Here is a 71,637-nt window from a genome sequence, read left to right as displayed (position 1 = left end):
CTTATGCCAGCAGAAAACCACAAAACATATGAGCTCTTTTACTTTATATTCTATCCAGATTCATCCTTGTAAGAAAATAAGCTCTTGTATCTGTCAACTTTAATAATGTGTAAACAATTTCTAGGAGATTTTTATTCTTTATACATTGTTACACGATCACAGACACAATACCATATCATCAATCAATTCAACATGCTTATCTAAACATACACATTCAAGCACAGACAATTGTTTCGATTCCAAGAAATCCACAGAACAATCAAGAAATTGTAAATTTCATCCGGTCACCATCTACTCTAACCTAACGCATGCCGGGAATGCTACTAGGGTTCTTGAGCACAATCAAAAACTTAACAATTATGCTATGAATCGAAAACAATTTTCATAGAAAAACCTGTTTTTGCTTTTCCCCAATTTACTGCAAAAAATCTCAGCGGAAGCGTGAATTTGATAACAAGATGCAGCAATCGACTCTACGGGCTTCTTGATTCACAGCAGTTGGGGTTTTGAATCCCTTCTCGAGATGAAAACATCTCGCGCTTTTCCGTATCCAGTCCCAAACCTTCATCTTGATCAAAAACTAACCGTTGTGATACAACGGTCACCTGTTCTTCATGTTTTGGTCGGGTTTGGGCTTGGATAGCTCACGTGCTATGACTGGGCCTAGATTAAGTAACTTACCTTGATCAGGTACCTGATCAGTTACTTGACCAGTAAAGAAAAAACCCTTTTTTTAGTTTTGCAAAACCCTAAAATGATTTTCATGCCAAGAAAAAACTGAATTCATATTTGTGAGCCTATGCTTTGATACCAATTGTAAAACTATATACATGCTCACAATCATATGCATACAAGCTCAACAACAATCACAAAAGGACTAAAGCTTACCTTCAGCAATCACAGGCATGGATTCCATCTTTGCAGCTGCACAACAACGATCACTTGAAGATGGCCTTCTGTTACTTACCAACTTGCTTCTGAATGGACAGAACAATATGCAAAAACATGGTGGTAACAGGGACCAAGTTCATCTTATTTATATAGGTGACTTAACCCTCAAGAAGCTTCCCATTAAAGCATTCCTTATCGGATTAGGTTTCCTAGTTAGATTCTTAATGTATCACATCATTGTAGTCTTTCTTGCAGACTAAGAATAGGATTACTTAACTTAATGAATTGATACTCTTTCATTAAGTTACAATATTGATTTACAGTTTGTGTCCATGTTGAACTAGTTTTGACATTAAGCTAATTATCAATTTACTATATGTTAATGTGTGACAAGTCCATGTTGATTCTAACAATTTCAAGCGGCTTAAATGGTACAGGTGCTGTAATTTGGAGAGGAGGTCGAGAGGGGATCAGAGTTCTTTGACCCAGAAACTGGACCCGACTACCAGGTTAGTGACCCGGTCGTATCTCCGTCGTCAAGTCACCTCCGGCCGGCGCACCAGTCGCATTCTCTCTTCTCGTTGTCACTGTCACGCCGGGGGTCTCCGTTTGTCCAATCGTCGATCGTGGACTGAGAATCGACGACCAAAAGCTCTGAGTTTCTCCTGCGGGTTTTCTGCAAATTTCGGCGACTCTGGGCACCAATTGAGCTGCATGTGGTATGAATCTTACTCCTCTTGTCACGCTCTATACGTTAGTCTAATTAGTTTTTCAAAACCGATTGATTTTTACCCATATGCATTTCTGGGTTGGTTTCGGGTTCGAATATGTTATCGACACCAGCGACTTTTCCTGTTCTTCTTGGTTCGCTTCTGGCTTGACTGCTTCCGTAGATGAGGGTTGACCACGATTGGGAACTGGATTTGGGAACTTGCTGGGTTGCTGACTTGCTGGCATCAAATCTTTAGTTCACCATCAGTCGGGTTTGAAAAAGAGTTCCAAGAGCTGCTGCGAGGTTGAAAATAGGAGCTTAAAGGTTTCAATCTGCAAATTATACTCCCTGAAGGTAAAGTTGAGATTTGGGACAGAGATGTTCTTGATTTATTTCTGCCTTGGAGTTATAATCTACTCGTTTATGTGTTAAGTGATACCAAATGATCGTCGTTGTGATAGCTTGAGATAAATGAGTACTCTACTAAACTAATATCGATATCCTCTATGCTGCTGTGGAAAGAAGCACAAATTGTTTTTCTTGGCTGGTTTTCCTTGCCGTTTTGCCATTTGTTAAGATTTTCACTTGAAGTGACCTGTTTACAAGGAGAGAACTTTTGAGCTAGTCAATCCAGAAAATTGAGTGGCTGACGCCCTTGCTAATCTTGGAGTGGAGATGAAATCAATTATTGGTGATCTACCATTCTGCAAATGCTAGCTCGTACATGAGCTGTTCATTGCTCTCTTATTAGGGACGGGCAGCGGGGGTTTACTAATCATGAACCAGTTAAATGCTAATCTTATTCATTCAAAATGGACATATGGGAAGATGAAAAGGCTAGGTTATAATGGCCTGCACCAAGATGCCAAACTTTGCAAGCTCAAGCTCTTTACCACAAGCTTTGCAAATTATTCAGGGTTAATTGTCTACAAGCTCTGATGGATCAAAGCTGTCTCCTGGGTGCAGTGGCTCAATGAACGCTCCAAGAGGTACTCTGGCAATGTGATAGCCCTCAACAGCACCCACAAGAACAATCTGTGTTGCCCAGTTGAAAATAATCGCAGTTCTACAGATAAATATAATGAAAGAGAGAACATTCCATTAGCATGATAATAGTCCGGATATCAGTTTGAGGACCATTTTTGATATCAATTGTTTTTATTATTATAAAGTGAGAGAAGAGACAAATATACTACTGAAAAATGGGGTAAAAAGACAATACCCGAGTTTAGATTGTCCCATTCTTTGATTATATATAAGTTTATAACCCTAAAAGAGGATATTGGATAGCGATTGTTTAAGATTCTTCTCTGTGACCTAGTCGAGTGCGACTAGGGTTTCTTCTCTCTGTGAGAAGTACTATCTACCATCCATCCTTCATGGATATTTTGAGTTGGAATTGCAGGGGGATCTGCAATACCACGACAACTAGGGCTTTGAGGGACTTGGTCGCTCAAAATCAGCCACAAATCGTTTTCCTCATGGAAACAAAGATCAGTCAGATGCAGGAGTTTAAGACACTACATAAGGAACTAAGGTTTGCTCATTCAAAAGAAGTTTTGAGTGAAGGACAATTCGGAGGGTTAGGGCTCTTCTGGACAGATGATGTGGAGATTCTGGTTCGAACATCGTCGGCTCACCATATTGATATGGAGGTACGATCTGGACCGGTGGAACCACGTTAGAGGCTAACGGGTTTCTATGGATATGCTCGTACCTGCGAGCGGGATTTATCATGGCAGTTGATCCGGGATTTATGTGATTTGGATTCTCTACCTTGGGTTATCATAGGAGATTTCAATGAGATTTTGAACAGCAGTGAGAAATTAAATGGTCCTGTACGTCCAAGCGTCAAATGAGAGGTTTTAGAGATGCTCTGGGGTATAGTGATCTGGTTGATTTAGGCTTTCAAGGTGCAAAGATGACATGGTGGAATTCGGAGACTCAACTGAGATTAGATAGAGTAGTTGGCACGGCTACCTGGACTGACATTTTCGGGTTTTCTAGGGTTAGGAATCTGCCTTCTAGTGACTCAGATCATTCTCCTATTCTATTGCAAGCAAGTAGCATGCCTTTACCTAAACGACCAAAAAGACATAGATTCAAGTTTGAGTCCTTTTGGTTACAACATGAAGAATGTGACCCATTGGTGTTGGCTAATTGGCAGGCTGAATTCATGGGAGCACCTATGTATACCCTAACCCGGAGGATAATAAGCACTAGACAGGCTTTGGAGACTTGGCAGCAAAATACTTTTCAACTTCGTCAACAATAGATGATGGAGGTGAGGAGTAGACTAGAGGTTTTGATGAATGAGACTCTAACAGTGGAGTCCTATGATGAGAAGCGTACCTTGATGGCCTCTTTATCGGATTTGCTATCTCAAGAGGAAGCCTTTTGGAAATAGCGTGCTAAGGTGACATGGTTACAAGAGGGGGATAGGAACTCCAGTTTCTTTCATAGAAAAGCTGCTAACCGAAAGAGGAAGAATAATCTGATTGGGCTCTTTGATTCTGCTGGAACTTGGAGAGATGATGATGACGACATGGAGAAGGTGGTGACTGATTATTTTTCAAAGATGTTTACTGCCACTGCTCTTGATGCAGAGGCAGTGGAGAGAACTTTGGCAGCAATTCAACCTAGTGTTACCAATGATATGAATCAAAAGTTGTGTGCACCGTACACTGAGGAGGAAGTGAGAGTGGCTTTGTTCCAAATGTATCCAACAAATCCCCTTGTCCTGATGGAATGCCTCCGTTATTCTTCCAACATTATTGGGAGTCTACTGGAAGAGATGTTACTGAGGCTGTTCAAAACTTCTTGCATACAGGAGCATTGTTGAAGCAAATTAATTTTACATATATATCTTTGATTCCTAAAGTGAAGCAGCCTAAGATAATGGGGGACTTGAGACCTATCGCACTATGCAATGTGATTTATAAGCTCTGCTCTAAGGTAATTGCAAATAGGTTGTAAGTTTTTTTACCTGAGATTATATCACCTTTCCAGAGTGCCTTTGTGCCTGGACGTTTGATCACAGACAACATATTAGTAGATAACAAAGTAGCTCATTTTGTTCATAGTAAGAGAGAAGGGCTGCAAGGTTATATGGCTTTGAAACTGGACCTTAGTAAGGCCTATGATCGTATGGAATGGGTCTTCTTATGTAAGGTAATGCTGAGATTTGGATTTGATCATAATTGGATCGAAATTGTCATGCAGTGAGTGAGTTCTGTCAGATATTCTTTTCTAGTCAGAGGTAAACCTAGAGGATTGGTGATTCATTCTAGAGGGTTGAGGCAAGGAGACCCCCTTTCACCCTACCTCTTCTTGATTGGAGCAGAAGGTTTTTATGCTTTATTGCAACACAAGCAACGTTTGAGACTACTGCCAGGGATTGCTATTTGTCGGAATGCTCCTTCTGTAAATCATCTTTTATTTGCAGATGATAGTATGTTGTATGCTCAAGCTAATCCAGAGGCTTGCTTTCAGATTCAAGATCTCATTGAGACATATGGTAGAGCTTCTGGCCAGGTAGTTAATTTCCATAAGAGTTCAGTGGTGTTTAGCAAAAATGTGGTGAAGGTAGACCAGGAATCTGTGGCTAATTTGCTAGGAGTGGAGATTGTGGAGTCCCATGAAAGGTATCCAGGATTGCCTACTTACGTAGGGCGAAAGAAAATGGCTACCTTTGAATTTATTTGGGATAGACTTGCTGAGAAATTAAAGCACTGGCAAAGGAAGTTATTAAGTGGAGCGGGGAAACATATTTTTATCCGTGTTGTTGCACAAGCATTGCCTAATCATGCTATGAGTTTTTTTCAGCTTACCAAGAATTTTTGTGAGGATTTGGAACAGATGTGTGCAAGGTTTTGGTGGGGAAGCACTACAGATAAGCGTAAGATCCACTGGAAAAAGTGGGACGACTTGTGTCATGCAAAGGAGGCAGGAGTTTGGGATTTCGAAGCTTGTCAGAGTATAACATGTCAATGCTTGCTAAACAAGCATGGAGGGTGGCTTCCAACCCGGATTCCTTGATTGCCAAATTGTATAAAGCTCAGTATTTTCCTGAAGGTAATTTTTGGAGTGCAAGTGAGCATGCAACCCCATCATAGTCTTGGCATAGCATTTTTGCTACAAGAGAGATGCTCCAAGCAGGTTCGATGTGGCAGATTGGGACTGGTACAAATGTGTCAGTGTGGAAGGATGATTGGATTCCTTCTTTGCCGGCTCTCAAACCACAAGAACCGATTGGACTGCAGAATGACTCGGCGTTGGTGAGCGATTTTATTGTGCTCCCTAACCTTTGGGATGAGCAAAAGGTACGTTCATCCTTTATTTCATCAGAGGCCGAGGCAATTTTATCCATCCCTTTGAGTAGTAGAAGACCTGATGACAGAATAACATGGCAATTCGAAAAGAAAGGTATGTTTACTGTGAAGTCTGCCTATCGTTTTGCTTTCTCGAAAACTGCATCTGTTTTGCCTCCATATGTTGTCTCTAATAGAGGAGTGTGCAAGAAGATTTGGAATGCTAAAATGCCGAATTCAGCTAAGGTTAATGCTTGGAAGATATGTCATAATATTCTTCCTACTTTTGATAGACTTGCTTCCAAGCAAGTTGTGTTGGATTCACAAACTTGTGTACTATGTACTGGAGAGGATGAAACTATCATTCATCTCTGCTGTAATTGTCCTTTTACAAGGGAGGTGATGGCTTCGCATTCTGCGATAAACAGTGGCTGCTTTGGAATGGAGACTGATCAGCTTGATGCCCTTAGTTGGCTTTGTTACTGTTCAGAGAAGCTTCCTAAAACTGCTTTCACTCAATTGTTGTTTTTTATTTGGGGTGTTTGGAAGGAGAGGAATGCTAGGGTTTGGGAGAACAAAGCTACTTCATCTAGTGATATTGCTCTTTTGTCAGCTGCAAGGTTGAGCAGTTTTATCTTCCTTAATTCGAAGCTACAATTGTCCCAGAATCTGGGGAGAGTTCTTACGTGGAAAGTTCCTCCACAAGGTTGGCTAAAGGTAAATTTCGATGGGGCTTATAATCGGGGCTCAGGTAAGGCTGCAATAGGCTTTGTTATTCGAGATGCTAGTGGTACTTTCTTGGGGGCAGTGGGAACAGCCATTGCCAATGTTCAATCTGCTGAACATGCAGAACTAATAGCCTGTAAGGAAGCAGTGAGTTATGTGTTGACTAAAGCTCTTCATCCGGCTTTGTTTGAAACTGATTGCTTGGGCTTGAAACAACAGCTTTGTCAGACTACCACTACAAATACCTCTGCTCTTGGGAGACTTTATGAAGATATAAGTGTGGATTTGGCCTTTCTGCCTAATTCCAAGGTGGTGAACGCTAGAAGAGAAGCAAATAAAGCTGCACATATGGTGGCAACTTATGCTTCATCTAATGATCAAAGGTTTATTTGGTCTGATTCTTTATGATGTAATAGAGGCTGATATGCCTGTACCCTAAGTTTTGTTTGATTACCGATAAAGATTAACCTCCTTCAACTCAAAAAAGTTTATAACCCTACATAAAAGATAATTGCCCAACTTACCAAATTGTGGATAAAAGTCGGGCACCAGCGGTAAATGAGGAGACCCCAAGTTTGCCATCGAATTCCTTCTGCCCAAATTGTGGAACTGGAATGGGTTTGTGAAAAGCAATCTCTCTTCAGTTGGTTCTTACCTTGTTTTTCCGGTTTCTACATCTATGCTCTCATGTTCACAATAAGATTTCGATTTATTGCAGAAAAGGAGAAAAATCAGAAGCAGATTCAGACTACTGAACTTAACTTTGGAGTCTTGGATGGTCATAAGCCAATGTTGACTGCTGCGAGTAGTATTGCCATTTCAAAGCAATTACAGTGTCAAGTATTGTTTCTTTGTGTTTCCATTGTTAGTTTTCCATGACTAGGATAAAAATAGATTGTGTTATCTGCTTCTGAATCTTTGCAAAACCGGTATTCTATGGCATTAAAAGGCTTAGGACAGCCATATGGCAATAAAACCTAAAACACCATTGATATTTTGATACCTCAAAACCAATCTTGTAAGGATTTGATTCTCATATTACACAGTCAAAATCACCAATGCCCTGTAATTGGAATCTAACAGTGAGCTCCCAAAACACACCTCAGACTTAATATGCCACAACTTTTGTCACTGAACCAATATTAGCTTCCCAATTCGTAGTATATTCCAAGCCAAAATTGCCTATGCAAAGCATTACTCATTCTGGTGAACCCATTTTCAAGCATACCAAGAAATGGCAAAATATTTTATAATTCTCATAATTCACAAAGCAATGAACCAACTAAATCTTATTTCTCATACTTTGAAATATTGTATTTGCATATCAGGAGTTCAAGACAGCAATCAAAAGCAAGTTTAATTGTATTCGTACATTAATTCAAACTTAAAATGTTTTTAAGCTATCAAATTTATAGAGAAATTTCATGGCCCTAACATCACATATTGACACATACAAAATCACTTAATTTCCATCTGCAATCAAATTGATGATCTCTGTAGATTCTGTCATTCTTGATGCACATGTAGTACTTAAATTGTCCTCGACATCATCTTCTGGTATTTGCTGTGGATATAAGAAAGGCTTTGGAGGTATTTGGAGGCTCTCAATTTCTCCTTCAAGCATTTCTACTACTTTGCTCATTGAAGGGCGTTCAATAGGCTTCATTTGTATGCACCACAATGCCACTATGATCATCTTCTTTATGATTTTCATTTCATCTTCAGTGGCATCTCCTATTTCGATCTCCTTCCCTTGATTCAATTGATCAGAAACCCATGTAGGAAAGTACATTTGGCTAAATTCGCTTGAATGATCTATGGCTGCATTCAAGTTCTTCCTTCTACCAGCCATTTCCAACATTAACATTCCAAAACTATACACATCCGCTTTGTATGATACACCTCCAATGTTTTTGTAGAATAACTCTGGAGCCATATATCCTATGGTTCCTCTTGCTGCAGTCAAAGATACAGTGCTGTTATCCAATGGGTATAGCCTTGCTAATCCAAAATCAGAAACCTTGGCAGTAAAATTCTCGTCAAGAAGAATGTTGTGAGGCTTGAGGTCAAAATGCAAAATTCGCATGCCGCATCCTTGATGGAGATATTGGATTCCACGAGCCACTCCAACTGCAATCTCAAATATTTTCTCACAGCTTAAGGAGATAGCACCTTGCTGAGAAAAAATGTGCTTGTCAAGAGAGCCATTTGACATGAAATCATAAACAAGTGCACGGTTTGAACGGTCAACACAAAAGCCGATAAGTCGCACCACGTTAACATGGTGAATCCTTCCTATAGTAGCAACCTCATTGATAAAATCTTGCCCATTAGTTTTGGACTTACTCAACATCTTGATGGCCACAAGGCGACCACTGCGGAGCTTTGCCTTGTACACGGTGCCAAAGCCTCCTTCACCCAATTTGTCCTTGAATCCGCTAGCCATCTTTTTGATTTCTGAGTAGGAGTACCTTATTGGCATGAGATTATTGTTACTCTGCAGAAAGTCTTCTATATTGTCATACATTGAGAAGTGCCTCTTTCGCCATTTGTATATTAGTAATGCAGTTAGAAATGGAAGGCCAAATGACAGTTTCACTGCTTGGAACACTCCTGTGTGGTTCAGAAAATGTAATCCATGAGAAGGATATTTAGTGATTGCTCCAACATTATTAACATCTTCCTTGGTAAATATTATTCCTCTCCAAATCCATTGTCATAGAATCATCAATTTTTATTAATTGGTTCACGAAAATTGAATATTTTATTTTTCATGTGTTTACTTTTTAGTGATCTACAAGAGTCTCTTACCACTGTAAACGGCCACACAGATCTTAAGCTGCTGGTAAACCCTATCGCGGTAGAAATGATTACCCAGATCAAATGAGTACTCTGCAATAGAGGTGAAAAAAATTCATCACACAATGACTAAGGTAGTTAGATAAAGATAAATTGAAATAAAGTTTGACAAAAGTTTATATTATAAGCCACTCTACTCACTGAATTTATGGATTAAGGATCTGATGATCTTCACCAACCAAGTGTCTGTACAGAAGAAAGCAATGACATTAGCTTACTTAATTTGTCAAAAATTATAGTTCAATACATTCATTTAATACAGCATTTTTTAAATTTTATTATGTCAGTTTAAGAGAAAAATCTAAACAGCTATTCATTAGGAAGTCTAAATCTGTGCATGTTACGATTCTCCAAATCATGCAGCGTTGTTTGCATTTATAGTTCTTCCTTAATTTGAGATTTTTTTTTCTCTTTCTTTTTTGCAAAGAAACTGAGAACTCATAACCTAATAAATGGGCCAACCAACAAACAAAAGGAAAGAAAGACCACAGGCCCAAACCAGGATTGTGGTCCAAACCAGGCATGCCCAAATAAACACAACCCAAGCCACACAGTAGCTAAGAGAAAACACCACAGACGACGGCGCCACCGCGATGAAGCTGCAGAAACTTGAATGAAACATTTCCATCCGGTAAACTTGAGGGGTGCCAGTCACTGTACCGACGAACACCCAAAGAGCTTAGTGCAAGAGATAAAAAATACGAAATCGCAGATCACCTCAGAACGGAGAATCTCTTCCACCGCCAACGAAGCTCTAAAACTAGAGGAAAAGAAAACGGAGATGATCCACAAAGGGATCCAAAGGACATTTACCGAAAAGGGCAGACAATCCGATGTTGCACTTGTGGGTATTGACTTAAAAGCAATGAACCAGAATTATCTATCCACCATTAATGTGTGAAGCATAAATGGTACCTTTGGCTTTGAGTACATCCAAGCATTGAGTTTGAGGATCTGTCTGATTTGTGAATTCATTCTTCAGCCGACATAGCTTGCCATTCTCTTCACAATGTTGACAAGGTGGTATGGACCAGTGGAGAGACATGTATGAGAAATTATCTCGGTATGCAAAAGCATCTTTGTAGTCATGCACCTTGGTACAAGACACTAGGGGTATGTTATCAATAGAACAACCTAGCCCAATAGCATAAGCATAGATATGGTTGCCTGGATTACCATGGCAAGGGCTCAATCTTGCCAGACAACGATTGTAGTTGTAGGGATATGGTGTAATATATTGATCTCTCACAGTTGATGGTGGGCAACTGAACAAGCTTGCGTTGCCTGCATATTTGAAGGTAGAAGAAGAACCGTGGTAGAAAATGTCTCTGTCCAAGCAATCAAGCTCAGGATTATATGCTTTAATTTCCTGTGATATGTAGTCAATCTCACTAACAAAGAGCTTAGATGATGATGGCATCTCAAGCAGTGTCTGATTGTCGTTGGTGCATGAAAGATCAAAGCCCTGGTAACCACAATGGACCGGTTGCGTACCTTTAAGTCGAAATGGGAACTGGATAGCTGGGCCATCGCTGCTACATCTTGTTTCTGTGCAATTTTCAAGACCTACTCCACCATGCACAACATCTACTTCTACAAATATCAGGAGCAACCAGAAGAAGAAACTCATAGTTAGAAGCATTTCCAAAGATGAAACTGATTACTAGCTAGCTTCCTTCTTTGTCTAAAACTCAATAGTACAGTTAGGACTTTTTTGGAAGATATGGGCCCTACTCACCTTCGCAGAAATGATGCATGCATACATATATCAAGTGGCTCAGCATTGACTTGACTAGCATATCCCCAACGAAGATTGCACACCAGTCATCACTAGATCATTTTCTTCTTCCAAATACCAACAGGTTCTTAATTAATAACATTCTCGTTCTTGTTCTCCTTCCCCTCCTTTATGATCATGTTTAGAACAGCAAGTCTCCTATTTGCTGTTCACACAGTTTCTCTTCTTTTTCTTCCGCTTTCAAGTCGTTCGCAAACTTCCGCGGCTACTTCCAAATGTACTCCTTCTTGTGGCAACATTAGCATAAGCTATCCATTTCGTTTACAAGGAGATCCTGGACACTGCGGCGACCAGAGGTATGAGTTATCTTGTGAGGCAGACGGTACCAGTCAATCTCATCATGCCGTATTACACTTGTTTTCAGGAAAATATTACGTACAGGCAATCAATTACAATAACTACACGATCCGACTCGTGGATGCTGGTGTTCACAGGACCAAGGACAACTACTTCTCCAACCCAGTTTACCCTTTAACTGCCTTCAACATTAGTTCTGATAATAACTACATATTATACTACTTACATGGAGATGAACGTTACCAGTATACAGCGGTGCCTTTAATTTTCCTGAGCTGCACAAATCAAATGAATTTTTCCGACCTCTTCATTGAAACAGCTCCATGCATCAAGAATACTGGCATCCACTCTTCCTCTGATTCATCCCTGTCCACAGTGTATTCTTATTTCATGCTTGGGCGCTTGGATGATGATGGCTACCCAGAAGATTTGAGTCCGGCTGAATGGGGGTTGTCCTGCAAAATAACACTCATGGCTCTTGTGTCCCCCCTCCCACTCCCACTGACAAGTACAGCAAGTCGTGTCAAGGCATATATAAACAACTAGCATATGGCTTTGAACTCTCCTGGGTCGGATTAGAGAAAGGTAAACAATTGCCAAACCTGAAATTTTGCAAGAAACTCGTTGGTGGGACAATTTTATTATACTGTTCAATCAAAGTTTACAGTTTAAATAAATGTTTATCAGAAAATTAATTACTGTTGTCCTGCGCACAATGAAGTTAATTAATTTGCCTTTTATAAATGAAATTATTTGCTATTACATATAGAAGTGAAGCGAAGATTAATTTTTTTTTTTTTTTCACCAATTACCCTCCATGTGTGGTTTTTTGACTTTTTGCTTGGGTACCTTCCGCCCGGGTTTATGGTTTAAGCCGGGTTTACCGGCTAGTGTATATGGGTCAATTAGTTTTAACAACCAAAGTCCTTATTCACTCTAAACAAATTTTACAGGCCTTGGAGCTCCAACAACTATAAAGATATTAGGTGAGAATCCAGAAGTTCTTTTTCCTCTTTTTTTCTCTCAATTGGTGTATTGTGTTTTTAGCTCGAATGTTTTTGTTCTTACACAGAAGGTGATATTTTGCAGGTTCTTGCACAGTTTTTATTATTCTTATGGTGACGGGGACAATAATCAACTGTGTCTATCGCTCTAAAAGAGAAGAAGAAAATCAGCTGAGAATTAAAAGATTTTTGGATGACTACAGAGCTCTTAAGCCAAGCAGATATTCTTATGCAGATATTAAGAGGATAACAGAGCAGTTCAAGGAAAAGCTAGGTCAAGGGGCCTATGGAACCGTGTTTAAAGGTAGAGTTTCCTCTAAATTACTTGTTGCTGTGAAAATCCTCAACAATTCAAAAGAGAATGGGGAAGATTTTATTAATGAAGTGGGCATAATGGGTCAAATCCACCATGTCAATGTGGTACGCTTGGTTGGTTACTGTGCTGATGGCTTTATACAAGGTCTTGTTTATGAATTCTTACCAAATGGTCCACTCCAGAATTTCTTATCATCAGCAGATAATGAGAATTCGTTCCTTGGTTGGGATAAGTTGCAAGATATTGCTTTAGGTATAGCCACAGGAATTGAATATCTTCACCAAGGTTGTGAACAACAAATCCTCCACTTTGACATCAAACCCCATAATGTGTTGCTAGACCATGATTTCACTCCAAAAGTTTCCGATTTTGGTTTAGCCAAGTTGTGCTCTAGGGATCAAAGTGCCGTATCCATGACTGCAGCGAGGGGAACCATGGGCTACATTGCACCAGAAGTCTTCTCTAGGAACTTTGGTAACGTGTCATATAAGGCAGATGTCTATAGTTTTGGAACATTGCTTCTTGAAATGGTGGGGGGCAGAAAGAATTTTAAAGTCATGGAGGACTCCACCAGCCAAGTCTACTTCCCAGAATGGATCTATGACCTCTTAGAACAAGGGAATGACCTTCGCATCCATATTGGGGACGAAGGAAATGTTGAAATTGCTAAGAAACTTGCAGTTGTGGGTCTATGGTGCATCCAATGGTATCCAATAGACCGTCCTTCCATGAAAACAGTTGTTCAAATGTTGAAAAGGGAAGGTGACAATTTGACCATGCCTCCGAATCCTTTTGCCTTTACTTCATCTTCGAGTTGAATGAGAATTCATGTGCCAGCAAGAGCAACCAGTCAAGCTTAGGTGTTAACAGAATAAGATTGTTATAGTGATGTATTATTAGCAGATCTACTAAGAAACTGCTGTCAATTGTTGAATAATTTCATGCATGGATTTCTAGTATTATATATTTTGTTAATTAGTTGCGGTCGAATATATAGTACGAGAAATTCTCTTAGTTGTACCAGAATATATCTCTTAGTTTGGTCTATTTGAGAGTATTGAAGTGCTTTTACTTGGTGTCACTTTGCTAAATGAAGTTTGACCAGAACATCTTTGCGGTGCTTCTCTCGGAAGTGCTTCTAATTGATTTGGTAATTCCAAAAAGCACTCTAATTTGTTCTTGCCAAATGGTCTACAAGTGTTTAATCATTATCGTTTCATCTTTTGGGCATTCCAAAGTCACTCTCAAACAGTTATACATATCTTGACATATATAGGACATAAGTGAATGCGATTAAAATGAACGTGGTAAGGGGTTCAGATGACTCTATGCCCAATAATGGATTGCCTAAACAAGAATATGTCAAACACGTACGGCTGCCAAAGTGCAAGGGACTCGTCTATTTCGACGTCAATATTAACTTCAAGATAAATCAAATTACTGGCATCAATAGAAGACCTGATATCTCCATCGTGATCACTCTAGCAATAGTCGAATAGAAAAGCAAGCCCTTCTCTTTTCCTTTTTATTCATGAATTGACATATTTCAGAAGAATTTACCAGACGAAGTGGCGTGGCTATAAGAGTTTCTTTGAAATAATATTGCACTTATTAGACTGAACACTCAAATTCACGTACAACTAAAAAGATAAAGAGTAGAAGAAGGAAACAAAGAAGAACCTACACTTTAATTTACACATAATGGGCATGCCTCACAGGGAAAATTTATGGAAGTTAGAAGCATCTTTCTATAGAGTGGCCAACGTTGGTTACGCAAGGTTAACTGGCAACAACATTTCTCTTTATGAAGAAATCTACACTACTTACTAAGCCTAAACCCCGACTAGAGAAAAATAATATCTTGAATTAGTGGAGGATATGAGTATGAATTAGGAGGCTCAGATGACTTGAGAGCATATCTTGTTAGAATCAACATGGACTTGTCACACATTAACATATAGTAAATTGATAATTAGCTTAATGTCAAAACTAGTTCAACATGGACACAAACTGTAAATCAATACTTGTAACTTAATGAAGCAGTGTATCAATTCATTAAGGATAGTAATCCATTGCTTAGTCTATAAGAAAGGCTACAAGATTGTGATACATTAGGAATCTAACAATGAAACCTAAACCGACAAGGAATGCTTTAATGGGAAGCTTCTTGAGGTTTAAGTCTCATATATATACAGATGAATTGGTCCCTGATTACTACCGATCTTTTTTGCATATTGTTCTGTCCATTGAGAAGCAAGTTGGTAAGTAACATAAAGCCATATTCAGTGTTCGTGTTTGCAGCTGCATAAGATGGAATCCATGCCAGTGATTGCTGAAGGTAAGCCTTGATCCCTTTTATGATTGATGTGCATATGTTGTGAGCATGTATATGGTTTTTACAATTGGTATCAAAGCATTTGCTCACAAATATGAATGAAGTTTTTGCTTGGCATCAAGATCGTTTTAGGGTTTTGCAAAACAAACACAAAAAAAAGGGGGGGGGGGGGGGGTTTGCTTTACGGATCAGGTAACTGGTCATGTACCTGATCAAGGTAAGTTACTTAAGTCGATTGTTGCATCTGGTTAATTATTAAATTCACGCTTCCATTGTGATTTTTAGCACCAAATTGGGGAAAAAGCAAAAACAGGTTTTTCTGTGAAATTGATTTCGATTCATAGCATGATAATTGAGTTTTTGATTGTACTCAAGAACACTAGTTGCATTCCCGGCATGCGTTAGGTTAGAGTAGATGGTGACCGGATGAAATTTACAATTTCTTGATTGTTTTGTGGGTTCTTGGAATCGAACCAATTTGGTTATGCTTTAATATGGATGTTGAATTGATTGATGATATGGTATTGTATTTGTGATTGTGTAAAATTGTATGAAGAACAAAAATCTCCCAGAAATTGTTTACACATTATTACAGTTGACAGATGCAAGAGCTTAATTTTCTTACAAGGATGAATCTGGGTAGAACATAAAGTTAAAAGCTCATGAGTTTTGTGGTTTTCTGTTGGCATATGTGATTATGATGCACAAAGCATTCTTCATTGATGTTGGCAGAAAACACTGATCAGGTAACTGACCATGTAACTGGTCAGGTAACTGACCAGTTAACTAACCATGTAACTGGTCAGGTAACTGACCAAGTCACTGGTCAGGTAACTGACCAAGTAACTGGTCATGTACCTGATCAAGGTAAGTTACTTAAGTCGATTGCTGCATCTAGTTAATTATTAAATTCACGCTTCCATTGTGATTTTTAGCAGCAAATTGGGGAAAAAGCAAAAACAGGTTTTTCTGTGAAATTGATTTCGATTCATAGCATGATAATTGAGTTTTTGATTGTATTCAAGAACACTAGTTGCATTCCCGGCGTGCGTTAGGTTAGAGTAGATGGTGACCGGATGAAATTTACAATTTCTTGATTGTTTTGTGGGTTCTTGGAATCGAACCAATTTGGTTATGCTTTAATATGCATGTTGAATTGATTGATGATATGGTATTGTATCTGTGATTGTGTAAAATTGTATGAAGAACAAAAATCTCCTAGAAATTGTTTACACATTATTACAGTTGACAGATGCAAGAGCTTAATTTTCTTACAAGGATGAATTTGGGTAGAACATAAAGTTAAAAGCTCATGAGTTTTGTGGTTTTTTGTTGGCATATGTGATTATGATGCACAAAGCATTCTTCATTGATGTTGGCAGAAAACACTAATCAGGTAACTGACCAGGTAACTGACCATGTAACTGGTCAGGTAACTGACCAGGTAACTGACCATGTAACTGGTCAGGTAACTGACCAGGTAACTAACCATGTAACTGGTCAGGCAACTGACCATGTCACTGGTCAGGTAACTGATCAAGTACCTGATCGAGTAACAAAACTGAAATTGTGTTTTGTGTTTTAAAACTATGCTTCAGTTTTATCTTCCAAAGAAGTGGTCAAGTATGGTTTTAGAATACAAAACAGCAATATGCATGCTTGATGAAAATAAATACGGATACTTAGAAATTTTTCTTCTGTCTAAAGATGTGGATAAATTTCTTTGGATAACTTGTTTTCATTGAACACGGTATATTGATAAAGAGCTCCAGGATGTTATGCTTCTGCTCAAAAGTGTTGCTTAACATTATTTTTGTTATGGACTGACATGAATGAAAGTATGGTTTGTTTAGGTTTTCTCTATGTTTTTGTTTAGGTTGCTTAAAGCTTAATAAAACACAGAAAACTTAAAGTTATTTTCTTTACAAATTGAGAACTCACATGAATTTTTTGTTTTGCTCCTTAGGTAACTCATACATGAACTTGAACAGTGTCTTGATGCTAACTAGAACCAACTATAGAGCTTGGCTAGATTCTGTAGAGAACTATATGGGAATGCATGAGAATATAGACTATTGCTTTACTGAGGATAAGCCTGAAGAGTTGAATGAAAAGAGCACCAAGAAAGAAACTGACCTTTACAAGAAGTGGCATAGATCCAATAGAATGGCTAAGAACCTCATTCGTACCTCTATGTCCAAGACTGTCAGAGGAAGTATAGAAGAGCCTGAGCTAGCATCAGATTTTCTAGAACTCATAGGTGCTAAGTTTAAAGAAAGTGAAAAGGCAGAAGCAGCTAGGCTAACCAAGGAGTTTCATGATTTGAAGTACATGGGTTCAGGGGGAGTTAGAGAGCATATTATGAAGATGATCAATATAAATGGAAGACTCAAGGAGCTCTTGATGGGGGTTAGGGATGAGCAGGTAGTGCATTATGCACTACATTCCTTGCCTAACAGTTTTAGTCATCTTAGGACCAGTTACAACTCTCAAAAGGGAAACTGGACTCTAGATGAACTTATATCCATCTGTGTGGATGAAGAATCTAGGATCAAGGAAGAAAAGGAACCTGCTACAACCATTAACCTCATTGAGAAGTCTAAAAGGAAAAAGCCCCAGGATAAGCTCAAGCCTATCAAAGCCATAACTAAGAGTTCAACAGCTGCAGTGGCCAAGGAAAACAGGCCATTTAGGTTCAAGTGCTACTTTTGCAAAAGAGTAGGACACATGAAAAATGACTTCACTGGCTAAAAAAATTGGTTAGCCAAAAAGGGTAAGATTTTTTCTAATACAATTTTTTCTTTAGAAATTAATCTTATAAATGTTGAACCACAGTCTTGGTGGATAGATTCAGGCTCACCTATTCATATTACTAATTCTTTGCAAGGATTCATAAGGAGGAGAATCCCAAAAAGTGATAAAGTGAACCTGTGTGTAGGCAATGGCATGAGAGTGGCAGTCAAGGCTATTGGAACCTTAAAGCTCGATTTAGGATTAGAAAAATTGTTAGTTTTGGACAATGTTTTTTATGTACCTTCCATGAGAAGGAATTTGGTTTCAGTTTCTCTTTTAGTAAAATCTAGTTGTAGACTTGTTATGGATAGTAATGGAATTCTTATTTCTAAAAATTCTGTTCAAATTGGTTCTGGTGTTATTATGAATGATTATTTACAGTTAAATTGTTCAATGGCTCAACAAGAAATTTTACTTGTTGAAAATAACACAAACAGTACTACTACTTTAATTAACAGGTGTTAAAAGAACCAAACTAAATGAAAAGTCTGCATTTTTATGGCTTAGAAGACTCTGCCATGTTTCAAAAGAGAGACTGAAAATTTTGGTGAAAAACAACATCCTAAATGAACTTGATTTTTCTGATCTAACAGACTGTGTTGAATGCTTTAAGGGAAAAATAACTAATACTAGAAAGAAGACTACATATAGAAGCCAAAATTTATTAGAACTCATACACACTGATATATGTGGACCATTTAGGTATCAAACTATCTATGGGAATGTGTATTTTATCACATTCATTGATGACTTTTCTAGATACAATTATATTTATCTACTTTCAGAAAAGGCATAAGCATTGAAAGCTTTTCAAATCTTTAAGTCTAAGGTAGAAAATCAACTAGAAAAGAAAACCAAAACAGTGAGGTCAGATAGAGGGGGAGAGTTCTATGAAAAGTACACTAAATCCGGCCAACAGAAGGGTCCATTTGCCTTGTTTTTGCAAGACAATGGAATTAAAGCTCAATACACAACACCCTATAATCCACAACAGAATGGTGTTGCAGAGAGAAAGAATAGGACTCTTTTGAACATGGTTAGATGCATGATGTGTACAAGTGGTTTGCCTAAATTTTTGTGGGGTGAGGCTTTAAAAACTGCAAACTATATTTGCAACAGGACACCTAGCAAAGCTATAGAAAATACTGCTTTTGAGCTTTGGTGTGGCAGGAAACCTAGTTTTCATCACTGCCATGTTTGGGGATGTCATGCAGAAGCTAGGATTTATAATCCAAGCTTGAATAAACTTGACCCCAAAACTGTTAGTTGCTATTTTATAGGTTATCCAGATAAATCTAAAGGCTATAAATTATATTATGCTCTTCATTCACCTAGAATTTTTGAAACACATCAAGTAAAGTTTCTAAGTGAAAAAGTTCACAATACAAACCTTGAGGATTTAACCTAAGATTTTGAGGAAATTGTGTCAGATGAGAATATAAGTGTAGCATTGCCTTTAGAAAAAGATGTAACTGATCATGTCACTGGTCACGTAACTGACCATGTCACTGACCAAGTAACTGTACCTGGTCGAGTAATTGACCATGTCACTGACCAAGTAACTGTACCTGGTCAAGTCACTGACTAGGTAACTGTATCTGGTCAAGTAACTGGCCACGTAACTGGTCAAGTAACTGAACCTCACAATCCTCCAGTGACTCAGCCTAGAAGATCACAGAGAGCAAGAAAACCAACTCATGGGGGGGGAAGAGAGTGACTACATTGTTTATCTGCAAGAAGCAGAAATTGAAATGGACTGTGCAGAGGACAATGATCCAGCTACATTTAATCAGGCCATTGAAAGTAGTGAATCTCATCAATGGTAGCAAGCAATGGAAGCAGAAATTAATTCCATGAATCAAAATGCAGTTTGGGAATTAGTTGAACCTGACCCCAACCAGAAGCCTATAGGTTGTAAATGGGTTTTCAAAACCAAAAGAGATGCAAATGGCAATGTTGAGAGACATAAAACAAGATTAGTTGCCAAGGGTTTTACACAGAAGGAGGGCATTGACTTTACTGAGACTTTTTCTCCAGTTTCTACAAAAGACTCGTTTAGGATAATCATGGCTTTAGTGGCTCATTTTGATATGGAGCTGCACCAGATGGATGTTAAAACAGCTTTCTTGAATGGTGAACTAGATGAAGTGATTTATATGAGGCAGCCAGAAGGGTTTGTACAAGCTGGAAGTGAAAACTTAGTGTGTAAGTTAAGAAAATCAATTTATGGCCTTAAACAAGCTTCTAGACAGTGGTACAAGAAATTTGATTCTGTGATTTCTACTTTTGGATTTACAGAAAATCTTGTTGATGAGTGTGTTTATTTGAAGACAGTTGGGAACAATTTTATTTTTCTGGTACTCTATGTGGATGATATACTTTTGGCTAGCAGTAACATTAAATTGCTTAAAGATACCAAGAGTTTTCTGTCAAGGAATTTTGACATGAAAGACTTAGGAGAAGCATCCTATGTACTAGGAATTGAGATTAAAAGAGATAGGGCACAGAGGCTACTTGGTTTGTCTCAGCAGAATTATGTTACCAAAATTTTAAAGAGATTTGGTAATGGAGAACTGTGCAGCTGGAGAAGTTCCCATGTCCAAAGGAGATAAGTTAACCAAGAAGCAAAGTCCCAGTAGTGATGTTGAAAAGGAAACTATGGAGTCAAAACCTTATGCCAGACTTGTAGGAAGTCTCATGTATGCACAAGTCTGCACTAGCCAGACTTGTCTTTTGCAGTAGGGATTTTGTCAAGATTTCAATCCAATCTAGGCCATGAGCATTGGGTTGCTGGGAAGAAAGTGTTGAGGTACCTGTAGAGAACCAAGGGTTATATGCTAGTGTATAGGCAAGTGGAGGATCTGCAACTCATTGGATTTTTAGATTCTGATTCTGCAGGGAATTATCCAGACTCAAAGAAGTCGACTTGTGGATATGTGTTCATGCTTGCAGGAGGTGCTATTACTTGGAAAACTATGAAGCAAACTCTTGTTTCAACTTCTACTACGCAAGCCGAATTTATTGCATTATATGAAACTGTGTGTGAAGGACTTTGGATTAGGAATTTTCTCATGCAGACCAAAGTATTGAGTCACATTGTGGCTAGCACACTTGTGATTTATTGTGACAATGACGCTGCAGTTTTCTTTAGCAAGAACAGTAAAAGGTCAAATAATTCCAAGCATATTGATCTAAAGTATTACAGTGTTAGAGAAAAAGTAAAGCATGGTGAAATAGTTGTTTTGCGTATTGACACAAATTCACAGATAGGAGATCCTTTCACCAAGGCATTGTCAGCGGCTGGATTCCAGAAGCATACAGTAAGCATTGGAATTTTAGCTAATTTAGATGCTTAGGTTCAATAGAGAGTCAGTCCAGTTAGAGCAATTTAAATTTCTAAGGTTTTTGAGTTCTTGTATTTTCAGTTGTGATCTTTTGACTTTATTTATCACTACTTATTTGTAATGGCAGTTTATTATTATCAATAAAAAATTTTGAGGTGTTTTCAGACTTTGGTTATTGCTGCAGCTTTTATTAAATGTTCTGAAAAATTGTCGATTTTGTACTTAATGTTATACTTGCTATCAGATCGCTTAAATCATGTATAGCATGATGTTAAGGTTCAAGCAATAATTTTAAGCCATCAGTCTTCAGTAAATTTGCTTGAGTTTCTAGTTTTAGAAACATAAAGAAGGACCTAATATATGTTTACTTGTTGATACACATTAACATATATTGTATCACTTCTATTTGACATATGTGGATTGCAGGAGCTTATGTTTGTGGTTTTGAAACTCTGCATTTTTGTTAAAATGTATACTGTTTCTTGCTCTGCATAAGTAACTGTGATCTGACCATGTTGGAATGGATTTTTAGTTTGATTTTGTTGTCTAGCACGCACTACAGTAAGTTGAGTAGTATCTGACATTTTCTGGTGCAAATTATCAAGCTTAATATGTGTCAGTCCAAGGGCGAGATTGTTAGAATCAACATGGACTTGTCACACATTAACATATAATAAATTGATAATTAGCTTAATGTCAAAACTACTTCAACATGGACACAAACTGTAAATCAATACTTTAACTTAATGAAGCAATGTATCAATTCATGAAGGACAGTAATCCATTGCTTAGTCTACAAGAAAGGCTACAAGATTGTAATACATTAGGAATCTAACAATGAAACCTAAACAGACAAGGAATGCTTTAATGGGAAGCTTCTTGAGGTTTAAGTCTCATATATATACAGATGAATTGGTCTTTGATTACTACTGACGTTTTTGCATATTGTTCTATCCATTGAGAAGCAAGTTGGTAAGTAACAGAAAGCCATATTTAGTGTTAGTGTTTGCAGCTGCATAAGATGGAATCCATGCCAGTGATTGCTAAAGGTAAGCCTTGATCCCTTTTATGATTGATGTGCATATGTTGTGAGCATGTATATGGTTTTTACATATCTCTCGTTAGTGGATGGAATGAATTATCTAAACACTAATCCGCACCTTTCAATCTGTCAAACGCGGCTGCCATAATGAAAGAGACTTGTCTATTTTGTTGTCAATTTTTATGTCTAATCAAACTAGTTAAAAGTTTATTGGCCTTTACTCCTTGACAGGGTCTATGATAGATAGTATCTTGATATCTCCCTCAATAATTGAAAAGAAAAGCAATGTCCTTCTTCTTTTTACTTTCATTTTTTCTATGATATTATTTAGGTCGGTAGGAAGGATGTGAAGAACTTAACACACGAAGGTGGCGCTACCATAAGAGTTTCTTTATAGCAAATTCATTAGCTGGGCACTGTACACTGTTCATCTTGGCCTCGAAATGGAGTGACGATTTTGCCCTTGCTGCTTGCCTCAACTACGGTTTTGCCATTGATTTACGGATAAGGCTAATGGAGGCTGAGAGAGAGAGAGAGAGAGAGAGAGAGAGAGAGAGAGAGAGAGAGAGATCAACTTTGAGACAGAAACTGTGAGAGCGACAGTGATCAAGAGAGAGAGAGAGAGAGAGAGAGAGAGAGATCAACTCTGAGACAGAAACTGTGAGAGCGACAGTGATCAAGAGAGAGAGAGAGAGAGACGGCAACTCTGAGAGCGAAAAAATAATAGAGGTCTAGGTTTGTTTTGGAAGAGATCCGGTTTCAGTATAGAGAGATTAAGAGACAGAAGCACTGAGAGCGAAGTAGAGGTCCATAGTAAGATTTGGATCAAGTGTTTTGTTTTGTATCCAGAGAGATTGGCGTAGAGGCTTCGCTGCAGAGGTAGAGAGATATTCATATAGAATCTTCGCATAATTGGTGGTTTAAGGTAATGGTTTAGTTCTATTAGTTTGAATTTTGAACGATAAAAGGATGAATTGATTTGGGTTTGTGTTGATGACATCCAATTCATCTTTTTTATGGGTTTGGTTTTGATTTTGTTTTCCGTTTCTATTGGTTTTGAACTGATTGGGGTTTTAATTTTTTAGGAGTTTTGTTTGTGTCGGAGTTTCAGATTTTAGTGACCGATTGGCCTGACTGATTTGAGTTTGATTTTTGGTTAGTTTTTGTAGTAAAGTTCTAGTTTCAATGAATTCTCATATTATGTACAGCTAAAAAGACATGCAGAGTAAGGAAGTAAGAAGGAACTACACTTTGTACATAATGGGAATCAATTGGAAACGCACGAATAACACACCCAGATTGTCAAAATTACAAAGGAACCTTAGCCATAAGTTAGCTTAGTGAAAAAATAAAACAGAAGTATATCACATCAACAACAACTACTAGTCATCCATGAATCGAACTCATGACACATTCCACTACAATGCGAGCTGCTTAATTACTTCAAAACCATTATGTGTCATCTGTCTTTCGCTTAATAAATCTGGTCTATCAATAATATTAAGTGGCATGCATGGTCCCATCGGCAACTAGTCGAATGAATGAACAATACTGAATAGAGTTTTGAGCACGACTACTACTATTGTCAATTGTCTACATAATTAAGTTACAAAAATTATTTTGGTAACTATCAAAAATGGAAGACTTTGACCTTTCTATGGCTATGTTTGGGGGGGGGCCCTTTTGCTCCCCTGCTTATAAGCACAAGAGCAATAACCATTTGGAAAAAGATGCCCCAGCTTCTATCTAAAAGGAGAAGCTCGCTCCCCCCAGCTTTTAGAAGCCAGAAGTTGGCCGAGCACTGTAGCGGTCTTTACTGTACATTAATGAATTTTTAAAATCCCAGTTTCTACCCTCCGTTGGTTGAACCAATTACACTCATCTGCCATGAAACCCTCGATCTCCCTCTAATCACAGAACGCTGTAATCGCCGCATCTCGATCTCCCTCTAACGCTGCCTCACTTGCATCTCATCAGGATTTCGGATGTGAAATTGAAGCCTCAATCAAGCAAGGCTACTTGGCAGTTTCGATATTCAGGTTAGTTGGGAGATCTAGAAGGAGGAGCAAGTCAGTCTCTCTCCCTCCGCTTCGTTCTTATCTTTAATCAATTGTTGTTGTATTTGTTTTGATTTTCGTAGTTATGGGAATGTTTAGCAAAATGGTTAAGTGAATTTGTATGGGCTGTGATGAACTGGTGAGCATTCAATTGGGTTTCATGAGGTTAATTGAATACACACAGGAAAAATAAGAGAATGTTTATGGCTGAAGGAGTAGTATCGTACTTGACGGATTTTCACAAGAATGGATTTTGGTTGGTTTCTAGCTTTGAACTTTTATCATACTTGGAAGTGTTTTTTTTTTTTTTTGGTTGGTTTCTAACTATTGTATATTTTCTGATTCCTGTTTGGTTCTTCTTCAAATATTGCACAATTCTACACCTTTGAAAATTAATCATAGAAGTTAAACACCTCAAGATACAGCTAGCATGTTATATATATCCTAATCTATTTTGTTTATTTGATTTTGTTTGGAGTATAATGGAAAAAGAATAATGGACCAATGATTGTTATTTCAGGAGCTCAATCCGGCCAATTTTAATAGAGCATCGAACCTTACAAAGGTCCGAGACAACATTTTCAAGAATACCGTAGGCAAGAACCAAGAAATGAAAAAGAGGTATTTAACCAAGCACACTCTTCTCTTAGAAGCGTTATAGAATGCACATTTGGAGTTTGGAAAAAAAAGTGGAAGATTTTAAGGGACATGCAAGGTTATTCATTTGACAAGCAAGTGAAGATTGTCATTGCCACCATGACACTTCATAATTATATACGGAGACATGCACATGGTGATAGACATTTTGTCTGCAGTGAAGAAAGAGAAGGTTATGGGTCAAGTGGTGGGATAGAAATGGATGATAATGTAGAAGAAGAATATCATGGTCATGGTGCACAAGAAATGGAAACAATAAGAAATAGCATTACTCAAAGTTTGATGAATGTGCGTAATAACGTGAACATTTGAATATGTTAGGATATTTGATGTGAGCCGGATTAATGTTACTAATATATTTGTATAAGTTATTTTTAAAATTGTCCAATATTAATCATATGGTCACAATGATTTAGAAAAATTGAAAGTTAACAAAAATTAATAAGGACATAATAAAGATTAAAAATAATAACAAGAGCATTTGAACAATATTGTATTACCAAACAATTAAGGCAAAATAATCACTCATGTCCAATTTGGTCATTCCACAAGCAAAATGCACAAGCCAGTTTGAGTTTACCGAACACTTTGCCACTGCTTTTGCCACTGACAACTCTTATAAAAAAGCCAGTTTACCAAACACTCAGCTACTTTGCTTTTCAGCCACTTATTCTCAGAAATAAGCAGAAGCTAACTTTTCTAAAAAGCCCAGCCATACCAAACATAGCCTATAACCACATGAAGTTAGTACCCAAGTGCGGGACTCAAAAATGGCTTTTCTTTTATCCCCAAAATGACTGGCTTTGATCAAAACCGAAAAATGACAGTTTCCATACATGTCTCAATTTTCTTCGGTAACTAGTTTAATGAATGAACAATACTAAATTGAGTGAACAAATAAACAATCGAACTATCAATGATATTAAGTAGCATGGTCCCATCGGCAACTAGTCAAATGAATGAACAATACTGAATAGAGTTTCGAACACGACTACTACTATTGCCAATTGTCTACATAATTCAGTTACAAAAATTATTTTGGCAACTATCAAAAATGGAAGACTTTGACCTTTCTATAACCACATGAAGGTAGTATCCAAGTGCGAGACTCAAAAAGGGAAATGATTTGGCTTTTTCTTTTATATGAGTGGATTTGATTAGAACCCAAAAATGATACTTTCCATACATTTCTCAATTTTCTTCAGTAACAAGTTGAATGAATGAACAATACTGAATAGAGTGAATAAATGAACAATGGAACTATCAATGATATTAAGTGGCATGGTTCCATAGGCAACTAGTCGAATGAATGAACAATTAGAAAAGGCAACCGCGGGATGCCGCGGGAATTGGATTTGTTAGTTGTTAATCATTTTTTATGTAGTGCTTAGTTGTTAAACAATTCTTTTTGTAATTCTGATAAAAAATGTAATAGATCATAGTTACATAAGTTTGAGAAGTATAATTTTAGATTGTAGCTTAAGCAGATTATGGCCGATTCATAAATAAAGTCTCTATAGTGCATATTTTAATAAGCTGCTTGAACAGATTACACATTTGCGAGAACTACAATTACAAAAATATGATTAATGAAACTCTTCCATTTTTAAGATTTAAAAAAAAAAAAAACCTACTTTAGGTATCATTTGTAGAAATTTACAAATACAAAATAGAATTGTTCTCCTATAAAAAAAAAAATATATATATATATATATATAAAAAACTGAAAAGATATGGCAAAATTGAAAAAAAAAAAAAGACAATTTGTAATTTTAGTTAAAAGTTGGGGGCAAAACCGTCATTCCACTGTTACATGAACAGTGGATCTGCTGGGAGGCAGAAGGGAGGAAGATAGAGGAAAAAAAGGACAATGGCAGAGTCGTAAGAAAAATTTAAATGAGGGCAAAATTGTCTTTTTTCATGAATGAACAGTGATTAATGACAGCTTTGTATTTTTCCATAAATGCAAGGGCAAAATCGACTGTTCACTGTGCTTAGCACAGTGTAACAGTGCATCGACGCTTTATATATGTATAATATTGAATAGAGTTTTTAACAGGACTTCTACTGTTGTCAATTGTCTACATAATTAAGTTACAAAAATTATTTTGGGAACTATAAAAATGGAAGACTTTGACTTTTCTATAACCACAAGAAGGTAGTATACAAGTGCGAGACTCAAAAAGGGAAATGATTTGGCCTTTTCTTTTATCCCCAAAATGAGTGGCTTTGATCAGAACCCAAAAATGACAGTTCCCATACATCTCTCAATTTTCTTCGGTAACTAGTCGAATGAACAATACTGAATAGAGTAAATGAATGAACAATCGAACTATCAATGATATTAAATGACATGGTCCCATTGGCAACTAGTCGAATGAACAATACTAAATGACATGGTCACATTGGCAACCAGTCGAATGAACAATATTGAATAGAGTAAATGAATGAACAATCAAACTATCAATGATATTAAATGACATGGTCCCATCGGCAACTAGTCAAATGAATGAATAATACTGAATGGAGTTTCAAACACGACCGCTACTATTGTGAATTGTCTACGCAATTAAGTAACAAAAATTATTTTGGCAACTATCAAAAATGAAAGACTTTGACCTTTCTATAACTACATGAAGGTAGTATCCAAGTGCGAGACTCAAAAAATGAAATGATTTGGTCTTTTCTTTTATCCCCAAAATGAGTGGCTATCATAACCTAAAAATGACAGTTTCCATATATTTCTCAATTTAATTTCTTCGGTAACTAGTCGAATGAGTGAACAATACTGAATAGAGTGAATGAATGAACAATCGAACTATCAATGATATTAAGCGGCATGGTCCTATCAGCAACTAGTCGAATGAATGAACAATACTGAATGGAGTTTCGAACACGACTACTACTATTGTCAATTAACTTACAAAAATTATTTTGGCAACTATCAAAAATGGAATATTTTGACCTTTCTATAACCACATGAAGGCAGTATCCGAGTGCGAGACTCCATAAAGGAAATGATTTGGCTTTGATTTGATCAGAACCCAAAAATGACAGTTTCCATACATTTCTCAGTTTTCTTCAGTGGGAATTGATAATGCACTTATAGTGGTTAGTCTATATATATTTTGTTATATTGAAGTAGAATTCAACATCTAATTTAGTCTAGTCTTTAATTAACTTAATTTTCAACACCCCCACCCCTCTCACTACTTAAACAAAACCCGGGATATCGCCTTTTTGACTTGGTTGAAGTGTTCTTTTTTTCTTTTTTTTTCGTTCAGTTCTACCCACCCATATCATATATAAGTGAAATAAGTCATGAGGTTCATGTCGTGTCAAGATATTAAACGTGTCGTAATAGACAAACTCAAACCCAAATGCAACTTGTTTAATAATGTGTCACAATGACTTGGCTAACTTATTTAATATATAGGTCATGTCAAGTTTAATTTGTTAAATTATTTTTACCATATAAACGGGTCACCTTTTAAAGGAGAGCTTTTACTTTAAAATGAGGACTTCTTGAAGACTTTTTAATCAATGTTTGTTAGACCTACTTTCCAATTATATTTTGGTAAATCAACCATTAGATATTTAGGTATATAATATGATCACTTCTAAAATTTTTGGGTTTTTGACCATTTACCATAATTCTAGGAATTTTTTCCTCCTTACACCTCCCACTTATTTTTTTGGGTTATTTATCAATAAGGTAAAAATACCAGTAAAAATATCATGCGCAAAGTTAATTATTATTATTTTTTTTGAACGAAAAGACTTTTATAAAAGCCCCTAATGGGGTTGATTACAATCAAATGCAAGCACATCCAGAATGCAATCTAGTGCACTGTCAAACCAATAAGAACTAGTACCAGCCTCATAAGCTACATTAGCTAAACGATATGATGTGCAACAATATTGCACGTTCTGGGGGCATACTCAATTGTCACCCTTGGCATATGCTGGAGGAACTGTTTTATATCATCCAGTAAACCTCTCTCAGGCAATCTGGTACAATGCACATCTGTGACATCCATAGTAGCTTGTAAACAATCTGTTTCCACAATGGCCTCTTCAACTTGCAACTATTGCAGTAATAGCAAACCCCACTTAATAGCATGGAGCTCAACTTGCTTTGGAGATGATACATGCGTAATTGGGGATGCCAAAGTAGCACGGAACACCCCAGTATCATCACGCAACACAACCCCAACTCCTCCCACGTTATTTGTAGGAAAAAAACTGCCATCTACATTCAGTTTCCATTGTCCATTTGCAGCTGGTACCCATCTTTGGCTTAGACAAGGTTGTTTCGGCTTGCATCTACCTGTCTAGCCTTCTGAAACTCCTCCAACCTTGTGAAGGCTCCCAACACCAAATCATTTGTTGATTGACAAGCATCATTCCATAATTTATTATTCCTATTCTTCCAAATTGCCCACAAAATGATGGCCAACTTTTCAAAGATATTAGATTTCAGGTGAATGGCTCGCTCCAACATCCATTCCTTAAAATGGATATTTGGAAGAGACTGTCACTCAAATTAAACGATGGAGCTGATAGAATGGAGTTGGCTATGGGGCACTTAAAGAATATATGGCTGCAATCCTCATAACAGTGTGGACACAATACACAACTTAAATCTCTAGTGTAGCCTTTGGTAGTTAGTTTGGCACGAGTTGGTAATGAGTCATTGCATGCACGCCAAAGGCAAATTTGAACCTTACTCGGCACCTTTTCCTTCCACAACCTCTTCCACAGCTCCGCATAGGGGTCACCAGTAGAGGGAGATGCCAAATAGTTATCAAGTACCACTGCCCTGGCTATCCAATAAGCAGTATGAACAGAGTAAATACCTCGACGCTTAGGATTCCAACTAATGGTATCTTCCATACTCCGACTACTAAGAGGGATGCATAGGATCTTCTCAGCTACAGGAGCATTAAAAACTGATCTGACCAAAGATACATGCCATTGCTTGTAGAATCATCAATTAGGTCGGACACTTTGGTGAGAGTACATCCTGCCGGTTTTTGCACAAGATACTAAGGACAATCTAGGATCCACTTATCATGCCACATGTTGATATGATTGCCATTGCCCACTCTCCACTGAACACCCATTTTTAGTACTGGTCTTCCATTTAAAATGCTCCTCCAAGAGAATGAAGGGACCTCGCCTACCTCCGCTTCCTAAAACGAGCAGTTGGGGTAGTATTTGGCTTTGTACAGACGTGCAATTAAAGAGTTGGGGTTAGACATAAGCCTCCAGCCTTGTTTGGCAAGCATTGCTAAATTGTAGGCATATATGCTTTTGAAACCCATTACGCCCTCCTGTTTTGTAAGACACAGCCTTTCCCAACTTCTCCAATGTATCTTTTTTTTCTCATCAGTATCCCCCCAGAAAAAAGAAGCATATAACTGGTGAATATCATCACATAAACCCTTAGGCAACAAGTAGCAATTCATTGCATACAAAGGCATTGTTTGAGCAATGACTTTGATCAAAATTTCTTTACTTGCCGAGCTAAGTATCTTGGCCTTCCAGCTCACCAATTTTTTTGTGAGCCGCTCTTTAATATATTCAAAGATTGCCGTTTTTGATTTTCCAATTCTCATGGGCAAACCCAGGTACCTGTCATGCTCCTTGACACACTTGACCTCTAATATTGAAGCCATCTCCAACTGTCGAGTAGGGTGCATATTGTTGCTAAACACGACATCGCTTGTTTGAAAGTTCACCCTATGGCTAGATGCCACTAGTACAAAAAGTTAATCACACAACACTAATCACACAACGGAACACAAATCATCTGTTGTGTGTTGAAGTCAGTTTAATCACACAACGGTGCTGGTTGAATTCTGTTGTGTGAATGCCAACAAAGTGATAACTTTTTTATAGGAACTACATTGCACAACGGAAATTAAGCATGGTCCGTCGTCTGAGCCTTAAAAATTTAGGGGCAGATTTCCCTCCACTTCGGAGTTTTGGTTGGATGTTGAAAAGCTGAAATTTGGGCTACTAGGACAACGGGTTTTATTATTGCCGTTGTGTGATTGAAAAACTAAGCACCAAAGTTGAAGGATGCTTGCTTGAATGTCTTCACCGAGATAGGGCTAGTGCAAGCTACAATAATCATACAACAGATTTAAGGTTTTCTGTTGTGTGAACATGCAAATGACGGTAACATTTTAACCAAAAATGTTGAAGGCGCCAAGTTTCCCTCCATGATTTTACATTTTATACATTCAGACGACAGTCATATATATTTCTGTTGTGTGAATAACTTAAGAAAATTTCTAGCTAGGTTTTGATTCCCATATCGTGTCTAAAAGAAAGAAAGAACCAAAAAAAGCATGCGGCCGCTCTCTCGACACTTAGCCCTCTCTCGACTGCACATCGACACTTCGCTCACTCTCTCTCTCTCTCGACACTTCGCTCTCTCTCTCGACTGCATATCCCTTACACTTAGCTCAAGAATCGAGCCCCCAAGATTCGAGAGGCACCACACGAGGCCACAAGTCTCTCGTGGTTGTTCCATGGCAAGTTCATCTTTCAGACCCGGTTTCTGAATCCCATTTGGGGTACTTTCGATTTGGTGCAGTGCAAGCAAGATGTGAACTTGACTGTCAGTATGGTCAGAGAGCTAATGGGCGAGCAGCTTTTGAACGGTGATAAGGCTCTCTGTGTCGGTGAAGGATCGGCCTCGGCCGTGATGGTGTTGCAAGATTTGGGGTTTCCCAATGCTCGTGGTGTTTATGAACACCGATTCTTCACCGATTAAGGTAATTGGTATGAATTGGCATGGGGTTTTGGGTTGGTTGTTTCTGATTCCATATTTTTCCGACCAATTGTAGTTCACATCTTCAGATTTTGGACCTAAATTTAGGTTTTGGTCCCAAATTTGGGTTGCCCACTGCTGATGCTCTAAAACTGTTCTTTAGCCGCATACTAGATTTTATTTCGGATATGGTTCTAATCCAGAAATGGAGAAGAAGAAGAGTAGAGTACTGATAATCAGAGCAACAGGAAATCTGGGTCACCATTTAGCCAATGCCAGCCTCCATTTCTCTCACCCCACTTTCGCTCTCGTCCGACCCGACACCTTCTCCGACCCCCACAAGTCCCAAAACCTTCGAGCCCTCTCCGATGCCGGCGTCACACTCCTCCAAGTCGTACCCTTGTTTCCATTTGTGGCTCTTAACCATGTTCGAATAGTTTAAGTCATTTATCGATCAACTCAGTTTATTTGTCTCTGTTTCAGGGTTCGCTGGAAGACGAAGAGAACCTTGTTGGAGCAGTGAAGCAAGTTGATGTTGTGATTTGTGCTGTTCAGGTCAAACAGGTGCTCCATCAGAATCCAAGTTATCAAAAATGCTGGTTCCATCAAGGTTTCGATAATTCTGGCCTTCTTTTTTACCCTCTTAAAATTATGATCGACTTTGGGAAATTTGAGAATACTGTATTATCTAAATTCTTTTGTTCTGTTCTATGTAATTTGAGATTTACAAACTCAGTTAAGGAGTGGTGACCAACAGAAGGCATCTTATTAAAAACTGATATGCAAGTCTTATCACTCATTCAAGACTCAGATTTGGAGTTCCAAAAGCTTAAGTGATCTTTTTGAGCAAATGAGGCAGATTAGGTACTTTCTTGCTAAACTATATTCTTATTCACTTTTATTAAGTATAAAGACCTTCATCTTTCGATTTTGACCGGTTTCATGTCCGTTTGCTTTATTGTCCTGAAAATTATATCAATGTTTTCTGCAGGTTAGGGATTTGGGGAAACCTAATTGGGTTGTACAAGTTTGCTGCCATATTACTGATTCTATCAGTTTGTGTGTAAGGTTGAACAAGTCACGGCCACGAAACTAATCAAGGTATCCGATATTGGGTTATCAATTGAGAGTAATTTTAGGTTTTGTTTGGGTTTTGTTAGTTAAATTTAGTATGGATTTAGGGCTCACTGATATAATTTGATTTCGTTCCTAGCTATTGTTGATTGATTATGAAAAGGTTTGTCTTTCCCTTTCTATAGGGAGAAAACAGGGCAAATACTTCATTTTGGGGTTGGGTTATATGTTTCCCTTCCTTTTGTGATATGAAACCAGGTAAATTGTTTATATGTTTCTACCATGTATAATTTGATGATTAAATTCACAACTTTTGTCTGGTAATGTGGGTTTTCGGGTTGTGAAGGAAGACTTCCAGATGCATTGGAATCTCCTGAAGAAGGAAGTTGTTAGATTCTTTTTAATTAACTTTGTTCTTTATAATCTTAATCAGGATTCATTCGAATCTCCTGAAGAAGGAAGACTTCCAGATGTCAAAAAAGGTATATGCATGCCTATGTACTAAGATAAACTCTATCATTATTGTGCTTTTGCTTAATAGTACTGCAATGCATGATGCATAAAGTCATATCTAGAGATAATTGTTGAGAATATAATGGAATATACATATTATGTTTAATTAGGAGTTACCAATAGCATTTGTCCAGCATCCCATAAAATTTGCATACATTTGTTTCTCTGCTTGATTCTTTGTTTCTCTGCTTGTTCCATATTGTTTGTGATGCTCTGTCTGTTTGATTCTCTGGGTCCTTGGTCTCTCTTTGTTGTGTGATCCTCTGTCTCTCATCAAATTCAGCTTTAGTTGTTTTTGGACATTTATCAGTACAGGGAGTTTCAATTTGGATCATAAATTATTCAAAAATTCCATTCATGCAGATGTGGATTAGTTTCATATGACCCATTCACCTTTTGGATACTGTTTGACCCCTTCTTGGTTCATGATTATTGGAATTTTTGTTTCCTTTATAGTGGTTAGGGAAGAGAGGGGCCCGTATAGTGATCCTCAACATCCCTATTTCTATGAAGATGAAGATGTTTGGATGGCACCAGGCTTCATAAACCAATTCTATGAAGTAAGCTCTAATATACTATTTATGACTTTTGAATTTTTTTTACATGAAGAAATGAAGATGAACATTGGTTCAGTTAGTCAGAATTAAGACAGAATTCTTTTGTTTTTTTGGCAGGTCCCTGATTACTGGAAAACATATGTGCATGAGGTTGATGAGGAAAGGGAAATGTGGTTGAACTCCTTCTATAAAGCTCCACTGAGAATACCTATGCCTTCTGAGCTTGAGTACTGGTGGTCAAAGGGTATTAATTTCTGTGAGCTACAATGGAAAAGTTTTAAGTTTTTTCTTATTTTTGTTTGCAGGAAGCAAAATTCATAAGACATATAAAGCTGGCTTTTGGGAATCGATTAAATCTGGGTAATTGTTGATATCCACTTTTACTCATGATATGAATACTACAACATGACATATCTGCTTATAATTTTCACACTGAATGTGGAAGTATTTTAATTCTGTGAGCTGTGCCACATTATTGTATTTTGTTTATATACATTAGTGTGTTGAAACTGCTGTTATTTAAAATGATGTGGCTGAAGCTCCTCTTGTTGAGTAAACGTAGTGTTTTTGCTTGAGGGCAAGTTCAGTTTTTGATTAGATCATCAAAGTTTGATTCTTTTATGTGTTTAGTGAATGTAGTGTTTTTTGCTTGAGGGCAGTAGGAGACAGTTTTCATTCTTATTCAAGAACTGTGCATTCTATCATTTCGTATCAGCAATGGAAATTAGCCGGACTGTTTTTGTAGTTAAGAAATGTGCATTGTATCATTTTGTATCTGCAATGGAAATTAGCCAAACTATTTTTGTAGTAATAATGTTTTATTGTATACTTCATAAGAGTTCTGTTTGTAAGGATAATGCTATGACTTGCATGTCATCTAGCAATGTTGGATTCCAAGTAATTACTGTATATCTTCAGTGCAGTTTTCAGTCAGCATGTCTTTGCATGATACAAGCTTTTGCTTTATTTGCACTCATTTAACCTCAAGAGAGAAGGATTGGAGGGTGATGAGCTAAGAAGGAATTCTGATGTCATGGAGATCCTAAAGAAGACAAGTTTCCAAAGGTTATTGGCTCTAGCGCGTTGAAAAACCCAGAAACAACCCTGGAGCATGAACTATTGATTAAAGACTGATTACAACTTAAGCATATGAACGCATGGTAATGTTGTCCTCTTTCTAAATAAACTGGTTTAAATAGTATGGTCTATATTGGCACGTTGGTATTAATTGAATAGCTTGCCTTTGCAGGACAAGGTTGCACCGATGTAATGGTACCCATGATCACAGGAATATAGCATTTCCGGCTTATAAAGCTTTTCAGGCTATCGCGGTTGCTTTACATAATAGTTATTTTTCCATTTCCCGCCTGTTGATAACATGCCTGTGTATATTAATCAATTAGCGTCTTACAATGTCAATCAAGTCATCAACAATGTCACCTCAGTTTATTAAAACTATTCTTCAATTCATTTTGATTCATGTGTAGCTAGCTAGGAATGCTTTATTGTTTGGTACATTACCTAGTCACTTGAATGTATGGATGTTTGAAAAATGGTAATGGAATGATATGGATTTGAGTACTTTTTATGTGGTAATTACTGTCCAATATTTAGTCTTACAACACAATGCAAATCAATGTGTTGTCTGATTGTAAAAGAGTTCAAAATTGAGGCTTTTCCTACAACAGTCGCTGGTTTGTTATCCAATTTGATTACAACATTCACACCACAGCCAACCAAATAGATTAGTTGTGTGAACTAACAACCAACAACAAAAGAAAACAAAGTTATGTTGTGTGAGATTATAACACACAACAGAAATGAAATCATCTCCGTTGTCTGAGTAATCAACAGACAAGGGAGAAAATTTCACTTCAGTTGTTCTGTTGTGTGAGATTCATAACACACAACAGAAATGAAATCATTTCCGTTGTCTGAGTAATCAACAGACAAGGGAGATAATTTCACTTCAGTTGTGTGTTATTAATGTCAGACAACAAAGAATGAGTAATATCTGTTGTGTGTTATATATCTCAGACAACAGAGAATGAGTAATATCTGTTGTGTGTTATATATCTCAGACAACAGAGAATGAGTAATATCTGTTGTGTGTTATATATCTCAGACAACAGAGAATGAGCTATATCTGTTGTGTGTTATGAATCTCACACAACAGTGAATTCTTTCTTCTGTTGTCTGAATGTGCCGAGCGAGGCATCGCCGCACATGCCATGCCAGGCACATGTTGCGCAGAACTCACACAACGGAAATATGTATTTCTGTTGAGCAAACTACTATCACACAACGGTGAAATCACCGTTGTCTGATTTTTCAATCACACAACACTCACTTAGACCACGGTCAGCTTGGTCATCAGACAACAGAAATCCACCGTCGTCTGATGACCTTTTTGTAGTAGTGTGCCTTTTCATAAATATCAAGGATGCTTCCAAACTGAAAACACTCCTCATTAGTAGCAGTACCAAATAATATACTATCATCAGCAAAGAGAAGATGATGAAGTGTAGGGGCTTGAGGGCACATAGTAAGACCATGAATAACATTATGTTCAACTGCGTTAGAAATTAATGACGAAAGGCCTTCACTACACAAAATAAAAAAGTAAGGTGATAAGGGATCACCTTGTCTGATTCCCCAGGTAGGAACAATCGCTGGAGTTGGTTCACCTTGGATCAAGATAGAGTATCAAACGGATATGACACAAGTCATAATGATATTTATCCATTGTGATGCAAAACCCAGCTTTGAAAGAATTGCTTCGATAAATTTCCATTCAAGCCTATCATAGGCCTTACTAATATCAAGTTTCAGAGAAAAGAAACCCGTTTCTTGCTGCCTCAGCTTATGCATAAAATGTGCTGCTTCTATGGCCACCAAAGTGTTGTCCGAGATAAGTCTCCCCGGGACATATGCACTTTGCAATGGAGAAATAATATCTGGTAGCACCAACTTGAGTCTATTGGCTACTACTTTTCAGCTTATCCAGCAAATGACATTACATAGGGCAATTGGCCGAAAGTGAGAAGCCTCATTCGGGTCTTTCTATTGTGGTATAAGACATAAATGAGTGAAATTTGATTCAGGCCATATCTCCCGTCTTTCAAGTAGATCACGAACTGCAGTACAAACATCATTGCTTACAATATTCCAGAATTTCTGAAAAAAGAATGGGGACATACCATCAGGTCCCAGGCTCTTAGAAGGGTGCATTTGAAACAATGCCCTTCTAATTTCCTCATCAGAGACCAATCGTAGCAATATATTCAGCATTCATATCCTCCGTTACCTTTGCTGGAGTAGCTTCAACAACCTTCACTATGGCTTCAAAATCCACTCCCTCAGTTGAGAACACCTATTTGAAGTATTGCAACAGGAGTCTTTGTATTTCCCTAGGGGCAGATTGCGATTCCCCAAACTCATCAGATAAACCTTTTATAGTATTCTTTGCTTTCTGGTTATTGGCCCTTCGGTGAAAAAATGCAGAATTACGGTCTCCATCCTTGAGCCACGTAACCTTTGATCGTTGCCTCCAATACTTCTCTTGTTGAGAGAGAAGTTGACTATACTAAACATGCAACACCCTCTGTTCCTCATACAGTGTCGGGGAATACGGCTGTTTCATCAAATCATTCAGCTTTTCTTGCAAAACACGCATGTCAACCTTCTGTTTATTAAAGTCTGTTTGATGCTAATTCATGAGTCTTCTGCCAGCGCATTTAATCTTGTGCCCTAACTGTCTCAATGTGTTTCCAAGAGTAGGAGTAGCCCATGCTTGTGTGATGATGTTTGTACATTCGTTGTGCCCAAACCAAGCTTCCTCAAACCGAAACCTTTGTGCATATTGAACTCTTGCCAATCTTTCTTACCTTACCTCAACGAGTAAGGGGCTGTGGTATGATTCGGAAGGAGGGAGCGTCACCACCCTACTATAAGGAAACCTCCTCCTCCATTGAGTGGTCTGGAAACTTCAATCTAGACGCTCCTTAGTGTACTTGTTTGACCATGTGAATCAACCACCTACGAAGCCCATGTCAATAAAGCCATAAACAGACATGGTTCGACGAAATTTCTCCATTGCAGCAGTTGGCCTAGGAGGCCCCCCAGACTTGTCAGCATTGCTCATAATTTCATTAAAATCTCCTGCCATCAACCATGGAATTGAGCAAGTTGCGCTGCTAGAGTTTTGATCGGAGACCAGGTTCTATCTCTACCATCCCGAGCAGCGATACCATAAATACCGGTGAAGCGCCACAGATTCATACCCGGTTTTCCTATCACAGCGTCAATGTGATGCGGGGAGAAGTTTCTGATTTCCACATGCATGTCATCATTCTAGAAGAGCGCCAATCCCTGCGACTCTTTCTCTTGTGGAACGCAGAACCCTCCCTTAAAACCTAGTTTCGTGGTGATAAAGTCAATGAGGTTTTCCTTCTCCAACGTTCCCGGAAGGAAAATATGACTTGGTTTTTTGCCTGCACTATATCAAGCAGCGCCCTCTGTGTTTCCAGGTTGACGATGCCTCTGCAATTCCATACTAATACGTTCCCCAAATGCATTGGAAGGAATTGGTGTGGTGCCGGGGAAGAAATCCAGCGTTGGTGGCAACACAGAGAGAAGTGGCGGCCTTAGGGTTTTTTTTACTAGTTGACTAGATCGGAGAAGTTAACAATAATTGCGCAAAGTTAATTATAGTCTGCACCATGCGGACAACTAATCAATATGACACGCCAAAATAAACATTAAAAATATAAATAATTACAAGATTGCCACTACATCTTCAAAAGGTTTTTAAACACTAGGATTTCAAATTCACAGTGCATCTACACACAATTCTCTATAACACCAAACATAATAAATAAGATCTTATTCAAATTAAGCATTTAAACAATTCTAACCAATAACAATTCAAAACTATATCTCAGTATTTTGCCCACCAATAGCAATTCATCAAAAGTATTAAGTATTTGATAATAATATTTGCAATTTTATTACTCTACAAATACTTGTCAAACTACATTGCCTCTCAACTTCGCAGTCTACAGCCATAAGCACCTCTATTTTGTATTATGGTAGCTCGGTCTAATGGCCTTTAATGCTTTTTAACGAAGTAACTATTACAAATCACTCATAAATCTAACTCAGAATGATCCAAGTCTGAGAACCTTGAGTATCTTAGCAGCTACACTTCATCACTCTAGATAAAATTTCTTTCGTAGCAAGTATCAACATGTAGTATCTTCATTAATAAATAGTTAGATAATTCTTTCAAATCAATCTAAAGCGGGAAGGCCTGCAAAAAACATAATAAAGGAATTCTTAGCGATAACAAAAATGTAAACAATGCTCTTGACATTGATTAGCAAAAAATGCTACTAAGATTAATAGCAAACCAATGCTACTAAGGCTTAATAGCAAATAATACTACTGAGGTTCAATAGAAAATAGGGTCTTTGACCCAAAGCACCAAAATAAATAAAAATTATCCCACTTACCCCAGCAACAGATTTTTATTCCCACTAACCCAATTCAGAGTATAATGACAAACATACCCTCAGTCTAAATAAACAACTACATTCACTACTAGAAAAAACACATACAAGGACACCAAACAAGGACACACAATTTATGTGGAGTCCTTGAAGGTTTTTAAGGACACATAGCTTCAAATTGAAATTTTTTAGTGGGTGGATAGTTTTTAACGACCCCATAAACCATTTATGCTGTGTCCTAAGATTGGGCTCCAAAACAAATAAAAAAGCGGACCTGCAGTACTTGGCGTTTTCGATTCCCTCCGAAAATTTCACTTCCCCTTCCCCGACTTTCACTTCCCTCCTTCTCCATTTTCAACTTCCCTCCTTCCCCATTGTTGACTTCCCTCTTCAATTGAAAACCTCACCAATTGGAGAAAAGATGTTTCATTCACTTTCTTTTCAGCTTCTAGTTGTAATAGAAAAATAGAAAGAAACTGGAGCTGAAAACAGATTCTTTCTGTTTCGATTCGGCGGCTCTGGCGATGACTATTTGAGTCGATTAAACTCATAGTGAGGTTTTCAGTGTGAGATATACTCTGGGTTGACAGATTCTGGCAACCATTTCAATACAAGATAAGATTACACAATTAGAGGTTACTCGTAGCACCCCCCCCCCCCCCCCCCCCCCCCCCCCCCAGCGACCATGCGAACGATCTTCATCAATGGTAGAGCCTCCGATATGTTCGCTACCTGCGTCATCCAACCCATCGATATCATCAAGGTGAGTATTTAAATTCATCAAGATTGTAATTTTTGTGAGTTTTGGATTGGACCCTAAACTCGGGTCTTTGAGCTTAAAGTTGGTTTCTTTTTTATGGGTTTCATATCTATGATTTGTGGGTCTATTTCGGTTTGGTTTCTGGTCAGAGTCGTAGTTAATCTGTTCTTTTTATGGTTTCTGGTTTCCCTAAGTTTTGTCGTCATGGCCTCCAAGAGCATCTTGAAGGAGCTTAAGGATTTGCAGAAGGATCCTCCCACTTCCTTCAGCACAGGTACACTCAAAGATTTATTTTTTAGAAACTAAATTTAGGCATTCCTAGCGTACCCATTAAGGTCAATTTGATATATTGGCGGTTTTAGTGTAGATATTGGTTGTAATTTTTGATTTGTTATATACCCAGATGGATATTTCAGTGAACTTCTGGTTAATTTTTATTAGGTTCTGTGGCTAAGGACATGTTTCATTGGCAAGCAACGATTATGGGATCCCCTGATAGCCCATATGCTGGAGATGTATTCCTTGTCACCATTCATTTCCCTCCTGACTATCCTTTCAAACCACCTAAGGTAACTTGTCTAATCTGCAAGCCTTGATCCTTGTGTTTATGAGGGTATGCTTTATTTATTTATTTATTTATTTTTTGGGTTAGAAAGATGACGGTGTTTCAATTTTCAGGTTGCATTTAGGACTAAGGTCTTCCGTCTTCCACCCATATACCAACAGCAATGGAAGCATTTGTCTTGATATCCTCAAAGAGTAATGGAATGCAACCCTTACTATCTCTAAGGTTCGGCTTTGTTATCTTGCAGGAACAATAATTGGACCCTTGTTAATTTCTAAGTTGAGATAAATCAAATTTTGCAATGCAGCTTTAGTTTCTCTTTGTCACTGTCCAATTTCCTGGTTTCTAGGTTCAATTTCAGCGCTTTTGTGCAAGCAAATGCAAAATTTTAGTCTTTCTTGTTTTGTGGTAGATGGGATTGTGTGGTTGTATATAATTGACTTTTGTGATTGTTGTGTGGTTTGTTTGGCATTGGCGGTGGCAGAGGAGGAGGTTGGAAGGTGAAAGATGAAAGATGAGGGAGAGAGATCAAGAGGTTGCGGCAGAGGAAGGGGCTGTCGTGGTGGTGGCGGCAGCTCTGGCAAAGATAGAGTTGATGCACTCAGTATATTATTGTAAGCACTATTACGTTCTCATGTTCCTTCCTTTGTTTTGTATTTTTTAATTATGAATTGAAGTATTGGATGTGTGTGGAACAATATGGAGTCTAATATTGATGCACCCAGTTTTGCATGTTTCTGTGAAGTGGTTTTCGTTGTAACGTTTAGCTTCTTGTTTATGTATCTCTTCCAGCCACAACCTTGAATTGTAGCAGATTTTGGAGGTATCAAAGGCTTTCAGAAGGTCATACTCGATAGACCCTCCACATAATTAAACTAGCCCAGATCTCAAGGAAGTTCCAGAAATATTGCCTTCAAAATGCAGTGATGGCTTTCTTTTGCCTTTGAAGTTGGTGGAAAGGGATCATGGAAACGGGGTGAGTTCTGCTTGTATCTATTCTTTTCGTCCAACAGTTTTGCTTATATTGGTCTTTCACTGGACGCCTAAAACTGGATCTTTATCTTTTTTTTTTTTTGCTTTTTATGTTTCGCTTTTGGGCTTAATATTCTATATCAGATTGATTGAGAAGATTAAATAGGTATTTGTTTATGTCTATGTATCTTATGTATTGAGAACTATATATCACCTAATATAAATTATATATATTGTAAATTTTTCATATATGTGGTAGTGTTTTAGGACAGATAGGTAACCCAAATTAACTACATGGTAATCCTTCATAAGTAGTGATTTATAAGATATATAAATTCACCTAGATTCTGGTTTTCTGTGTGAATGGGGAAATTTTAGATGGTATTAGGGATTTATTTGGGTCTGAATTGCTTGATTCGGGTTTTGCAGTGCGAGAAAACTTGCGATGAGCTAAGGGAGTTTGGGAAAACTGAAGATGATTTGAAGTCACTTCAAAGTGTTGGTCAGATGAACCCTGAGCTCTTCCTTAGAGTGGGCATCAAACCACCTAAGGCATGTTTTATATAGTATTGCTGACTTCATACTATTAGTGACATGTTCAGTAAATTTTTTATGCTTACCCTAGTAATGTTATCATCCTAAGAGTCTTCTTCCTTATTTTATTGAAGTGTTCCAGGGTTTTCTTCTCTATGGACCCCCGGGAACATGGAAGATATTGCTAGCAAAGTAATTGAGAGCAACATAGATGCTAACTTTCTAAAGTTATTCATGTCTGTGGCTTTTATACTGAGGTTTTACTTTTTATGCAAGAGAGTGCTTATTATTTTTGTTTCCTCATGTACGTTATTTCATATGAGAGCTAAATATACATGTACAATGTATATTTAGCTGTGTGTTTGATTTTGCCCAAGGATACTTTGCCATTACATTAGATCTGTCTTCTGAGACTAAATCCACTGTCAGTTCTATTATTTACTGCTAGCTTAACTTTGTTTCTCTGTATTGCAGCCAATACAAAATCTCTTTGAGGATAATGATATAGCTAAAAAGCTCTTGCAAAGTGTTTTAGTATGTTTCTTTTTTCAATTTTGATTACATTTTCTACTTGAGTGTTAGCCAAGAATATAAGGATGGGCGAAAAGCTCAACCTACATTTTCTCTGGCTTTGTGGAGCTAAAAGTTGGATTGAAATTGAAGTTCTCTATCAAGATAACAAGCCTAGCTTGCTGGATATCTACTTGTGCTCTAATTATATTATTAAACACTTGTACTGCTTATAGGAGAGCAAAGAGCAGTTGAAACCCATGGTGGCTTTGCTATAGCTTGTTTCTCTATATCGAAAGGTACTTGTTTAGAATATGAATCCATCTCTTAAGTCTGAAATTTATGAAACAAGCCCTTACTAAACTTGTTTGTATTTATTAAGAGTAAACATACTCTTAATCATTGATGCTGGTTTCTTGATTGTGTTGGTCTTTTCATTTTTTGTTTTTTGCTCTATTGGTGTTTCAGAGGTAAAACTATTCATCCCTGTAATACTACATTACTCATCATTCAAGGTAAGCTCATTCCTCACAGTCTTGTCATTATAATCTGCACTTGATTTGAAATTTAACATTATAACCTATTGTTATTAATTCTGCTTTTCCAATTCTTTATGTATATATAGGTGTAATTACCATTTACTTCTATGTTCCCAATTCTTAGTAAGGAATAACTTGAGGATTCTTGTGTTCTTTGATAGTATTATAGGGCTGCTAGGTACATAATACATTCTAGCAGTTATCTAATTGTATGTTTTCTGGGTTGTTTGTTTAGGATATTATTTGGCAAGGAGATATCATTGGAGTTAATGCAGTGCTGCAGTTATTCATGGTTGATATCCAATCAGAAGAATAGCATAGTATTCATTAAGTTATTTTTTCTGGTTCATTTTGTAGTCACTTCAAACTTTTTTTTGTATGTATATTAACATATTTTAATGAGTAATACAGTCCTTTTGGTGATTTTCAGATGCTTTGGATAATTTTTTTTTTTGGGTAGTGTTCAACTTTTAAGGACACAGAGTATGAGTCCTTACAAGCAAAGGATGACACTTTCATTTTGTTTTGAGGACACATGAAATGTGTCCTTGTAGGGAAAAGAGGACACATTTCTATTGATATGAGAACACGTTTTATTGTCCTCTAATAGATACAAGGACTCTTATTTTGCACCTTTGAGGATATGGTTTATGTGTCGTAGTAGGGAAAAGAGGACACATTTCTGTTGATGTGAGAACATATTTTATGTGTCCTCTATTGGATACGAGGACACATTACTTTGGTCTTTAAGGACATAGTTTAAATGTCCTCGTAGGGAAAACAGGACACTTTTCTAGTGTCCTTGTATGTGACTTATAATGACTCCTAGATAGAGGACACATTTTTTGCGTGTCCTTAAATGTAATAGAGGACTAATTTCCAATGTCCTTAAATCATGTTTTTCTAGTAGTGATTTTATGCCATTCTCTCTCTCTCTCTCTCTCTCTCTCTCTCTCTCTCTCTCTCTCTCTCTCTCTCTCTCTCTCTCCATATCTGGTACAGATCGCTGGCCACCTTTGCCGGAGAAAGTTTCAAGCGACATGGAGAGCTGTTCTTCCCAGACGGCGGCTCATTCGACCGCAGAGGCGATGCAGAGTCTTGCGCTTGGCCGTCGACAGGGTCATGGGCTTTCTCTGCTTAGCTGTCTTCCTCTTCCTCAACCTCGATCTGGACCAGATCGACTCCTTTTCTTCCTCCGATGCAGAAAATCAGTAGCTGGGTTAGAGTAGACAGGCTCATCTTCATCATCGTCGTTGTTGACACCGGCAAGGTCAGCAGTCGTGCTCGAAATGACGTCAGAGGAAAACGACATTGAAGAAAATAGACTATTTACTGATGAAGATGAAGAACGAATTGAAGCTTTTTTTGTCAGCAATCTCATTAACCTTGCCACCATCATTTTGGGTTTCGCTTGGATTTTTGCTCAGGTCATTTTTGGCTGGTTTTACAGGGGTTTAGAATTTTCCAAAGGGTTTCCCAGAGAGAAAATGAACTGGGACCAATTTTAACCATCTCTTTCGTGGTTTTCGAGTATTCATTATAATTTTACAGGGGTTTAGAATTTAAACCAATTGTTTTTCCTGGTAAATGGGGACAGAAGGCCCAAAAGAAAGAAAAATGAAAAAAAGAAGAAGGTTCTATTACGCCAATAGACGTCTGTTGAAGCATCTATTGGGGGTAATAGCCGTTTTGAATTGATGTAATTTTCTCATATTTTTTATTTAATCAAAGTTTATTTGTCTAAATTTAAAGAGATTGGTTCTCATTCCGGCGTTCTGTTGGGGGGCAATAGACAATAGACGTCTATTGGGGGCAATAAACATTTCCGGTGAGGTTTTCAGAAAAGTTTGGTGGGCGGCGGCCGACGACTGGTGAACGGAATCTCGCGACCGGTGGCCGGAATCTGGCTAAAGTTTGCCGGATTTCGGCGACCGGTGACGGGCTCCGGTGAAGTCTCCTATGGTTTCTCTTTCTTCCACTCTCTCTCTCTCTCTCTCTCTCTAAGTAACAAAGGGGTGAGGGTAAAAATGGTATTAAAAAAAAAAAAAATCTTAATGGGGTATTAGGGAAGACTCCTTAGAGTGTTTTGGGTAAGAGGGAATTAAAAAAACTTAATGGGGTAAGTGGGAAAAAAATCCCTAGAAATGGGTTAAATGGACAAAAACCCTAGAAAATAATACTAATGAGATTCAATAGCAAATAATGATATGGAAATTAATAGAAATTTATTCAAAGACACTCCTTTGGAGAGTGAAATTGACAGTTGTGTCTTCTTTTTTTATTTGGAGAGTGAAATTGACACTATTTTTTTGCAAACTACATCCCATCGTCTCTTTTGCATGAGTATTTTTACACTGCACATGTCCACAATAAAAATAAATAAATAAATAAAAAATAAAAAACACACACGCACTGGTGATAACAATACTGCAAACAATGCTCTTGACAGTAATTAGCAAATAATGCTACTGATATTCAGTACAAATCAGTGTTTTAAAACGCACGCATCAGGCTCGCCTCAATGCATAGAAAGCGTGAAGCGCAGCTTAAAATGCCTCTGTTTTGCAGACGAGGCACTGAAGGCGGAGGAAGCACGCCTCAAGTCGTTCTGCGTGCACGCCTTGGAATTTTTTTTTAACACAGACCAAAACGACGTCATTTGGAGTGTTGAGTGTTTAGATTCATTTAGGTCGCGTTCTGAACACCAACCAAGTCCCAAATCACTCTCAGTAGCCTCTTCCCCGACTTTTCACCTTCAAGAGCAGCCAATCCCATTCTTCTTTGCGAGCACGATGGCTAACTACCTCTACTAGTTCTCTATTTTTTGAGCACGGGGCAATAGTCTACCCGAGAGGTAATCAAATTCTTGTTCTTCATGTGCTCGCTGTTCTCTTATCACAGCTCATTTTGATGATTGATTGGTTTGGAAGAGTTTGTAATATATATATATATATATATATATATATATATATATATATATATATATATATAGCTGATTGTAATAAGAATGGAAATTGATCCCTATTCCATAATTAGCTAGGAACTGATTGTAAATGTCTCTTATATGGATCAGTGGCCATGTGCTCGGTGATTACCTCTACATTCTGATTATGTTTACCTGCAAAACATGCAGCAGTAGAGAAACCAATGCAATTTCATCAGTATCTAAGAAAGATCCAAACCTAGCCTGCTAGTTATTTCGCAACTTGGAACACTTTCTTCTATTACGAACTCATAGGGCTTCTTTTTGAAACAAAGCAGACTGTCATACTTTTGTTCCTGCTGTGAGTAATTTTCCTGCTCATCTATGAAATACTAATACCTTGTAGTTTTTCTCTTCTATGTTTCAGAACTTGGTAAGCTCCTAAAACAGAACAAGTTTTGTGTATGGTATTTCTCTATTTCATGGAATTGAACAAGACTCGACTCTTGATTTCAATAAGAGTTTTTTACTTCAACAGTGTCTGAACTCTTCGAGGACTTTTGAAATGATACCTGAACTTTCAAAGTTATCAATGTGATACCTAGACTCATTTTTTCGTATCAACATCTTATCTACGGTCAATTTCCGTCACGGAACCGTTAACTATGACTACATGTCCGGCACGTGAGGCACAAAATAAGGGTAAAAGACTAATTTACCCTCAAAAGTATTTTTTTATTATTTTTTATTCTTTATTTTTTTTGCGTTCTTTCTTTCTTTTTTTCTTTCTTTTTTTTCTTTTTCAGCTTCTTCTTCCCTCTGCTTTCTTTCAGCTTCTTCGTCAGCGACCCGAAGGTTTGCCAAGTTGGGTTCTTCACCGCGCCAGAGCCCATCGTCTCCTCCCCTCCCGTCTCCAACATTTCCCCCTCCGGCAACTCTCTCTCCCCTGTCATGATCCCCCCGCCACTTCACTCCTCCGACGCAGCCGGTCCCGTTCTCTTCTCTCCCGTTCCCCCTCCTCCCCCGGCGGCCTGCTCCAGTCCAACTCGGTTCGCCCCGCTACGGCCGTGACAACGTCGTCTTCGTTTCCTGGTCGAGGCTTCGATTTGACGGCCACCATAACGGCAAGTAGCGTCCCCGCCACTGGCTTGATGAAGATTCCGTCTGGATTTTATGGTAACTGTTTAACACTATTTGGTTTGATTTCAGTTGACTAGGGTTTTAGTTGTGATTCTGGAAATTTGAATAATGAAAATTGCAGAGAAAGCTGGAAATGCATCAGTGGGAGTGGAGAATGAGCAAGGTTCAAATTCAAAGCCACTGAAAGAGAAGACCACCAAAGCCGAAAGGCGAGCGATTCAAGAGGCTCAGCGAGCAGCAAAGGCTGCTGCGAAAGGTGCCTGATATGCTTGTTGTACGCATTAATCATATTTAGTGACTTAATCTGATAGTAGTTTATGTGCTGCAGTGTGTTGTTAGGTGAAGGAAAGGCAACTTCTATTAGCAATTCATCCCCAAATTCAGAGTTGTTCGTACACGGAGGTACTCCGGCAAGGCAATCAGCTGCGGTTCGGGCGGGTGAGGAACATTTTGAGGGTTTTACGGCGGCGGAGGTGGATGATGGGTTGGCGGATGGGCTGCGCGTGAGGATTTCGACGACTACGACGACGCATTGAGTGGCGAGGAGCTTGCATTTTTGTAAGGTAGCCATATTGATCTAGCTGAGTTCGATGTGGTTGTTGTTGGGTAGGCTTGGAAAAGGTTGTGTGGTTGAGAGAGAAGGTGAGATCTGATATGAGGCCATGGCTTCTTTTTTACTGTTGGGGACTGAAATAGCTAAATACATTAACCTGCAAATCTCACACTAAAAACTAACACCACAACACCTATCCATTTCTTTTTTCTCTACGATCACCACCACTCACCCTATATAATAATCATTCTCTCCTTGGAAACACAAAGCCACCAGATCTATCCATTCCTTTTCCTACCTCTCACCACCAAAGCCACCACTTCCCCATGACCATGGGCTACCTATTGATTCAAGACCAGGGTGAGAAGGAGATGATCATGGTTCTTCCCTGTTGCATGAAGAAATTCTTCAGATTTGCTTAACGTCCTTAATTAGCATTTGGACCAGAGACTCTGCTTCAAATTGGAGGGACAAAGCAAAGGGAAGAAGAGGCTGAAAAAGAAAAACAAGAAAGAAAAAAAGAAAGAAAGAAAGCAAAAAAAATAAAGAATAAAAAATAATAAAAAAATACTTTTGAGGGTAAATTAGTCTTTTACCCTTATTTTGTGCCTCACGTGCCGGACACATGGTCATAGTTAACGGTTCCGTGACGGAAATTGACCGTAGGTACGACGTTGATACGAAAAAATAAGTCTAGGTATCACATTGATAACTTTGAAAGTTCAGGTATCATTTCAAAAGCTCTCGAAGAGTTCAGACACTGTTGAAGTAAATCTTTGGATTTATTTTATGTTCACTGATTTTGTTGAATCATATGATTTTAGTACTTGATTATTATGAATGGATGACAATTTATAATGTTTTTTTTGTTACAATGGATGTTCTATGTATATATTTTTTTTTTTTGAGAATGAGAAAAACTTTTATTCCAAAATACTAAGATTACATAAACGGGACTGACTGGTGGTGGACATAAGTTCCCCACACTCCTCCCTAATAACAACCTCAGTTACGGGTCCGTCAATAACCATGACATCCATGAGCCAAATGGGTCCAACCCCTAACCAAACTAATCGCCCCTTTCCTCGGGCTACATAACAATACCAATCCCGAGAGTCACGATAAAATCTCGCCGCCAATACTAAGAACAGCCATGTCATCCTCCTCCATACCATGTCCCAAATCCAAACCACGTACCAGGATAAATCGCCGCCATATTGACCACCAGAAACCACCGATAATATCACATATAGTCCTCAGAAGTAACGCCATAACAATAGCTCATCAGATAAACCAACCGAGAAGTCTCCATACCTCCTCATAGCCAATCTCAAGAAGAAAAGGACTCCCTTCAACACCGTGATCCAAAATCGCCAGACCACGTGTAGGAGCTCTTCCCCAATACCTCGACCACAAGATGATACAGAGAATAATTCCAATAGTCTCTGGGAGTGACACCATAATAACACAACCATACCATTAATAATCCCAAACCCTAGCTCGAGAGAGTAGGGAATCAAAAGACCAAGCCAAAGAACTAACGACAAAAACCTAAAAAAACAAAAAACAAGTAAAAGATAGCAGGAGTCGATGCCGATGTCAGCCTTCATCTTCCACAACCAAAACTCTGACTCCAACCAAGAAGAACAACGCATAGTGAGGTTGGTGCCCATAATCACATAACTACAAAGCCAACAATTGTTGACCACGGCGCTGTACACCGCCAACCACCGTGCCCACCGCTGCCAATTCCAGTATCACCTTCGCAAATTAATCCAGCCCTTGAAAATTGTCCCCAATAATCCAAACCCAGATCCACCCAAAATCGTAGAGATTGACCTGATCTGACTCAGATACTGAAGAACCCTCAACCATGGTCTAGTGATCTGCCATGGAACACCAACCCACCACCACGATCTCCTTGAAGAAGCCATCGATTTCGCCTGAGAAGACAAGATATAGAGGCGCCGCATCTTCCACTGAGAACTACGAACCAAGATCACCATAGCCCATCCAGCTACACCCATCTCACTCCGACTAAGCAAGGAGCCGTCATCGTCGTGAGGGTGCCGCCGGACAAGCGCGACGAGAGACTCTGTTTTAGCCATAACCCTAAAAGCTCCGACTTGTGCGGATGACCCCTTACACTTTTACCACTCATGCATGTTCTATGTATAAGACTAGTTCTATACATAAATACAACTAATTTATACGTAAGGCTTATGCCTTACGCCTCAAGGCAAGCACCTTGCTAAGGCTCTCCCGGCTACGCCTCAGCCTTTTAAAACATTGGTACAAATAATGCTACTGAGCTTTAATAACAAACAATGATATATGAATCCATAAGCAATTTACTTTCTCAAAACACAAGAACTCATATATTTTCTCAAAACAATTTACTTTTGTTTTTGACAGACCATAAGAATCATGCAGTTGCTCCAATGAGGTCAGAACAAATATGATAGGGTTACAGTCAAACTAATAACATATGATGCTATTGAAAGTCAGTAGCAAATATATAATGCTATTGGCAATAACAAGAAAAACGCATGATTCATTAAGTGAAAGATGCTAACCGAGTAGTTAGAGACCAGTCAGCACCAAATAAAAGTATTGCCACTGTACTGTCAATATTAAGTAGAAAGTTTGTCACTACTGGTAACTAGCAAAGTGGATAGTGGTACTGATTATGAATCTCAAATTGGACGGTGCGTACTACTGAATGTCAACAACATATATGATATTGTTTATGACACTAAATAGCAAATAAAACATTCTTAATGAGGGTCAATATCAAATTTCGATATTGTTATTAATAGCATATACGGTTTGACTATTAATGATCAATAGCAAATACACTTATTCTTTGCTGGCAAAGAGAATAAAGAGAATGTAATTTTACAAACTCAGAAATTGAGAACAAAGAGCATTACAAAACTCGATATACTATCTCTGTATACAGTAATTATAAGAATCAATCCCTTAAGAATAGAGAATACTTAAGACAAAAACAACAGATGTCTTGCTCACAGTACAACAACATCAAAATGGACTACATGTATTCCGTTGGTTTTTGGTATAGGAATCCAAGTTGTCGAGCATAAGAAAGACACAATGAGGGCAGACTTCTCTCACCAAACCCATAAAGTAGCTAGATAGGAAAGAAACTAAAAAACATAAAGCCTCTAGATTTTTTCAATTTCCAAATTTCGCAACTTTCTCATCATCCCCAGATACAAAACTGATAAAATGGGTTTGATAGTACCATGGACAATATCACAAGCCAATTTAAAAAAGAAAAAAAATGCAAAAATAAAAGAAAAAGTCTACATGCAGAACAATTGTGATGAACTTCGTCGACATGAAATTGAGAGATTCAAAATACAGACACATACCTCAAATGATTTTGTTAACCAATTGAGGACTCCAAATATGTTGGCCTACAATGGTCTCGAACTACATATGGATCTCAATCTAGATCTCGATCTCAATTTGAATCTCTCTTTATCGCTCTTTCTCTCTCTCTCTCTCTCTCTCTCTCTCTCTCTCTCTCTCTTTATCGCTCTTTCTCTCTCTCCCACGCTGATCAATCTCTCTCTTGCCGTCATAGTCTACCTTTCATATAGGAAGGGATATTTTCATCAATTACCATCTAATAGAAAAATTAAAAATAGAGAAGAAAATTGATGCATGGGCTTTCTGGGTGTTAATGTTGGGTAATTGATGTATGTACACTGGGTAACCGCAAGAGAGAAAGTTAGCTGATTTTGTAGTTTGCGGTAATTTGTTATATTCTTTTTTCTACTTTGCCCATAAAGACTTTATAGCATATTACCACTATCTACACTTTTAATCCATAAATTACCATCAGCAGACCTGTTTTTTTGAATTCCCATGCACTAGCATGCAAGGCCCATGTGCAAGGTATTAGATCTAGAGGTAAGATTCCTTACAAGTAAATTATGAAACTGCCCTTGTAGTTTGGATAATGTGAATTAACACTGCTGAATGTCAGTAGCAATATGAATAAATAATATTTCTACATTCTATCTTTGTTTTTCTTAGAAACAACTCATTTATTTAATAATCCCAAAAACTATTTATACATATTACAATATGAAACTTGAACACTATATCATTTATCTCTAGCTTTGCTGCTGTCACATACAAGTTGCTTTGAATTTCACATCTTCTCATGGTGAAGAAGTTTCTCCAGCAGGATTTCTTCATGTTTGAGGCTCTCTTTGATTTCATTTTCAATTTGTAGCACGTTGTCTGCCTAAACACTTCTATCCTGGTTCTTCTCATGTTCTTCAATCGGTACATCCTCTTTGTCTATCACAGAAGGCCAGCAGTCTCTCTCTTTGCCATTTGCGATTAATATATGTATATGACAAATGCAAACATATGAGTACTGATACTCAGTAGTATACTGACCCTCAATTGATTTAAAAACCATTATAGCTTATAAGAATGCAAAAGACCTAATCAAAAGATACTCACAGTTGCAGCAAATCAATGACCAGAATTTCAAGCAGAAAATAAAGACTAACAGCAATAATAAGATCAAATATCCACAGAGCCTATAGGTAGACATAATTGAAATGACCTTCCCATTAAGTAAACATAAAGATGAGGTTGCAATACAGGTAAAATCAGCTAAAGCTACTGACCCTCATAAATAAACATAAAAATGAGCTTGCAATAAACATAGGGTTGGTGAAATCATGAAGCTAAAGCTATTGACCCTCAGAAAATGAAGCTCGTACAATTCATTTTGTACTATTGTTGGTCACAGAACTCATCATTTTCCATTAGGACAAAGAAATCTCATAAGCTAAAGCTACTAACCCTCAGAAACTAAAGCTAATGATCTTTTTTCAATAATAATAAAAAAAAAAAAGCTAATGATCTTTAAAGGATCCATATAATCATAGATTACACATATTCCAGAATTTTAATGCTACTGACTCTCAATAATCATAGATTGCACATATTGCTGCATTTTAATGCTTCTGACTATCAACAAGCTCAAACAATTAATTTTGTACTATTATCAGTCACGTAATATCAATTTTCGCCACCTAGCTACACATAAAAATGAGGTTGCAATACACATAGGTTTACTGACCCTCAATAGGATACTGACCTTCAATAACCTAAATGTTAATTTCTTTGTTAAAGCTACTGACCCTAAGAATTTCTCAACCATTGAGAAAAATCAAAATTTCTCAACCAAAATCATTTACCTAAGGGAGAGACTGTGACAACACGAGGCTGAAGATACTGACGCTCAGAATTTCTCAACCAAAATTTCTCAGCTAAAGCTACTAAGCATAATCAAATTTCGACAGTGTTGAATGCATAACACAAAAATCAAGCTATAGCTAGCTGCTACTGACCTTCAGTAACTAGAAGTTTCTCTATTGATCTTCAAGCCCTAGTTTCGTAGGAGCCTCGCCGCGGGTGTCGCTCCCTTGCTTCGCTGTCGGGGTCGTCCCCTTGCTTCGGCGGCAGGGTCACCCCCTAGCTTCGCCTCTAGTGTCATTCTCTAGCTTCACCGCCGGTGTCGCGCCCTTGCTTTGCTACCAGCGTCTCGCGATTACTTCGCGGCCGAGGTCGCGCGCTTGTTTTGCCGCCGAGGTCGTGTCCTAGCTTCGCCGGAGATGTTGATTTAGAGAGGATTTTTATTTTCAGACAGTTTTGATTTTGGGAGAACTAGATCTGACAGATTTGGTTTGAGAGAAAATTGAAATGATAGCTGTGGCAATTGTCGTAATTAACCAGAACTTGTTGTGCCCTTTTGTTTTTGTGCAAACGTGCCGCTACTGTTACTCATCCTAAAGATGACCGCATGAGCAACAAAATATAAATCCTGTGCATGGGAAGAATTAATGGCCCATTGTATTTATTGGTAAAAAGCTCAAGACTTTAATATGATAATCTCTAATTTCCAATTAAGGTTTTTTTTTTCTTTTGAGACTATTTTACCCTCATCCCCAAAGACTATTTTTTTTTCTTTCCCACAGTCATCGGTCGCCGGAGTTCGGTCATCGATCGCGTGGACTTTTCTAAAAACCTTACCGGAGGTCACCATAAATGTCATCGGAGATCTCATAGGTCGCCGTAGAGGTTTATTAACTCCTCATAAACCTTTATTGCTGCTCAATAAACTTTTATTGGGGGACACTAAAAGTTTATGAAATCTCGTAGGAGGTCTCCAACCTCAAATTAAACAAATAAAACTTTGATTGAGGAAAAAGATGAGAAGATACGTCCATTCAAAACCTTTTATTGGGAGGGGGGGGGGGCAAAAAGCCTTTATTACGAGATAATAAGACTTTTTTTTTCTTTTTTATTTCCATATCGGCCTTCTGCCTACAGTTTACTAAAAAAGAAATGATATGGGCACCCACATCGTCACACGCTTCCCTGACATGTGTAGCCACATCATCCACCTCCTCCAATGGCATTCCTTTCCTTTTCGCCTCCTTTCCGAATCGTTATTTCAACTTGCCAAAGACTGCCAATTCTAGCTCGTCAGACCTTCCTGTCGCCGAGGAAGTGAACCGCGAAGGCGAGAACAGTAGTTGCATATGTCCAGGAGCTAGCTAGGACAAGCATGATCGCGGCGGAGACAAAGATTAACCTTCTGATCTCGATCGGAATCAGAGGTGTCGAGTTTGGAATCGGGGCTGGGCCTTGTCGTATTAGCCAAGGAAGGATCCGGTGAGAGAGAGAGAGAGAGAGAGAGAGAGAGAGAGAGAGAGAGAGAGAGAGAGAGAGAGAGAGAGAGAGAGAGAGAGAGAGAGAGAGAGAGAGAGAGAGAGAGAGAGAGAGAGAGAGAGAGAGAGATAGAGTGGCAGTAGTTGTAGTTTATTAATTAGATTGAGGACAGAATAGTCATTTCTCTTTAAATTAGGTTAGTGGGAACAAAAATTTGTTGAGATCATTTTGGCAAATTTTGGTTCATTGAGTTAAGGACTCAAAATTTTTCTTTCAAATTGCTAATCATTAAGGTTCCAAACTAGATCACATCAATGGACAAACCAAATTTGTCAAACATGAACCTTTCATGTTAGTAAATGATAAATCACGATTGTGAATGCCTTAACAATTTCTAGTTTGGATAAAAATATGCATATATAAAACTCATAAATATCTAAACATCTAATAGTTAATTTTCTGAAATATGATCCAAAAGTGTCTCTCACAACTGTTGATTAGAAAATTTTCATGTCTCATGAAGTCCTCATTAAAATGATCCTCAGTTAAAGCACACCACACATTTTTATCCATTTAAGACATTTAAATAATTTAACTGAAAATGATGCATGAAATCATGAAATAACATATAGTGCAAAACTTCTCAAGTTGGCCCATCTAAGACGTTGAAGTTCTAAATATAGAGACAAATGTAATCTCAGATATAGAAATATACAGAAACATGGATTTTTTAAAACTTGTGAAATCTACAAATACACCATATAAATGTGATATAAAAATGTCTAATCAAATCCTAGGAAAAACATTGATTAACACCATAATCGATTTACTGAAGGTATGCAAAAATTTCTTACCAAGTAGGGTCTATATAATAAAGGTAGCTACGAATTGAAGAAGTCACACCAAAGATACAGATATGAGACAAAAAGAAAGAAACAAAGAAATGATAAGCATGTGTTGGTGACAAGACTAGTCCCGGATTTCATCCTGAAATCCGAAGTGGGCTTGTGGGGTCCACCTTAGAAGAAATTTCACCAAAAATTTGGTAGAACTTCCCCTAAAAGTAAACTATCCAGAAGACAAACCTGTATAACAAGATTTTCAAAGCAAAGATCACAATAACTAGTTTACACTCATTCCGTTATTGTTGGTATATATACCTTACAAGCACAAATACCGGAAGCACAAGGCTTATCTAGCCACAAAGAGTAGCAAAGATACTCCCAGATAAGCTAGGGTCACGATACGCCCTTTGGGCGGTATTGGGAGCCCAAACATCCCACACTAGAAGTAAGGGAACCACATCTCCCCAAATCCTGTACAAATAGGTCATCTCCAACACCCTAAAAAGGTAACCGTTTACTATGGCTTTCCACATCTGTTAATGCTCAGAATACCGCCATATGATGTCGGCTTCCGATAACGCGGACAGGGGTCCAATGTTCCTGTATGTATGGAGTTTGTGAAATCCCGCTAATCTGTCAAGAGAGATACAACGGCGTCAAGAGGGGAGAACGCGGTTGGCGGTCTTCGCTCCTCCAATGCTAAAGTTAAACGATGTACTTGTATTGACAAATGTAGCGGTAAATAGCTATTGAATGTGTAATCAATGAAGAGAGAGAAGTGGACATGTTATATATGAAATAGTGAGTTACCTCACTCTTGTTTTCGATGTGGGACTGATACACTTCAGTTTGCTGAGTTTTGGTTCTTTCTGCAGGGACAACTTTGGGTGGCGCGTGTCGGCGCGTCAAGGCATATTTCGTCTTGGAGTTGGCTTGCCGATGGAGGTTGTCTTGCTTTGTTTCTAGAGACTACTCCATTGAAGTCACTCCAACAAGGTGACATGGTTAAGTATGAGTGCTGATTATGGCCCGCAATTGCTATGTATTTACAAGTCCCTTAAGTCCCTAGTCAAGGAGGGATTTTTTGGTTGGGGAGTTACCATAACTAAGGTGAAACCTTCAGTTATATGTCGGTCATAATCAGTGCGAGTGCGTCGTCAACCATGGATTTTGTCTGAGCAAGCGCTTTTTCCCTTTCGGGTGGGCCCCTGCTAGGCCCTCCAGGGAGTCCCCCACTCCCCGGCTAAGAAAGGCCTCCTTTTGGTCGGATGATTGTTTGTTGAGAGGAGCTGTTTGACAGCATGAGGCGGTGGGTAGCGATCCTATTCTTTCAGTGCCTTAGCATCGGGAAGTTAATGGCCGGATAAGTGGCTGCCGTAAGATGTGTTAACTATTCCCTTACTCTTTCCCGGAGGAGAAGAACTTGACTGCACTGCCTCGTTGAGGTCGGTGTATGGATAATGTATGGGATATCCCTGGTTGGATGTGTTTCGCTAAATATAAATTGTGTCAGGTAGAGCGACTGTTGATTGTTAGCGGAAGTAATGATGTCGGAGACATGTTGGTCAGTAGTTGTCGGTTGATGAGTGATGGTATGATTTCCTTGCAAGTTTGTTGGAGCAAGGTAAGTGTTATAGGTGAAATAACTTTGTTGGCGGTAATACTTGAGTTGTGGCGGATAGTTGACTTGTTGCTTGGCGATTGGTAGTGGAGGATGAGGCTATTTAGCGGAGGATAAGGCCAAATAGTGGAAGATGAAACTAATTAGTGGAGGAAGAAGCTACTTAGCGGAAAAGAAGTGACTATGGCAGTGATCTAAAAAATTTGGGGTTATTTGGCCAGATCCTGCATGATCTTCTGACAATGTAGGTGACACGTGGGGGTTGTTGATAGGGATGGCGTGCACGAAAACGTCGCTGCGCAGCCGTTGTCGCTTTATCATAAATGTTGCATTTATGAGCACGTCGTTTTTACCGAGACGTCGTCTCGATTAGCGAGGGCACGTGGTGTGATCATGACGGGTGGTTACTTTTTCAGAGACGGCTGAGATTTGTCGCCAGAGTTTGTATTTAAGGGGGAAACGAAATCGAGTTTACTCACTTTGCCCTATTCTGTTCCTTTGCATTCTTTTCAGAGTGAGAGAGAACCAGAGAGGAAGGATCTGGAAACCCCGTTGATCGAGTGGAGGAAAGAAGGAGGAAAAGAATTTGAAGGAGAGAAGAGGTGATCGAGCTCATCTTGTGGTTGGTCTGCTTCGTCGCTCGTCGGCGTTTGCTTCGGCGAATTTGAGGTATGCTCTGTTTCTGGGTTTTTGTGTTCTTGTTTTGGTCTGGTTTGTGTCAATGTATTTTCTTTGTTTGTACCGAAAAGATATGTTTACGATTTTTGTGTTATTCTGTGTCTGAGGGTTTCTGGCTTTTCTGGGATTTTGGAGTGACTGTTCATGAATGAGTTCTTGTTGTTGATGGCATAGGGTAGGTTTAGATCTGACTTGACTGCTAACTTCTAGGTTTAGAGTGTTTGTGTGGCATGCCGGCCGTTATCGATATCTCAAGTAGTGAAGAATCGGATGTGTCGTCGCTTAATTCGTCGGAGAGGGGTTTTATTGATTCGTTGCATGGTCCCACTTCTACAGGAGGTAGCCCTGAAGAACTACTAGATATTGTCCCTCTCCAGACCATTTATCCGCCACCTATGGTAGCACGTCAGAGTGAGGAACACGAAGTTGTTCGTCGTACCAGGGAGGAGGAGGTATCCGATAGTAGCGAAGAAAGTGTTGGCGCCTCTGACAAAGTGACGATGGGGTTGAGATTGGGGATGAAGGTTAGAGTTCCTGACCTACTAACTTCTTGTGGGTTCTCAGTGATGGTGTCAGAGTAGACGAACCTTCCTCCATTATGTCGTGGCGAAAGATCACTACAAAAAAGAATTCATATTGCCACGGCGTTGTGTCGTCGCGGAAACTGAAATTGCCGTCGTAAAAGACCAATGGCAACGGCTAGGCGACGGCAATTGCGCCGATGTCGTTGAGGGCATCACCATTGGTATTTGCGATGGCAATTGCGCCGTCGCAAGCTTAATAGCGACAGAAAACCTTGCCGTCGCAAGAATTTTGCTACTGAAAAATGCCGTAGCAAATATCCATGGCGACGCCATTGACCACTTCCAAAGCTTTGTGACGGCAATTTTGTCATCGCAAAAGTTTATTTATGAATTAAAAAAAAATCTGGCATGAATGGATAATTTTTTTTTTTTGGGTGGATAATAGCTGTACAAAATGGAATTAAGCATATTGAAAGGGGAATGTTGCATGTTAATTTTTCTCATGAATGTCACAAAGGAAATGAAGCTCTTATACATGAGTTTACAAGATAATACAAGGTAGTTTTTTTCCTATACTTCAAGATAAGCCTTGCCGGGACCTCCCAAGAACTTGAAGATGCTGTGAAACATAATGGATGCTTTAAACCTGGACAATATCATGATTTAGTGGCAATCGCAGTTTACTTGCTTCGTGCATGTCAGCTAAGCACCTAGTTGCTTCTTCAACTCGTCCCAGCTGAGCCTGAACCCTGTCTCTCACCTCCAACTTCTTCCTCTCAATCTCTTTCTCCTAGACATGGAAAATAGCCAATGCAGACCTTGATATATGTTCTTCCTTGTCGCAAAACTGGACTCCCACTATAATAAAATGAGTACAAATAAGATGCAGTATATAATCCCTATGCAATTCATTTGTCTATCTTCCGAGAAAGGAAACATTAGATAGACTAACTAAGGAAAAAAATCAGATGCAGTATTGGCTGCTGCTAGTAAAATTGCTGGTTCAAAGCAACTACAGTTACCTGTATTGTTTGTTTGTGTTTCAATTGTTAAGTTTCCAAGAGTAAAGTATCAACAAGTTGGTAGAACTAATCAAAGTTGTAAATGAATCATGCAAATTGTTACTACCATAGGAAAGCATGCTAGACTCTTACAGTGATTCACTAACTTTAGGAAAGCATGCTATACGTACTGTAACAGTAAACAAAAGTTCTAATTAAAATATAAGAAATAAAAAACCAATAGCAAAACTTGTCGCTTCGGTTGTAAATTCAATTGGCTCAAACAAATTTTCTTTTCATAAAAAGGTGTACATACCGACATAAAGTATATAAAAATGAATTATTTGTACAATAAACTTCAATATTACCTGTTATAATAGTGTTGGTAAGAGCTCTCACTACTAGCAAAATAACAACACACACGGATTTACTGTAGTTAAAAGCCACAGATATCCGTGTGAAATAGAAATACTAACAGAAATCTGTGTGAAATGAGCATAATCGGGCCCACAATAATTTATACAATAACAATATCAACGGAAATCCGTGTGCATAAACAATAGCAACAGATATCTGTGTAAAAACTAAAACATTTTCACATGGATATCTGTGTGAAAATCATTTCACACTGATTTCTGTATGTGTTATAAATTAGTTTATTTCAAAATCATTAATTCTGTTAGAAATGTGAATTATGGAGGGACAGATTTCCGTTACAATAAGTATTTGACACGGATTTTCGTGTGAAATGAGCAACACACAAATATCTGTGTGAAATGTTGACACAGATATCCGTGTGAAAATAGCATAATTGGGCTCCACAGTAATTTACACAATAACAATATCAACTGAAATCCGTGTGAATAGACAACAGTAACAGATATCTGTGTAAAAACTAAAACATTTCACACGGATTTCTGTGTGAAAATAAATTCACACTGATTTCTGTATGTATTATAAATTATTCTATTTCAAAATCACTAATTTTTTTATGTTATGTGAATTATGGAGGGACAGATTTCCGTTACAATAAGTATTTGATACAGATTTCTGTGTGAAATGAGTAACACATAAATATTTATACAATAACAATATCAACGGAAATCCGTGTGAATAAACAACAGTAACAGATATCTGTGTAAAAACTAAAACATTTCACACGGATTTCTGTGTGAAAATAAATTCACACTGACTTCTGTACGTATTATAAATTAGTTTATTTCGAAATCATTAATTTTTTTATGTTATGTGAATTATAGAGGGACAGATTTCCGTTACAATAAGTATTTGATACAGATTTCTGTGTGAAATGAGTAACACATAAATTACTACTAGCAAAATAACAACACACACGGATTTACTGTAGTTAAAAGCCACAGATATCCGTGTGAAATGAGTAATACACACGGATTTCCGTGTGAAAATGTTGACACAGTAATCTGTGTGAAAAAGGAGACTACACACAGAAATCTGTGTGAATAAACAACAGTAACTGATGTCTGTGTAAAAACTAAAACCTTTTCACACGGATATCTGTGTGAAAATAACAATTAGCTACAAAATTCCGTGTGAAAAAGTATAGGTGTATATAAGGTTGAACATTTATTTGATATCGAAATAACGGCGGATTGAGTTAATTTTTTTTTACACAATACCTATAAACAGATGGGTAATGTCAAATTTATTGATTTTCAATTTTGATTTTTTGGTTCGCACAAAAATTCTTATATGTCTACTAATGTGCTATAACTAGTTTATTAGTTGTAATGAAAAGTATACCTTCCATGAGCCTCAACATTGTTGAAATTGAATTTATCAAAATCGACCGTTGGATGTTGTCATGATTAGAATAAATAGTTATGGATAAAATTTCAGCTATTTTTGTTATCGTTTAGGTCTCGATCTAATAGATCAACCATGAACCCTAAATACCACATAAAACTAATATGCTCATAACCGCTCATTCACAACTTATTTTTTCGATATGTCAGCTCTCATACTCTCATGAATATGAGGTATACCAAATAATGTAAAAATTTTACAAAATTTATCTCCTCGTGGTTTAACTCCCTTTAGGGAAGTATAGGTGTATATAAGGTTAACCACTTTATTTGATATTGAAATAATGGCTTTAATTTGAGTTAATTTTTTTACACCATACCTAGTAATACGCTATAAATAGATGGGTAATGTCAAATTTATCAATTTTCAATTTTTATTTTTTGGATTGCACAAAATTCTTATATGTCTACTAATGTGGTATAACTAGTTTATTAGTTATAATGAAAAGTATACCTTCCATAAGCAACAATGCGTAGGAAATAGATTTTATTAAAATCGACCGTAGGATGTTATCATGATAAGAATAAATGGTTATTTTCACAATTTTAGCTATTTTCGTCGTCGTTTGGGTTTCGATCTAGTAGGTCAACCTTAAACCTTAAATACTACATAAAACTAATATGCTCATAACCGCTCACTCATAACTTATTTTTTTGATCTGTAAACTCTCATGCTCTCATGTGTCGAAGCTATATCAACTAATTTAAAATTTTCTGAAATTTTATCTCCTCAAGGGTCGGCTCCCCTTAGGGAAGTAGAAGCGTTTAAAGGGTTGACCGGTTTTTAGTACAGACATCTGTGTGAAATGAGTAACACACACGGATATCTGTGTGAAATGTTAACACGGAAATCCGTGTGAGAAGAACCATTAGCTACAGAATTCCGTGTGAAAAACTCTATTAGCTACAGAATTCAGTGTGAAAACTCTATTAGCTATAGAATTCTATTACAATAAGTTTTTAATACAGAATTCTCTGTGAAATGAGCAACACACGAATATCTGTGTGAAATGTAGACACGGATATTTGTGTGAAAAGAAAAATTAGCTACTAAATTCCGTGTGAAAAAATAGAATAGAGACAGAATTCCGTGTAAACAATAATCAACATGACAGTTATATATTACCGAGATAAATACACACGAATATCAGTGGTAAATATATATGTATCTCACACGGATTTTCGTGGTAAAAATTTTCCCGCTCACTTTTTTGGAACAAATTCAATTTCCCTCCCCTAGTAGTATTACACACGGATTTCCGTGGATTACTACATACACACAGATATCAGTAGCAAAGATAAATGTATTTCACACGGATTTCCGTGGAAATTCCGCTTATAACCAGCAAATTGAACCAAATCTGAAGCATATCGATCCATGTCCTTCTCCCCCACCCCTAAAGCGTATCGATGTCCTTCTCCCCCAAATCGATTCAGCCTTATCAGAGGTCTGGAAGCGGTCGTAGGCAACAACAATTTGATATCTCCCCCAAGTTCTAAGCGGTGTCTCCGCCCATTACTGCCTATCTCTATCATTCAATTCAATCTCAGTCCATCGCAGCCAATTGTGTGCCTGATTCGAATCGAGCGCTATAATTTTGATTTTCTATCACATAGGTGCCTATGTTTTATTCATAATTACCTTTGGCAGGAAAATCTTTGTGCTTCCAGATTCCAGCATTGTTGACAGGGAAAGTGGTTGTTGTGATTTCACCATTGATAAGCTTGATGCACGATCAGTGCTTAAAGCTGGCAAAACATGGGGTTTCTGCTGCTTTCTTGGATCTGGACAACCTGATAGAACTGTGGAAAATCAAGCAATGAGAGGCATGTACAACATAATATACGTTTGCCCTGAGACAATATTAAGGTAAGGGACTTCATTACTACATTGCTTTTGTTTGACTAAGGTGTTTCCAAGGTTCTCAGACTGAAAATTTGCAATTTAACGTGCTGCAGACTGATAAAACCACGCCAAAAGTTGGCAGAATTACGTGGATTTGCTCTTTTTGCAATTGATGAAGTGCATTGTGTTTCAAAGTGGGGCCATGATTTTTGGCCTGACTACAGGTTTGTCAGATAGCTGTTTACAACTGTAATATATATGTATGTACAGATCAATACTACTATTGTGGTTGGATTTTGGGATGAGGAATAGAGGACTCTACTATTGTGCTCACATAAATATAAGCTTGATCTACCACTCTGAATCCCTTTTGTCCTTGCTGTGCTCTTAAAGTAGATATTCAATCCACTAAGGAACCACTCTAGTTCTTTAGATAGATGACTAACGTTGTCATGATTGCTTGACATATGAATTTTCAAATGTTTCAGGAGATTGTCTGAGTTGCGAAAGAACTTCAGTGCTAGCAATTTAAAATTCTTAAAATTCGATATACCACTGATGGCATTAACTGCTACTGCCACAATTCAGGTTCGTGAAGACATTCTTAAGTCATTGTCCATGTCAAAGGAAGCAAAAGTTGTGCTTACATAATTTTTCCGGCCAAATCTAAGGTTCAGGGTAAGTTTATTGTTTAATTTTATCACATGTTTCAGTCTTATTCCATTTTGTGTGTGTGTTCTTGTTTCTAGTTTTAGGTTCTTTATATTAAAGTATCTGCAATATTGGATTTGGTTCTGCATGTATAAATTCAGAAGTTTCCAAAGAATTCAATTTCATTGTTTGCTTCCTCCATTGTATAATTCATACAGGTACAGCATAGTAGAACATCAACATCATCATATGAGAATGATTTTTATGACTTGATAGACATGAATACGGGCAAGAGAGGAAAAGGTGAAAAGAAACAAATGGTCATCTCAGAAGAAGTAAACGAAGCGGTGGACAGCTCATCTAACAGTAGTATGTCAGAGGCTGATTGCATTTCAGAGCATGATTTAGACAATATCGAGGATGGTAATTCCAACAGATATGATGAAGCAAGTTCACTCCAGGAAAATGGTTCAAGTGCTTCAAAGGGAAGGTCAGTTGACTACTTGGAAAATGATGTTGACATCTTTCAGAGTGTTAATGATTGGGATGGTTAGTTCATCATTTTGACATATTTATGACTGATTGACTATTGTGCATTGCACTGATCATTTCCATACTTGCAGTTAGCTGTGGTGAAATCTGTGGACTACCTCTTTGTGAGGACTTGACTACTAGAAAAGAAACTACATTGGAGGTACTTGATCTGCCGAGACAACCAGAAGCAAGACTGAGACTTCTGCAACAGCCTCTAAATAAGGGATCAACTATCATATATGTTCCTACGAGAAAACAAACGTTGAAAATTTCAACTTACCTTTCCAAGTGTGGAGTGAAGGCTGCTGCCTATAATGCAGGGGTATGCCTTGCAGATTGTTTCTGTTCTTTCTTACAGTCTAGTATAGGGTTCTCTCAATCTTTCTGCCTACTAAACTAATCTGTTACTTCTTAAAAATGCCTTTCAATATTCCCAAAGATTCTAGGCTACTATAATTTATTATATGGGCAAAAATTCAGTGTAGCCTAAATGATGTGGAAAGATGTTGGGATGTGGAAATTGGCTGCATTGCTGAAATGACAGTAATGTTCATACACTTGGAGATGAATACAGATGATCGATTGTTTTAAATTGTCTATTCTATTTGAGTTCATTATCTTGCTAACTTAACAGGTCCCCATGCTGCTTGAAACTAGCTTTTGCTCTCTAAGCAACTTATATGTGGGTTTAATCTTTCTGTAGTTGCCAAAATCACGTCTGAGGCAGGTCCACAAGATGTTTCATGAAAATACATTAGAGGTATGAATTTTGAGGCTCACGGAAGATACTGGAAATACTGAATTTGATATTATTCTGTGCATGTATGCACATAAATGTGTGTGTGTGTGTTTTCTTTTCTTTTCTTTTGTGTATATATATCACCTTTGAAAACTATGCAGATGTTGTTGCATGTATTTGACTTCATCTTAGGCATGCACCTACTACATTTTAAACAGAAATTTAAGATTTCCTTTTGTAATTCAGTGATCCTTGTTTTGAGAATATCTTAGTCACCTTGAGGCTTAACATCGAAGTATTGAAGAGAACCTGTTGGTAGTCTTAGGAATTCTTGTGATGTCCTTTTGCACGAAAGCTAAACTCAAATCATTGAAGAGAACGTGTTGGTAATCTTGGGAATTCTTGTAATGTACTTTTGCATGGAAATGGAACTTTTTTATGATTTCTGTAAGGTAGAATGTTTTATATATTCATTCTTTTTATGCCAAAAACAAGGTCAGACAGTATATTTTGATAATAAATGTGATTTCCCCTCACCTGTAGGTTGTTGTGGCAGATGCAAAGAAAGCTAACCTGGAGGGATCCACTTTGAAGTACTAATTACCATAAAAAGCTTTTGTGTTAATTTATCACTTTGCAGTCACGTTCTGTATTGTTTGCTAGAATGGTGGATAAGCTTTGCCTTTGGGTTTTTGCATATTCTCCTATATGTTCATCTTTGAGCTATAGTTCACTGGGCATAATGTAATTGCAAACAAATACTTTTTCTTAAGTCAGGTTTCTGCACTATGTAACTTAGTGTGTTACTTTCTCCATTATATACAAAATGTATTTTGCTAGAAATGTAAAGAACATCTTCCTATGAATGTAAAGTTTAATATTTTCGATTGAGTTGTGGATTTGTTCATTTTATTGTAAATATTTGAAGTATATTTATTGTACAGAAATAAAAGTATTATTATGTTCAGGTTGCAAATTAATTAGTAAAAATATATATATTTTTAAATGCTGTCATTCTTACACACTGAAATCAGTGCAAGTTAAAGTTTAGCAATTTCACACGGAAATCCGTGTCAATAAGGTTATAGATTTGACACAGAAATCAGTATGAGTTATATTTCACACAGAAATCAATGTGAAATAGAGTTTATGTATTTGACACAGAAATCCGTGTGAAATAGAGTTGTTCACACGGACTCTATTGGATTACGGTAATTTATATTTATGGAAAGATAGTGGGGCCCACGTAAGTATTTCACACGGACAACATAATCCGTGTGAGATGAGCATTACCCCCCTCCAAACCACACGGTAACACCAATCTGTGCGTGTACTGTGTGTAAAAGCTATCACACACTGAAATCCGTGTGAGATAGTCTTATTACACACAGATTAAAATCCGTGGGTAATTGTTGTTTTGCTAGTAGTGTCTTTTCATCCAATCAATTGACTTTTCTCTTGTTGCTGCCCAAACAATAAGCTATTTAGAAAACAGTGTTGACAAAGTAATTAGAAAAAGAATCTGAAAGCTACATTTTTATACTTATATTTAATTATTTATACAAGCAATGATGGCTATACATGGGTTTTTTGGGGCTCAAACCTTTCCAAGAAGGGAATCATAGCCTGAAGGAACCACATTATGAGGACAAGCCCGAGCACCATAAAAGTGACGGAAAGCTAGGAGTGCTGATATAGTTATTGAAACATTAACCTTCGCAAAAATAACTTAGAACCTTCTACCTTGTCTTGGTCTACATGGGAATGCCAAAGAAATTTATATATAGTAACGAACCTACTGAAAGTGTAAGAGTTCTTAGTTGAAGGCTATTAAGAGAAAAAGTAGCACAACATTGTTTTATCTGTGAGTAAGTGTAGAGATATAAATTGAACAGAAATACCAAAAAGGAGAAGGGAAGAGTTTAATAGACCAGCACATACCATCATCATCATCATCATACAGTCCACCTATACCCATCATCGGCTTCTGATTGCATCAAAGTTGATGTTATATGCATCCATAAACATAAAATCTAAAGGCTATACATGCACTAATAAGGAATCCAACTCAGAAGAGTAATGATAATTATCAAGAATTGGTGAAGCTAATTGAATTCTTTTTTGTAGTGAAATCAGCTATTTGCTCCAAAGTTTTGATGGGTCCAATGTCAAGGAAATACTACTGAGAAGGACTATGTACCAGCTAATTATCAGTTGTCTCGATACATATGTAATCGATTAATGAAGATCTTTTTATGCTACACAAAATAAGACTCATTATTCCAAAATTCCAATAGACTTATAATATGATAAGAGCTCTCACGCACTTGTCCACAATTTTATAAAGACAATCAATAATCTTCTAACTCCTACCTTTTTGGTTCATTCTCAGCTACACAAGGAATTAGAGGGAACTCTTACCACAAAGACTTTGCACTTCCAGTGGCCAAGACAATCAAACAGTCCCTTCCTGCTATGATTTTCTCAATCACTTTCGATTCTTTTGATATGGCCGAAATGAAGAAAACTCATATTGCTGTACGATTAACATATAGATCCATGAGACATACTAAAGAAGTGATAATAAATCATGTAAGAAGGCTAAGCTTCATAAGCAAAGAAGATAGTAATGAGTACAATGAGATTTTGGGGCAAAGGGAGGGTAGGAAAAGAAAAGGGAGAGTTTGACACCAAACTGATAAGCAATTGGAAAATAATGAACAAGATATCAGTTTAGAAATTTTGCAGTTCCAAACTTTCATTTTCCACTTGAATCACTGCAATAACGTTTGAATAATTTAGTTAACCAATACTTTTCAGCACCCATACTACTTTTTTACAAAAGTCAAGAAAAACAAAATTCTTTAGAAATCAAATTGAAGTGCACAAACATGTGCAAACAACAGTTGAAGAATCTGATTTCCCTACAAAACTGACAAATATGCCAATCACTAGATGAATTTAAAATACCTCATTTTCCTTGACTACAACAAGGTTGACTAAGACCTGCTTCTCTTCCTCAATAGGTACATCATTATTTCCCATCAACTGATCAAAATTTATTTAGTTAACCAACAGGATAATTAAAAGAAAATTTGAATTAGGATACAATGTAAAGAATCAGAGAAACACCTCAAATACACCAAAAGGACAATAGACGTACAAAATTACAATCTATCTTATCCTGATATTGTTCGACAGTTAAATCAAAATCCATTACAATCTATGCACTTCATCTATAGCAAAATCTGAATTTAAAACCCTAGTGAATCTCTACAGAAAACAAGAATCACCTCTCAAATTAGTACCTTCCTCTTTAATAAAGAAAAATAACCAAAACTTTGCAGAGGTTGTTGAAAATTGACACCTTCCTTAGTATCATTCTACCAAAGCAGCTAAATGAACATGTAAAGAGCAAGAGAACCATTGTAATTCCATTTTTCATTTTAACATAGGAGAAAGCACAATTTCCATATGAAAAAAAACTTAACTATTGAAATCTAACATATTGTAAAGCATTACTGATTTAGTGTCCTGCAATGTTTCAAATAGGCATGCTTATGGGTTTGTGAAATCAAAACCAAACAAGCATAAATTTAAACCACATACTAAACATGAATCTTAGGCAAGAGATTAACCCCAGATTCAGCTAATAGAAAAACAATATGAAACCCCAAAATGCAGAAAGAGGGAGAATATGTAAGTACCTAAGCGAGTGCAATTGAACTCACTGTTATCATGAATCTGCAATTGACCATTTCAACCAGTTAATCACCTAATCAGAATTCAACCCATTGCAATTATACCATCAATATTTCAAGATTCAAGCCATTGCAATTATACCATCAAGAATACCCAATTATATCATTTTGACTGGAAATCCGAAATCAACCCTTTCCAATTATACGGTTATACCATCAACTCATCAAGAATTCATTCAATTCAAGATTCAACATCAACTGGAAAATGGAAATCTGAAATCAACCCATTCCAATTATATGGTTATACCATCAACTCATCAAGAATTCATTCAATTCAAGATTCAACATCAACTAAAAAATGGAAATCCGAAATCAACCAATTTCAACAATTCAAGGAATCAAGGCTACCGTCTATTGTCTATACCATTACCAACAACTCAATAAGTCACAAGATCAAATGACCAATTAGATCAATATATTATGATGGATTCCCAATATACAAAATGAATCATATGATGCTCACCCAATCACCCAGAACAGCAGAACTGCACAACTCCAGATGATGAGAAGAACTGATCAAGAATTGAAGACTGGAGGAGGCGAGGTCGCGAGGAGCCGACCGATCTGTCGCCAGTCGCCAGTCACCAGTCGCCGAGGAGCAGAAGAAAATGGAGACTCGGAGAAGGAGAGAGAGATCAGGGTTGCTGGAGGCTGGAGAAGGAGACGGGTTGCTGCCTTGCTGGACGGTGGGGGAGTGCTGGCGTGCTCCAACTCTCCAAGGACTCGAGGAGGAAAGAGGAATGGAGGATTGAGTTCGGGCCTTCGGGCTGTTCGAGACCTAAAAAGCCTGGTAGGGCTCAAGCCTAGGCCGGATCCACCCCTGGCAGAGCTGATGTGCCTTCCAATTTCAAACCGGAACCAATCTCTTACGGGTCTCTCTTCTCTGTTTCTCACTCTTCAAAATGAAACTCCATGTATCAAAATATAGCTTAGATAGAGCGGAGAATCTGGAGAAGAAGGAAATACCAGATCTAGATTGGATTTGATATGACGAGATCTAGGTTATAACCAATCTTACCCAGAGACAAGATGCATGTATTTGTGACTTTGGTACTCTGAATAGATCTGATGCGGAAGAGAGGCTGACCCAAAGAGAAAATTTTCAGAGTTTAATTCTCTTTTGCCTTCTAACATGGAGTTTAGATCAACAAAGTACACCCGACGGCACATTCGTGGTAGCAATTCATATCACAATATACGACGGCGTAGTTACGCAGTAGCAAACACTTTGTTTTATGGCGACGGGGATGTTTTGCCATCGTACGGGATTGGTGTTTTTGTGACGGGTTGTTTTGCCGTCGTACGGGATTAATGTCTTTGCGACGGGGTGAATTTGCCGAAGCAAAATATTCACCTTTCGCAACGGCAATTACACGCCGACGCAAAAAAGTGAAGCTAATTGAATCCTTTTTTGTAGTGGATACAGAAAATGAAAGATAGGTTACGCTTGCCCAGTATTGTGAAGTTGCGGCCGTTAGAGAAGGGTAAAAGGGCTACTGATTTGTCGGAGGGTTATGTCGCTATTCACGAGGCTATACTGAATCACGGAGTGAAGCTGCCGCTACTTCTGAGCTTGCAGTATCTGCTGCATGAATTGAATGTTGCGGTGGGTCAAGTGTCCATAAACATGTGGAAGATGTTATTGGCTTTGACCGCTTTGTGGGATTTGTCGGGGTGTGAATTTTCGACAGTGGCTGAAGTATTATTCTTCTATGAGTTGACATATAACAAGAGGAAAAAATGTGGCGGGACTGTTAAACTAACTCGTCGACCTGGAGCCTCAAAACTTGTGAAACATATGCCTGATTCTTCCACAACATGGCGGGCAGCCGTGTTTGTTGCCACCGATGGTTGGGAATATGACACGAGGCTAGAGGGGGTGAAGGCTCCGCGGTTCCGGGTTCCCTCGAAGTTTCAAGCCATAAAAGGTTGTTGTCTATGTGCTTGAGGCTTTATTTTTGTATTGAGTGCCATATTTTTGTTTCCTTGCTTGTAGTCTATGCCGCCATACTTTGTTATTGCGTTAGTTCCGTTATGTGATATCTTGTCTCTGTCTGCAAAGGGTTGGAGACCGAAGTTGACGGATATCGAATGACAGCGGGTGTGTCTGGTGCACTATTGTTGGTCGCACAAAAGCTGCCTAGATCTTCGCATCCTATCACATTGGTCGCTATTTATTCATTTGCCTGACTCGGGAACCTGGTAAGTGAAATCAATTATTAGAATTGTGATACGCTGTTATTGTCCGAAAAGTGACGGTATACGTGCTTTCTTTTGTAGTTGTAATTCGTACGAACAAAAGAACCACCGAAGTTCTCAAAAAGGCGATGGCTGACATTGGCGGTATCAAGGACTATGTCAATTTTATGATTGATGAGGTGGCCAAAGTGCGGAAACAAACTGTTGAATTGCAAACAAGGGAGATAATGACGACGGGAGAGGTGAAAATTCTGGCGGCTCCGCTACACTCGAATCTCGCCAATTTGAAAAAGAAAAAGACAGGGGGCAAAGAAAAAAATGTGGCGGATGAGGGTGAACAAGAGAATGAAGAAGATGCAGGGTTTGTTCTAGAGCTGCCCGCTGATAAGCTTCAGGAGAAAGTGACACTTGTTGTCGGGGAGCCGGACATGGCGGTGGGTGATACTGAGAGAGAGAAAAGAACAAAAGCTGGGGCCGACATCGGAGGGTCCAAACATGTCAGTCCCAAGGTTATCGGTGGTACCGGTGGGGATGTTAGTGGTTAGCCATTAGGGAGGTCCGGCGTGTCGCAGAAGAGAAAGATTGTTGCCTCCACC

General features: G+C 38.0%; 2 protein-coding genes, 6 long non-coding RNA genes and 1 pseudogene across 24 annotated transcripts; 6 read left to right on the top strand and 3 right to left on the bottom strand.

Annotated features, from left to right (window-relative positions):
- Positions 1-7,964: 7,964 nt before the first annotated feature.
- LOC112165897 (rust resistance kinase Lr10) lies at positions 7,965-11,377 on the bottom strand. Its single transcript, XM_024302600.2, has 5 exons — positions 11,237-11,377; positions 10,414-11,091; positions 9,640-9,684; positions 9,451-9,531; positions 7,965-9,252 (listed from the first exon to the last, which is right to left on the bottom strand). The coding sequence occupies exons 1-5, from the start codon at positions 11,295-11,297 to the stop codon at positions 8,102-8,104; spliced, it is 2,016 nt and encodes a 671-aa protein (XP_024158368.1). The 5' UTR covers positions 11,298-11,377; the 3' UTR covers positions 7,965-8,101.
- On the top strand, positions 11,260-13,950 carry LOC112165898 (rust resistance kinase Lr10). 2 transcript variants are annotated; one of them, XM_040506749.1, is made up of 4 exons: positions 11,260-11,592; positions 11,661-12,178; positions 12,547-12,579; positions 12,683-13,950. In XM_040506749.1, exons 2-4 carry the CDS (start codon positions 12,037-12,039, stop codon positions 13,729-13,731), a joined length of 1,224 nt encoding a protein of 407 aa, XP_040362683.1. In that variant the 5' UTR covers positions 11,260-11,592; positions 11,661-12,036; the 3' UTR covers positions 13,732-13,950. The 2 variants fall into 2 exon arrangements, with proteins under 2 accessions (XP_040362683.1, XP_024158369.1); XM_024302601.2 differs by having other exon boundaries at positions 11,502-12,178.
- Positions 13,951-24,129: 10,179 nt separating this feature from the next.
- LOC112166629 lies at positions 24,130-25,512 on the top strand. Its single transcript, XR_002923346.2, has 2 exons — positions 24,130-24,466; positions 25,005-25,512. It is a non-coding gene; the product is annotated as an uncharacterized LOC112166629 (long non-coding RNA).
- A 5,676-nt stretch (positions 25,513-31,188) lies between these two features.
- On the top strand, positions 31,189-35,650 carry LOC112167392. 11 transcript variants are annotated; one of them, XR_005800053.1, is made up of 11 exons: positions 31,189-31,929; positions 32,089-32,316; positions 32,409-32,535; positions 32,662-32,789; positions 32,917-33,026; positions 33,185-33,257; positions 33,433-33,481; positions 33,969-34,072; positions 34,187-34,429; positions 34,993-35,229; positions 35,319-35,650. It is a non-coding gene; the product is annotated as an uncharacterized LOC112167392 (long non-coding RNA). The 11 variants fall into 11 exon arrangements; XR_005800047.1 differs by having other exon boundaries at positions 31,195-31,929; positions 32,034-32,316; positions 32,648-32,789; XR_005800046.1 differs by having other exon boundaries at positions 31,199-31,929; positions 32,648-32,789.
- A 3,299-nt stretch (positions 35,651-38,949) lies between these two features.
- On the bottom strand, positions 38,950-51,729 carry LOC121049462. The gene is made up of 3 exons (XR_005800292.1): positions 51,471-51,729; positions 50,652-50,699; positions 38,950-39,380 (listed from the first exon to the last, which is right to left on the bottom strand). It is a non-coding gene; the product is annotated as an uncharacterized LOC121049462 (long non-coding RNA).
- Positions 40,253-40,905, top strand: LOC121049461. The gene is made up of 3 exons (XR_005800291.1): positions 40,253-40,342; positions 40,534-40,613; positions 40,781-40,905. It is a non-coding gene; the product is annotated as an uncharacterized LOC121049461 (long non-coding RNA).
- On the top strand, positions 41,102-43,882 carry LOC121049460. 5 transcript variants are annotated; one of them, XR_005800290.1, is made up of 5 exons: positions 41,102-41,518; positions 41,697-41,880; positions 42,306-43,219; positions 43,389-43,435; positions 43,695-43,882. It is a non-coding gene; the product is annotated as an uncharacterized LOC121049460 (long non-coding RNA). The 5 variants fall into 5 exon arrangements; XR_005800288.1 differs by having other exon boundaries at positions 42,306-43,435; XR_005800289.1 differs by having other exon boundaries at positions 41,103-41,518; positions 43,389-43,882.
- A 10,960-nt stretch (positions 51,730-62,689) lies between the features above and the next one.
- LOC112203914 lies at positions 62,690-65,179 on the top strand (annotated as a pseudogene).
- Positions 65,180-66,590: 1,411 nt separating this feature from the next.
- LOC112165989 lies at positions 66,591-70,373 on the bottom strand. Of its 2 annotated transcripts, XR_005799492.1 has the most exons (6): positions 69,861-70,373; positions 69,306-69,737; positions 68,789-68,825; positions 68,052-68,129; positions 67,503-67,617; positions 66,591-67,068 (listed from the first exon to the last, which is right to left on the bottom strand). It is a non-coding gene; the product is annotated as an uncharacterized LOC112165989 (long non-coding RNA). The 2 variants fall into 2 exon arrangements; XR_002923074.2 differs by having other exon boundaries at positions 66,591-67,617; positions 69,861-70,365.
- Positions 70,374-71,637: the final 1,264 nt, after the last annotated feature.

Source organism: Rosa chinensis, chromosome 5 (assembly GCF_002994745.2).
Source record: "Rosa chinensis cultivar Old Blush chromosome 5, RchiOBHm-V2, whole genome shotgun sequence".
In the NCBI taxonomy this organism is placed as follows: domain Eukaryota; kingdom Viridiplantae; phylum Streptophyta; class Magnoliopsida; order Rosales; family Rosaceae; genus Rosa; species Rosa chinensis.
Note: the sequence above shows the minus strand (reverse complement) of the source record. Positions and strands in the feature narration are given on the sequence as shown.

What these genes read in the sequence shown, in the direction of transcription:
- LOC112165897 (XM_024302600.2), bottom strand. Translation starts at nt 11,297, where the DNA reads ATGCTAGTCAAGTCAATGCTGAGCCACTTGATATATGTATGCATGCAT. An exon ending in CATGCATCATTTCTGCGAAG is followed by an intron (nt 11,092 to 11,236) that starts GTGAGTAGGGCC and finishes TGATATTTGTAG; the next exon opens with AAGTAGATGTTGTGCATGGT. An exon ending in CTGTGTGGCCGTTTACAGTG is followed by an intron (nt 9,253 to 9,450) that starts GTAAGAGACTCT and finishes TGAACCACACAG; the next exon opens with GAGTGTTCCAAGCAGTGAAA.
- LOC112165898 (XM_040506749.1), top strand. Translation starts at nt 12,037, where the DNA reads ATGGGGGTTGTCCTGCAAAATAACACTCATGGCTCTTGTGTCCCCCCT. An exon ending in CTGGGTCGGATTAGAGAAAG is followed by an intron (nt 12,179 to 12,546) that starts GTAAACAATTGC and finishes CAAATTTTACAG; the next exon opens with GCCTTGGAGCTCCAACAACT. An exon ending in AACAACTATAAAGATATTAG is followed by an intron (nt 12,580 to 12,682) that starts GTGAGAATCCAG and finishes GATATTTTGCAG; the next exon opens with GTTCTTGCACAGTTTTTATT.